Source organism: Camelus bactrianus, chromosome 20 (assembly GCF_048773025.1).
Source record: "Camelus bactrianus isolate YW-2024 breed Bactrian camel chromosome 20, ASM4877302v1, whole genome shotgun sequence".
In the NCBI taxonomy this organism is placed as follows: domain Eukaryota; kingdom Metazoa; phylum Chordata; class Mammalia; order Artiodactyla; family Camelidae; genus Camelus; species Camelus bactrianus.
Genome location: NC_133558.1, coordinates 40,505,610 through 40,577,698, shown reverse-complemented (window position 1 = coordinate 40,577,698; position 72,089 = coordinate 40,505,610). Strand labels below are relative to the sequence as shown.

The 72,089-nt window shown below is 42.3% G+C and overlaps 1 protein-coding gene across 1 annotated transcript; it reads right to left on the bottom strand.

The window, feature by feature from the left end:
• Positions 1 to 17,807: 17,807 nt before the first annotated feature.
• On the bottom strand, positions 17,808 to 59,759 carry LOC141574266 (ankyrin repeat domain-containing protein 26-like). The gene is made up of 23 exons (XM_074348995.1): positions 59,721 to 59,759; positions 58,404 to 58,470; positions 55,272 to 55,386; positions 54,940 to 55,113; positions 51,359 to 51,465; positions 49,912 to 50,049; positions 48,376 to 48,458; positions 46,156 to 46,284; positions 45,507 to 45,558; positions 45,054 to 45,123; positions 43,420 to 43,549; positions 42,954 to 43,015; positions 40,347 to 40,440; positions 39,218 to 39,425; positions 37,844 to 38,027; positions 36,867 to 36,995; positions 34,863 to 35,375; positions 33,264 to 33,413; positions 26,566 to 26,928; positions 25,786 to 25,991; positions 23,988 to 24,201; positions 19,275 to 19,320; positions 17,808 to 18,112 (listed from the first exon to the last, which is right to left on the bottom strand). The coding sequence occupies exons 5-23, from the start codon at positions 51,415 to 51,417 to the stop codon at positions 18,018 to 18,020; spliced, it is 2,925 nt and encodes a 974-aa protein (XP_074205096.1). The 5' UTR covers positions 51,418 to 51,465; positions 54,940 to 55,113; positions 55,272 to 55,386; positions 58,404 to 58,470; positions 59,721 to 59,759; the 3' UTR covers positions 17,808 to 18,017.
• Between the last annotated feature and the right edge of the window lie 12,330 nt (positions 59,760 to 72,089).

The window sequence follows — 72,089 nt, the reverse complement described above, 5'->3', positions numbered from 1 at the left end:
GTGTGTTATCTGACCACAGTGAACTCAAACTAGGAATCAGTAGCAAAAAGATGACAAGAAAATCTCCAAACACTTGCAGATGAACACATTTCTAAATGAACCTTGGGTAAGAGGAAGACTCAAGGGAAATTTTTTAAAAAGACATTGGACTAAATGAAATGCAAGTATATCAAAGTGTGCAGGGTGCAGCTAAAGAAGTGTGTGAGGGAAATGCATAGCACTGAATGTTTGCATTAGGAGTCTCCATGCTGAGTGTGTACCCTTGTCCTTAAACAAGCTTGGAGGTCCCCTCTTACAGGAAGCCACCCTGATTACCTTTCCTCCCAGCCCACCCTGCATCCCTGAGAATGCAGCTCCCCTACCCCATCAGAATCTGTCCTGCATGTCTCCCCCAGGAGACTGGGAGCAGTTCCATGGGGGCAGCAAAGAGGCTGTAAGATAATTTTATTTCTCCTTGCAGGACCTCAAAATGCTTTTGTAGGACCAGCAGTTTAATAAATGTTGAAAAGCAAGTGGTTTTGTGTTCCTTCTGTCTTAGCAAGTTTGTTTTCACGTCTTCAGGTTGAAATCATAGATACCAGTAAGGGGAGTCTAACAGGTTCTCCAGATCCCTCCACCCGAGGGCCCTGCGAACTCATGCACTTTGGCAAGCAGTTCCTCCTCTTCACGAGCGCGTAGGAGCTGCATTGAAATCCCCGAGACTCTGCCAAGCACTGACGCGGTCTGTCCCCAGCCTTGGAACCTGGCCTGCTCGGGCATTTACAACGGCGGCTGCAGCTTCGTGGGCCCCCGCGCTTCCAGGGCATCGCAGCGGTTAGGGGGGAGCTGCTGCAGGTGGCCAGGAGCCTGGTGTGTGCCCCTCGGGTGTGCGGCCTTCCTGGGGGGGATTCTGCACCCACTTCCTGGGGTGGGGGTAGGGGGGCTTTCCTTTCTAGCCAGTGATTCTCAGTCCTGGGTCATCACGGGGCATTTTATGAACAGACTCCTTTTCCCAAGTCCCTGTCACACCTCGGCCCATAGGGCAGTGGGAGCTGGTGGCTGACGCTGCCCTTCTCCCTCAGCTGCGAGGCACCATCCTGCAGTATGAGGGCACACTGATGGAGGTGGTGCCCGAGGTCTGCCGGCTGCCTCACACAAGTATGGCTCCCCCAGTGAGCACGGCACCTCCTTGGAGGCACGGGGGGCGGGGGCAGTGTCGTCCCGGCCGCAGGGAGGGAGACCAAGTGGGCAGTCACTGGTAAGGTTGCCATCTGCTTTCCCCACTGGGAGGAGGTGGGGGCCAACCAGAGCCTGAGTGTCTGCAGCCTTTCAGCCAGGAGCAGGCTGCAGGAGGGTGTGTGGGAGTTGTGGGGTGGTGGTGACAGTGCTCTGAACCCTGCGCACCTCGGCTCTCCTGCAACACCGGGATCCTGAACATCACTGACCAGGGAGGGGCGGGGAGCTCGACTGCCAGGTCCAGCTGCCCACCGGGCTTGACCGGCCCAGACTTGGGGGAAGCTCCACGCAGGGTGCAGCCCGTCTGTCACATTGGCTGGCCGGCTATAGGGCCCTGGGGCAGGGGTGCCCTGTGGGGTGCAGCCCTGCACGGCCTGAACAGCACTGGTTTGGGGTTCCTCACACAAACAGCCTTTGTGAACTCAGAAAGCATCGTCCTTGATAAAACGGGACTGCAGGAACTCTTGTCTCGTACAAAACTGCCTTTTGTCTCATATCCATTAATACTTTCCCGAGAGCTGGATGACTGCTTTGCTAAGCCCACATGTGGACCACCCATGGGACACTGCTCTGACGGGCAGTCCGCTGGTGAGGCTGAGCCCCCAGGGCTGTTGCTGGTGTCTCGGGAGATGGCGAGGTGACCCACTCGACTGCTGGGGAGGGAAAGGGCCGTCAGTGAGCCTGGCTCAGGAGCCTGAGTCCGTTGTCAGAAACAGATGGTAACACTGGGGTCATAAAACGGGCTCAGATCCTGGCCAGTGGGGGGCATTTTTAATGTCGGAGATGAAGCCATTTAGGCCAAATCCAGAGCTGGTCTGGGGCAGGGCTGTGGACTTCAGGGCCGCTCCCTACATGTCCTCACCCCACTGTGTGGCCAGGCCCGTGGCCCCTTGTGCACCTCGTGTAGATGACACTGTGTTGCTGGGGGGACCCTGCTCTTTAGTGCCTGCTGGGGGGCTACACGTGTGGAGGAACATCCCCCCGGGAGGGTCTGAGCTCGCGCTGGGTGATACTGAGGCCTGGGGGGTGGATGAGGTGGGCTGTGGACCACGAGAGGAAGCGATGGCCTCTTGGGCGGGCAGGGCCATGGGTCCTTGTGGGCCAGCACTCAGGGCCGACCTGTTGGGATGAGGGGTTTGAAACCTCTTAAGTCTCTGACTTTGTCCCTCTCGGGGTTGTTTTGACTTTTCCACGTCTTCTGTGTGACTACTCATTCCGGAGTCAGCTCGGGGAGTTCTGACTGGGTCAGCACTGACTGTAGGACTGAGTCAGGGGACATTGACTCTGTCCAGGCTTCATGCTTTGTGTCTTTTCCTGCCATATCACAACGTCCAGGGCCTCCAGGACAGCAGTGGAGACGCGCTGTCTTGCGCAGGAGCCCTGCGGGAAGCTGTGCGGGTGTCACCACCCAGTAGGAGTTTAGCTGCAGGGCTTTGGTTTAGTCCTTTATCGGATTAAGTACACTGCCCTCTGTGCCTGTGAAGTGAGTTTTAACAATTGCCTTCCTACCTCTGCTGGACATGATGCCTCCTCGGAAGATACAGGCAAACCTGGGAGACATGGCAGGTTTGGCTCCAGACCACCGCAAAGAAGCGAGCCCCATGACTTGTTTGGTTTCCCAGGGCATGCAAAGTTATGTTTACACTAGACTGTAGTCTGTTAAGTGCATAATAGCATTATGTCTTAAAGAACTACACACCGTAATTAAAAAACACTTCATTGCTGAAACATGCCAACCAACATCTGAGCCTTTAGCAAGTTGTGACCTTTTGGCATAGTGACATCCAAGACCACTGCTCACAGGTCACCCTAACAAATATAATAATGAACTTTAAAATGGGGGCAAGGTGTAGCTCAGTGGTAGAGTGTGCTTAGCATGCACGAGGTCCTGGGTTCAATCCCCAGTACTGCCATTACAAATAAATAGATAGGTAGATAAACAAATAAGTAGATAAATAAGTAAATCCAAGCCCCCAAAGCAAAAACAAAAATAATATAAGGGGGAAAAAACCTGAAAAAAGTTTTTAAATTTAAACTATTCTAAGAATGACCACGATGTGACACAGGTGGGAAGTGAGCAGATGCTTTTGGGGAAATGGCGCCTGTAGACTTGCTCAGTGCGGGGTCGCCACAAACTTCAATGTGCAAAACACACAATGTCTGCAAAGCACAGTAACATGAGCTGTGCACAGGGCTGACAGAGACAGAGGTTCTGGAGCTGAGGCCCAGGGCCCAGGTGGTGCTGGGGTCAGGAGACAGGTGGCCATGCCCATGTGGGCACAGTGGCCGTGTCAGAGAGTGCTCCCGCCTGGGACCCCAGGCGGCACCCTGGGACATCTCCTGTCCCTCCAGCCTCCCCCAACCCCAGACTCAACCCCCACCACCACAGGCATCCTGGAGATCTTCCAGATCCAGTTGAAGGACGTCGTTGAGTACGCAGAGCTGAAGACAGCGTGCTTCCAGAACCTGCGGGGGGTGGGCGACGCCGTCCTCTTCTGCCTGCCCGGCCAGCAGAGCCTGGTGGGTGCCCAGCCCTGCCTGGGTCCTGAGGGCTTGCCCCGGGGTGGTGGGAGAGGAAAGGATTTAGAAGCTTGATTTATTGGGATCATTAATAAGGGAAGGGGAGCAAGGGTTTTCTTCACGACTATTTAGAATTTAATTTGAATTTGTTTCCTAGAATTGAAAAACAGAAAAACATTCAAATTAAAAGTAAACTTTTTTTTTCCTATTTGGAAATATGATTTTTAAGCTTTAACAAATCATGGCATCTTTTTTTTTTTTTTTTTTTGGTTCCTATGCTATTTTTTCTCTACATTTGATGTTATATTTCTGTCTATATATATTTCTAAAAAAAATACTACTGCATTTTTTCTATTCTATTCAAAACCCATTTTATTAAATAAAATTGGAAATATTGAAAAATCATTACAAAAGGAAAACCGATATGAAATGGAGCTCATCATTAAAGAATGGCTGACTCTGTGAGCATCGTCAGAATGTTTTATTATACAGTATTTGCTGCATCTAAATGAACGTCTGTGACACACACGTAAGGTGAGGAGCACCGTTGCCTGGGAGCGCTGTCTGTGATGGAGAGTTCGGAGCTGAGGCTGTTGAGCCCTCGAAGTGCGGCTCCATGTGATGGAAGAACTGATTTTTAAATTTTATTGAATTTTAATTATTTTACATTTAAATAGCTGCATGTGCCCCATCCCTGCTGTATGGAGAGCCTGATAAAGCAGACACTAGGAGCCCCTCATCACTAAGAAATCATGTGTGGGACACCCGCTTTCTCCACTGATTGCCTCTGGTGTCATTTAGCCTGTCCCTCTGTCCCCTGTAGGTCATGTCCACTGACAGCTCTGAACTGAGGGCCTAGTGAGTGTGACACGGGCTCTCACAGGCCTCACTCTATGTCTCCCTCAGGACTGAGGAGTGGGGCATCTTCCCTGCTGTTAAATGCTCCCTTCGTGTCATGTGTCCATTGTACTATAATTTGTGTATCTTCTGTGTTGCATTTGATGCACACACGTCTCCCTGTGTGTGGCTTGAGTTTTCACTCCGGTAGTGGTGGTATTTGAAAAACTGATATTCTTTGAATATAGTCACTTTTTTTTTCATGGTTAACACATTTTGTGTCTCTTAAAAGAAGTGTTTTGCTACCTAAGAGCCAAGGAGATATTCCTGCATATTTCCGTCTACACGTTGCAGGTTTTGCCTTCTACGTTTCAGTTCTAATCCTTCTGGGGTTGGTTTTGGTGTCCGATATGAGACTTGGAGGAAGTTTCACCCTGGGACGGTGACCAATCGTCCTTCCTCGAGTGGCTGAAGGATGATGCCTCTCCTTGCTGGTCCCCAGGGTCACTCTGTCCCCCTGCAGCTCCCAGTTGACATGCTGCTCTGTTTCCTGGCTTTCTTCCATGTCCGACTGGTCTGTGCATCTGTCCCTGGCTTCCAACTCATAGTCTTAAGCATTGTAGCTCTAACTTCAGTCTTGACGCCTGACAGGATGTGTTCCTGACCTTATGTCTTCAAGCACCTTCTGCCTCTTCGTGGATCCTGATTTTGCTTTGGAAGGATTAGAATCAGCTTGTCAAATGGATTAAAAAGCATACTGGGATTTCAGTGGGAATTGCGTTGCCTTTCTTGACCCATATAGGGAGGTCTTTGCTCTGTTGCTGCTTTGGTGCTTATTTGGCGGGGGGGAAATTAGGTTTATTTATGTATTTTTAGAGGCGGTGCTGGGGATTGAACCCAGGACCCTGTGCATGCTGAGCACATGCTCTACAACTTGAGCTGTCCCTCCTCCTCCTGCTTTGTTGCTTCTTAAAGCAGTCTCTTGTCTCCAGGGCCCTGTCAGCTTGGCAGGGGCAGGGTTGCGTTTTGCAATGACAGAGACCAGGGTGCCCTGTACTCTGTACTGGGCATGACAGTCAGATTGCCGGGCCTGTAGGGGCTGGCTGTGCCACGGGACTGGCCGCCTCACACCTGTGTCTGCAAAAATCAGAGTGTGCTGGATACAACCTCTGGTCAGGATCCACATCTTCCAGCTTTCCTTCTGCTGCTCTGCTCCAAGGAGACCCTTTCCAGAGAGAGGGGACCCCCAGGCCCTCATTGTCCTGCCTCCTGTGACTCGCATGGCCACCCTGACCTGCAGTACCGGTGGCGGGGAGGTGGTGTGTGGCTCCCTGAGGAGCTGGTGTCCAGAGCAGCCTTGCCCCAGGGACAGTTGAGGGAGAGCTGAATCTTCACCCTAAATGCATGTGAATGTTTTACAACCAAATAAGTTAGGGAATATTCCTTTAAATAGTAATCACTTATCATGAAATTGAATTGTTTCATACAGGAAAGTTCCCCTCACTTGTGGATTTCCTGAACACACACATAAAGCACAGCCTTGCCCATGTGTGTCCAGGCCTGAAGGTGCCCCTTGGTCACTGGCCCCAGGGCAGGGCGGGGGCCGCCCTTTGGGATTGATCGGGTTGGTGGCGGGGACCCCTTAGAGGCTGCTGTCTCTTCTGGTCCTGCTGCCCTTTTAGGAAATAAGATTAACTGTCAAAAGCTTTTCCTTTACAAAATAGACAATGTCAAGGATGCCTTGTATGAACAAAAAATAATTATGGAACCAAACTCCTAATTTAGGACTAACAGATGCACATGGCTACATCTAAAATACATAACCAACAAGGGCCTACCGTACAGCACAGGGGACTGTATTCAGTCTCTTGTAATAACCGATAATGGAAAAGAATCTGAAAAAGAAGAGAGATATACATGTATAACTGAGTCACTCTGCTATACACATGAAACTAAAGCAACTTGTAAATCACTACATTTTAATTTTTTAAAAATTCTAGTTTTCATGATTGATTTTCTTGAGCAAATGTTTCCTTGCTGACTTTTTATGTTCTGTCTGAAATAACTGAAGATGGGTTGGGTTCACTGGTGATTAACCCACAAATGGGTAACCTTGATGATAAAATAATCTTAGTATATCTCATTACAGTATAATATAATGTAATATAGCACAATAATGTAATACAATAAAATAATTATATTCTGTTCCACATGAGAAAAATAAAATTATGGAACCACAGGAGTTTGAAGCTGGAGGGGCAGAACTCATCTCTCATCAGCTGAAAGGAGTTGTCAGGGCAACACTTGGACATTTGTTGGCTTCTGGAAGGAGTGCGATCCTGTGTTAGACACTTCGGAAAAGAGGGGGGAGGGTATAGCACAGTGGTAGAGCGGGTGCTTAGCATGCATGAGGTCCTGGGTTCAGTCCCCAGCACCTCCAGTAAAATAAATAAACCTAATTATTTCCCCACAATATATAAATAAATAAAAATAGTAATGAAAAATACTTAAAAAAAAAAAAAACTTTGGAAAAGAAAAATCTCGGACCGATGAGATCCTTACCTGCCCAGACACTTAAATTCTCATTGTCTATCCCCGGACACAAGCACAGCCTTTCTGAGGTGCCTGGGGCTCTCTAAGGCCCCCCAGCCCTGGGAAACTGGCCCCCAAAGTGGACGGTCCTTCCAGCTCTCAGGAGGTGGATGAGGGCTGGGCCCCGCTCCCCCACGGACACACAACCTTGGTGTTTCCTTCCTTGTGACACCTGGGCCTCGGTCTCAAGTCTGCACTGTGTAATGACTTCCCTGAGTGAGGAACGTAGCACTGGGCATCTAGAAAAGATGTTATGAATAGCTGTCAGTTGATCTTAAAGCTTTGACTTATGAGTGGATGGTTGCTTCCGAAACATAGATAAAAAGATGGCCTGCAGCTAAGCTGAGTGCAGCCTCCTCAGCTCCAGCCTGGAATTCTGCACTGTTGCTTTGGTCCTTTTAGAAATTGGGGTAATGTCTTCCAGTCGGTCCACCGGGTGGACTTTGGAAGGTGGAAGATGCCTGGCTCCTCGCACTACATCCCATCACATCCAGACTCCAGACACTGACCTCTCCTTGGTGGTTATGTTCGTGTCTCCAAGGAAAGTGGTGGAAAAGTACATTTGGCATCCATGTGGGCTCCCACTAATATAGATGGAGATGTTAAGGGTGGATGTGGCCTTCAAACTGCCACAAATTAGACAAATGGGTTCGCCATCCCCCAGCTGCAGGGGACACTGTGCCTGTGGTGAGGTCCCAGGGTGCTGGTGGCCCTGGCTGCACCTGGAAGTTATTCAGTAACCAAAAATGTTGATCTTGCTCTGAATCTCTGCTTTCTGGAGAAGGGTTGTTTCATTCTGTTTTTCAAATTCTGCCATCTAAACCCAACCTGAAATTTTTGGTGATGTCGTTTATTCTTTTTAACTTGTATGTGTATATACTTGTTAAACTTTTTGTTTTACAATAGTTTTACACTGCTTTGTTTTGTTTTGTTTTTTAATTGATGTATAGTTAGTTACAGTGTGTCAATGTCTCGTGTACAGCATAGTGTCCCAGTCATGCATTACATACATATATTTATTTTTATATTCTCTTTTATTAAAGGTTATTAGAAGATATTGAGTATAATTACCTGTGCTGTACAAAAATTTGTTTTATCTATTTTCATATATAGTTAATATTTGCAAATCTCAAACTTCTGATTTTATCCCTTCTCAGCCGCTGTTTCCCCACCACCAGTAATAGAAGATTGTTTACTAACTCTGTGAGTCTGTTTCTGTTTTGTAGATGAGTTCACTTAGTGTCTTTTTTAGATTCCACATATGAATGGTACATGGTGTTTTTCTTTCTCTTCCTGGCTTATTTCACTTAAAATGATGCTCTCCAAATCCACCCACATTGCTGCCTGCTTGTTTCTAATGCTGACTTTTATAGCCACTCACCGTCTTTCTGTGGTTTGGTTTGGGGGCAAAAATTTGAGCTCACTGGCTGTGGCAGCAGGAAGCAGCATAGATGGCTGGATGGCCCGTCTGGAGGGGCACCGCTGGTAGGCAGGCGCTTTACCACCAGTAGGACCCCTGTCTGTGTGGCTCTGTCCCCGTGATGCCACCCACTGGCCGGGCCACTTGAACTCAGTCACCTTCCAAATGTCCTCCTGCCCTGCTGGCGCAGGCTGGCCGATCACCTGTCTCCACTTTGCTGTGGACAGTAAATATGTCCTGGAGACCACAGCACATGAGTGGTGACATTCCTCTACCTTTCTGTAGATGCATAGGCTCCCACAGACACCACCCTCGTTCCTGTTTGCAAGCTGTGCCTCACCATCCGGTGCTCTCCTTCCTGAGCATGTCCCCCCAACACACACACACTCCTAGTGCGGGAGGCCCGGGAACAGCTCGTGTGCGTGCTGGCTCCGAGTGCGCCTGTCACATGTATTCTGCGCACAGGATTCAGGCACAGGTGACCAGGAGCTTGGGGGGTCAGCCTCCCTCTGGGGGGTTCTGGTGAAGTTGGGGATGGCTGCTGACCACTGCATTTAGGTGTCTGTTAGGTGACAACAGGACCCTCACCTGTTGGGGACAGAAAGCCTTCTCTCCCTCCTCTTGGTCTTAGCTTTGCTGTCACCTTACGGGAGCTCCTCAAGGGAAACTCTTGGCAGTCATACACTTTGACTCTCTGATTTCTGTTTAATAACCTGCTTTATTATGGTTTCAGGTTAGGTGGAGAGTAGGAGGTGCAGGAACTCATGCTCATCTTCTGCCCTGAGGTGAAGGCACCAGACGGGGGAGCCATCCCCTGTTTGTGGGCCCCAGACTCGGAAAGGGGGCCCTGTGCTTGACCATCTGTGGATGCACGGTGGGGCTTTGGGAGTTCTGTCACCTCTGTGATGCTGGAAGTAAACTTTTCTCCACATTGGGTTCTCCTGGAGAGTGGATGGGCCTTGCGTGGTGTAGGGTGTCATCACCTCTCTAAGGCAGCTGGTGACCCAGCAGCACGTTCAGGGCCACTGCTCAGAACTTTGTCTGGGGCTCTGGGGACACTGGTGCCATCCCTTCCTCCTGCCTCCTGCCCTGTTTGCACAGGAAGTGCCTTCTTTCTACCTGTGCAGGGAAAGCTGTCAGGCCATCAGTGCTGGAAAGCAAAGGCCACATTCAAGGCTGGGTTTGCACGTGTCCACATTGAAATTAGTCAAAAGTAAGTAAACTGAAAATTCAGTTCCTCAGCCACATTCCAAGGACTTGATCACCACAGGTGGCCGGCAGCTACCTTGGTGGACAGCAGAGAACATTTCCACCAGCCCCAAGACTCCATTTATTTTACACTAAGTGACAAAGATGTGCCTTGTTTTCAGCACTGATTTCTTTGTCCATCTTTGCTGTGAGATAAACTACCTAATGTGACCTTCTCTCTTTGTTCTGGTTTTTAGAAGTCTGTGACCTGATGTGCGCAGCCCCTTTCCAGAACAGCTTGCCAAGAGTCCACATGAGCGGTGAGCCAGTGTCCTCTGACTAGTGTGGGGATGCACATCTGTGTGGCCGGAGGGCTCACGGCATTTTGTTTTGAGTTTAGTGCCTGTTCATTGGGGTAATGGGTAATTTAATGTAGTTAACTGAGTATTGAATCACTGAAGTATTTAGGGCTGAAATGATGTCTTGGATGTGTGTCAGAAAAGCTTGGGTAGGGGGAGAGGGTACAGCTCAGCGGTAGAGTGCGTGCCTCATCTACACAAGGTCCTGGCTTCAATCCCCAGTATCTCCATTAAAATAAATAAGCCTCATTAACCACCCCCCCCCAAAAAACCCCAGAATCGCATAGGAGTAGGGATGTTGAGTATCTGTCCAACAAGAGTGGCAGGAGCTCGTGATCCTTGCAGCAGATGGGCACAGAGGGTTCAATGTCCTAAGCTCTGCTTTTGATTACTTTGGATTTTTCAATACATTGTTGGTTGGATTTGCATTTCTCTAATTATTAGCAAAGTTGAGCATCTTTTCATGTGCAGTTTAAAAAATAGTGACAATAACAAATACTGGTGATGTAATAGAAAAGAACAAATCTGACTCCACATTTGATCTGTCCTTTTCCTTTAACCCTGTGCCCTGTTCTCTAGGCTCAGTCTTGCCATCTCTGCACCTTTTGGGAAACAATGTTGCCTGTAGCCTGAACTGGACAGGAGAGCCTGTTCTCGGGGCTCTGACCTTTAAGGCTGTCAGCACTTCTGCACTCCTACAACAACGAGTTGCAGAATAGAAAGTAACATTTGTTTTGTTGGAGGTTTTGGAGGAGCACCACGACCTGGCGCAAGTGGACAGCTGCAGGAACAAAGAACTCCTACAGCAAGAAGTTTACAACAACTAACACGCACCCCACCCTTTTGTTGTTGTTGTTATAAAATGAGCCTGTATTCTGACTGGGGAAGGATGGTTCTCCAAGGCATTAGTCTGCCATCCTCTCAGTCGCCTGCCTTTCCAAATAAAGTTGCCATTCTTTGCCCCAACACCTCATCTTTTGATTTATTGGCCTGTCCTGCAGTGAGCAGAGTTTGGACTCGGTAACAGTTTCACACATACAGCAAAGCGATTCAGTTATACATATAAATATGTATATATTTCTTCTCTTCAGGTTTTTCTCCATTATATGTCATTATAAGAAATTGAATATCATTCTTTGTGCTCTACAGTAGGACCTTGTTTATGTATTTTATATAGAGTCATGTGTGTCTGTTAATCCCAAACTCCTAATTTATCCCTCCCCCGCCCTGTGCCCTTTGGTAACCATGTTTTGTTTTCTGTGTGCAGGAAGCATTTTTAGAAGCAGATTTCAGTGAGTTATGGGTGATGTACATTTAAAATTCTGGTAGATATTGCCAAGTGGCTCTTCAGAAAAGACCATACAACTTTATACACCCACTAACAGCATTTGGTGAGAGTGTCTTGCCAACACTGTACATTATCAACCATTTTTCATTTTTGACAATCTGAGAGGTCAGATTCTCACTGTTGCTTTAATTTGCCTTCCTTTTGTTAGGATTGAGGCTAGGTATCTCTCTGCCTTCCCCTCCCAGAACACTACACATCCTTGTTCACTGGAAAATACACATACAGAAAAAACAAATTTCTACTGTATAGCACAGGGAACTATATTCAATATCTGGTAGTAACTTGTAATGAAAAAATATGAAAAGGAATATATGTATGTACATGCATGACTGAAACATTAGGCTGTGCACCAGAAATTGACACATTATAACTGACTATACTTCAATTAAATTTTTTTAATTAAAAAAAGAAAATACACATACAGAAATGTGCACAAAGCTTTATTTTACGTGTGTGTATGTGCGTGCATACACACACATTAATGAATAGATACCAAGCAAAGACTTGTGCAACCATCACTCAGGTCAAGAAACAGAACACGGAATGTGACCAGCTCCCCAAAGCACACCCTGCCACCAAGCTCCTCTCTGATCATAAGCCCCTCTCTCCCGCAGAGGTAACCACTATCTTGTGGTCACACCCAAATAATACAGTCTATTTTGGCCTATATTTGAATTCTCTATGGATGGAATCATATTACACACGTCCTTTTGCCCCATGTTGTTTTTGTGAGATTCATGCCCTGTTGCATGGTGATAGGGTGTCATTTCACACGATTAAAAATCATTTCAAATTCTCTCTATACTGGGGGCTAGGGGGTCTTCTCTCTCCCTTCAGTGTCTCATTGGTGTTGTAAAGTCTCCCCCACACTTCTAGGGAGGAAGGTTAAGAAGGTGGGAAGGGGGCTGGGAATTGGGAAGAAGCTGAGGCTCAGAGAAGCCACACAGCCAGCAGATGCCAGCCCAGATTCACACCCACGACTGACACCAGAGTCCAGGCTCACTGCCCCATCCCAAGGAGATGAAGCAGCTTCACACAGACCAAGGGCGTCCAGGGTGACCCGGGCTCCATACAGGGCACATCCCAGTGAGGACCGTAGGGATGCAGAAGAGAGTGAGTTCAGGGAAGGATTCCTGGAGGGGGCAGCAGTTGACCTTTGCTCTGACCCTTCTTCCTCCCCAAGACCCCTGAGCCCCTAGCCCAGTGTCGGGGGCTCCAGATGCTCTCACCTCTGGGCAGTGTCTTCTTGGAAATGACTTGTCTGTCTGGCCCCAGATGGGTCCTGAGACAGGTTAGAAGGTGGAGGCAATGGGCCTGTGCTAGGCTGCTGGGAACCCTGTCGTGACTTACTCTCTGCCCTCCCCTTGCAGACACAGCCCTGGACTGTGACCTGAACTATGAAGTCAGGCAGGATAGGAGCTTTATGGAAAAGGTAGGGGATTTTCTGGCTGGGCCCAGAATGGGGGATGGAGTTTGGAGCTGCTCTAGGCTTGGTTAAAAGGGATGAGGCCCCTCAGGTGTCCCCCTGCCTCCCGGCTGATGCCAAGGTCGGGGGGGCCAAAGAGGAGCCAGGCATGGCTGGGGGCCTTTCACTGGGAGAAAAATCATCACCAAAAATTTTCAAGCAGACAGGTGCCCAAAATTTCCTTTGAAGGGAAAACTCCTGGATTTTCAGTCTAGACTGGGGATCAGCAAACATTTTCTGCAAGAACAAGCTAGTAAATATTTGAGGCTTTGGAGCCATACTGTCTCTGCTGCACTTACTTGGTTCTGCCACTGTGGGATGAGAGCTGTAGGCAGCATGGAAACAAAGGGATGTGACAGTGTTCCAATAAAACTCCACTTAGAAAAACAGGCAGTGGCTGAGCCAAATGTGGCCCTTGGGCAGTAGTATGTCAAGCCCCTGATGTAGGTGAAAAGGGAAACCTACCAAGGATGAAACTATGAGCTTTGGGCTGGACTGTGCTGGCACTTAATGCACTGGGAGCTCAAAGAAGGGTCAGGATGGGTTTTGTGAGCAAGGACTCACTTGAAGTCCACTTGAGCTGGGCTTCAGAGCGATGCCAGAAGGACGACATTCCAGGTGCGGGGACAGCAAGGAACAAGGCCTGGATGGAGGAATGGATCTTACAGTCAGGAAGTTGCCTAGGGAAAGAGGATGTTGGCTGGAGACATAACACAGACATCCATGAAAGACAGCTGTGTAGTTAGACTTCACGGTGTGGGCACTAGGGAGCCATTTCCATTTCTTGAGCAGGAGTGGACCTATCCTCAGAGGGTGGGGTGAAGATGAACAGTTGGGGTTCAGAGGCTGGCCAGGGGGACACTGAGGAGGGGTGCTGGTTGGTCTGGGACCTCACCACCAGCTCTGCTCTGCCGTTGGCAGCAGAAGTGGGTCTGGGGCTTGGTGGGTATGGAGCCATCCTGCTGATGATCTGACAGGGACAAACTGCACTGTGATGACCAGGATAACAGAGAAGCACTTGCACTGCCTGCAAGGTGAGGGGGCGACAGGGCGGCTTGTGTTCCTGGATTTTCAGCATCACTGCTCAGCTACCCTGCAGGGATTCTGACCCACATGAGTGGCTCTGAAGGCAGAGCTCAGGGCCAGAGTTTCAGCTCCTGATACACCGTGATGTTCCTTCAAACCTACCTCAGACTGGCAGCTGGTCCTCCCCAACATCCCCAGTGCCACCGGGCACACACACCAGGGCAGAGCTCTGGACATGAGCTGACTCCCCTTTCTCCCCCTCTAGGGGAGTGGAGAATGCTGACATGACTGAAGCGCCTGTGAGCCGGGCCCTTTCCCAGAACTCCCTGACCATTCAAGCCAGAGGGCAGCATCTCCTCACTTCAGAGGTGAGGCTGCTGAGGCCACTGGAGGCACTCCGCCAGTCTGCAGCAGATCCAAGTTTTCCTATTCCAGCACCAAATCCGGCCTCCTCCCCGAGTGCTCTAAGTTCCTTGGCCCTAAGGATCTCAGGGACTGAGGAGGGTGGTTGGAGGGGTCCTCAGTTCCTCTCCCCCACTTTTGGCCAAGATCCAAGCAATTGTCTGCGGCGAACATCATTGCTGGGGCTTGGCACATGGGGTCTAATAATCACAGGATTCAGGGGCTCCCAGGACTGAGGGGTGTGTGGCCCCTACAAGCTCCTGAACCTTCTGGCTGAGATGAGCACATCAGAGCCAGAGAGCTGAGGGACCCACAGCAGGAGGGAATGTCCGTGTGGAGAACCGGGGGACAAAGGGGCTTTGCTGCATCTGCCTGGAATTGCTTTCTCATCACCTGCATCTTCAGCCTCACCTCTGGCAGGTACTGGGTGCCTGCTGTGGGCCAGGCACCATGACAGGCATGTCACGAGGTTCTTTCATCCTCATAGCCTGAAATTAACTCTTTGGAAACGTTATCATCCCCACTCTATAGCTAAGGAAACTGAGGCCCAGTGAGAACAGCAACTGAATTCCAGGAATGTCCTCACCTGGTGGGTTCTGAATCCCAGCGCAGGCTGACTCCTGAACTCTGCACTGACTCCTCTACTAACAGGAACTGGGAGTCCTTGGGCAGTTCCTGTGGGATCAGTCTTCTATGTGGATTGTTTCAGAGCTGCACGCCCATCCTCTGAGGTAGGGACCTGTGTGATCCTCATTTTGCAGGTGAGGAAACTGAGGCAGCTCAGAAAGGTGAAGGGCCTTGCCCAAGGTCACAGAATCCACATTTCCTGGGCTCAAGTTGAGGCTTATCTGAATCCCAGCTTGAAGAGAGAATCCCTAAAGCCTGCCCCGTCCAAACCCCTCATCTTATGGCTGGTGAAATGGAGCCCCAAAGGGGAGCAGAGGCTCGCCCAGGCCCCACAGTGGTCGTCGGCAGCAACGGGACGCAGGTCTCCATGGAGTCCCTCACATATAGTTTCCACTTTACAGATAGGGCAATTGAGGCGTGGAAAAATAAATGGCAGAGAAGGCTAAAAGAAGAGTCAGGGTGGTAAACCCAACTTTAGCGCACAGAGATTCCTGAGGTCTCCTCCCCTCCCTGCCAGATCCCCCAAGACCTGTTCGGGGGCAGGGCTCTTGGCTTCAGCCAGCTTGACCCTGGGCCCATTTCTCTACAAGCTCAGATTTTCTGCCATCCCAGCCCTGAGCCCCTGCCCCTGGCCTGTGCGGTGCTCTGCCTCACCTGTGTTGGTAAGCTGGGGGTCTCGGCCAAGGGCGGTGTGAAATTGGTGCTGTATGCCTTCAACTTATAATACAGTGCTGCAGGTCAATTAACTCTCAGTAAAACTAGAAGAAATAAATTGCGACTTGGGAGACACAGATTTGGGTAGAACTGAGTGTTTCAAGGACGGGAGTCAGGGGCTTATAAAGACAAAAAGCGAAGGGCTGTCAAAAGTTGCCTGATGAGGATTGTGACTGACACTGACGTGAGCCAGTCAGGAAACATGTGTCCTTAAGGAATCACAGGTTATTTCAGGGTGGTGACTCAGTAAGTATCTGGTTTCTGGCAGGTGTTCCGGATGACTTCATTAGGGCAATAAATGCTCACAGGGCCGGATTCTCTGTGGGCTGAGATGTGCGTAAGTCACACCTCCTTAGTGAGCCCTCTCGAGCAATGCAGACTCCATTTTTATTTTTCTTTCACAAAGGCCGTCTCCTGTCAGGAGCAGTGACCCCAGCTCAGCCTGGAGGACATTCAGGTGAGCTTCAGCTCACTGGCTAGTGCTGTAGGAATAGCGGAGTTTGCCATCGATCTCTTCCCTGCAGGCGTGGCAGCGCCCACGCCAGCTGTGAATGAGCACAGCTACCTGTGCTCAGGCTTGTGCTGGGGTGGGGGCGGGGAGCGTCCCTCCACCCTTCTAGGTTCATCTGGCTGGTCTAAGAATTAACCTGACATAAGGTAGACTAACAGGAGAAAAGTAAAAATTGAGTAACACGTGTACTTCCTGTGTATACCCATGGGAGACAGCCAGGGTAAACTGAGTGAACTCACCAAGAAGGCCGCAGCCTTCAGCTTCAACATCATCTTCAGCTCAAGACTAAAGAGGAAGCTGTAGGCAGCGGTCGGTTACAGAGATCGGTTACATGGAATGCCCGGAGGCATGAGAATTTCAGTTAGACAAGGGTTGGAAAGGTGTCACGTTGATTTAGACGTGGGAGTCATCAGTGACTCGCTGCGTGGGAATGGAGGAAGGGAAGACACACCAGAGTGGGTGGGGACGGACTGCTGGTGGGGAAGCAAGCAGATCTCTCAGGAAGTCTGTCGTCAGAAGTAAGACTGGTTCACGTGAGAGGCAAGAAACAGAGGGAGGTGTTTACAGAGAGGGGAATTTGAAATCATCACTGAGGAGGAAGAAGGTGCAAATTAACTAAATAAAAGTAGCAGGATAGCTGGGCAGTGTGTGACTTTTTTCAGCAGCACTTAGATGCCTGGGGGGACGTAAGGGGGAAAAATGAGAATCAGTCTGTTGTGTAGTTGGGAGTTTTGCCAAGTAAGTACACTGAAAGGATGGGAAAGGGAATAAAGGATCTAAGTAGGAGTTGTTGAAATTTTAGCTCCTGGAAATTGCTGAGAAGGAGAGTATTTCCTTTACCGTCTTACATTCAGTGATTGGGAACCTGCAAATTAAATTGACTAAAGCAGATTACTGTGAGAAAAAAATTACGTATGAATACATGCAAGAGTTCACAAAGCAATGGGATTTAAAGGGGTGGCTAGAATTGGGGGCTTATATACAATTTAATACGTGACAGGAAAAGGAGAAAAGCATTTTCTGAAAAACAAATGACTTCTTGGTGAGAAGGGAGAGAAAGGGCACTTATGGTAGAACAAGTGACATTTAGGGAAGATAGAGAATGCCTTAGGAGAATGTATGGGAGAGATGGCAGGTTTGTGACAATGTCCGTTTGAGTCTGGTGCTCGGAACTTGTCTCTAATTTTAAGACTGTTTCCAAAAAGTAAATAAATAGAGAAAATGAAAAGCCTGAGGCAGATTTCATTTCCCCATGAGGAAACATCTGTGAATCAGTGTTTCAGGTAACATACAGAAAATCTGATGGCACTGTTAACGACTGTGATCCATTAGAACACTGAAACAGCCAAAGCAGATCCAAACGCTGTCCGTCTAAATCTTTAGGTCTACAGACAGCGATTAACGCTGAAAATTCAAAAAAGCTACCAATCAACACGGCTCAATATCAATGACAAATTTGGTGGGTGGTTGGGTGCTGTTTAAACAGCTGGCATCCGGGCTCAGTTTGAGTATATAATACTCCAAAGTGCTGAGTTTTATTCCCAAAGTCTGCTTAAAAGTCAATGAGATGCAGAGAAACGTGGTTTAAAATACTACATCAATTTTAATCATGCATATATAATACAAGAATATTTCCCTTTAATAAACATTGTCAGTATCTCACTTAGCGGGAAATAATTAAAATGTTAGGCAAACAGCCCAGAGCAGGTAAATGTTTACTATTTCAGAGCAGGTAAATGTTTACTATTTATCTTGTAGATCAGATACTTTTCTTCAGAATTTCCATCTATTCTTCACGTGCTTTTGAAACCAGATCTGGACTTGGACTTGACTCGTCCATCGAGCCTACGAGAGAGTCTGTAGGACTTAGATTCAAGTTCAGTAATAGCTGGAAAGAAAATGAAAGAATTAGATTCTTTACTTAAAATACTTCATAGGTAACTAAATGTCAGTTTATCTTTTAAGAAAAGCCGAGACTCTTCTAAGTTTTAAGAAGAATGAAAAATACCTACATACGATTACAACACAAAACACCCAAGATTACTACTCTAGACTTTGCCCAGGGCTGCACGTTGAATTAACTGCTCCTGTGGCTAAGGATCAGAGCGCCTGGTTTTCTCACTCTTCATTCATTTACTCAGCAACCATGTGCTAAGGCACTGTGACAAGCACTGGAACCACAAGATGAAGATGACAGAGCCCACCCTGAAAGATCTTGTACCATAAACTGGAGAAACAGATGAACAGGCAGTTTCGGTACAGAGACATAAATGCCATGACAGGTATAAAAGAGGGCAGAGTTGGAACACTCAGAAGGGACGTCCAGCTTTGTGTCAATATTGTCCCCTCTCTGGTGGCCGTGATGTGTAAGCAGATACCTGAAGGAGGAGGAGAAAGTGTGGGAGGGAGAGGCAAGAAGCAAACACAAAGAGCAGAGGCAGGAAGGGCGCCCGCGGAGCTGGACGCAGTCTGACCAGCCGCTGGAGCACAGGGGCAGAGCAGGGGAGGAAAGAGATACGGCTGAAGACTTTGGCAAGAGCCAGATCGATGTGGGTGTTTTTCTTCCAAGCTAAGGAATTTGGAATTTTTCCTGAGGGCAAAAGGTTAACCAGTGACAAAGTGAATGACAGGACATTAATTGTCATCCACCAGGGGACAGCTACATGAACTGTGATTGCTTGAGTCTGGGTTTTTGGCCTCAGTCACTACCAAACTCGAGAAGCTGACGACCTCCATGCTTTCTGAGAACAGGTCCGTGTGCAGGTGACAGGCCCACGGGGACAGCGGGAGAGGAAGGGCACAGCCAGAAATAGAGAAGACAGATTTCTTGAGACTTTTTTTAAAGCCGTGGATCATGATGAATAAATGAGGAATAAGTACACTTATCATTATGAACGAGATTGTGCTTTCTCATTTCTCATTAGCTACGTGTAAGGAAAAACTTAACATGGTATCTGTTATTCAAACAACAGAAAGAGGGGCCATTTACTGTTTACAGTGTATTTCGGAAATCAATGTCTAAATTTAATTCAGAAATGTTGGCAACATACCTTCTCTTAATTCTCTGTCTATATTATTCTCCAACTTCTTCCGCATCTGAAATAAGTCAAATATTATTTTTAATGTTTAACAAGAAACACTATCATAGGAATGACAGCTAGCTTATGAAATGTGGCCTTTAAATAATACTTTCAGAGACTTGACCTAACTTGGGGATTGCTTAAATAGAAAAAATAATCACAGGAATAAAATAAAATAAATTCCTACTTACTTTGATTTTAGATAATAGAGAACATACATATGTAAGGCTATTTAGATTCCCCTGACGGAAAGCACAGTAAACACTGCCCTGTCGGATACACATAATCTCAGAGGGCGATGCCTGATCTTACTAGCACAAAGAGGTTAAACAATTCATGTTCTACACTGAATGCATTACTTTGCATTTCTCAGAAAAACTGCCCTTTATAAAAGTTTAGTTTTTTTTTAATGTTAATGGGTTTTTCCTTAAAATGAGCTTTTCCATTCCTGCACTTTTAGGAAACTAAAATTTTAAGGCCTGTTCTTGCTAATGGTTTTAGCACAGAATCGTAGGTACATAAAATGAAAAAAAGGGCTCTGTTATGATGTCAAGTGAAAATTCTACTGGCAAACAAGTTAAGCAAATGTGTTTTGCTCTCTGTATATGACTAAGGTATTTCTATCAGAAAATCTGCTTGAAGAAAAGGAGAGGCTAGCGCCAGTTTTCAAAGTTGGTTCCTGATTCACAACTTCCTAAGAGTTAGAAACAAGGAAAACAATACGTAATTTAACTGTAACTTTGTTTCCTTTCTAGAAATCAGGGCCAACTTTTTGAAACTTGACTTAGTTAGTTACGTATTTAATTATGAAATGTGTGGGGACATTTCAAACTACAAGCGTCCCCATCTAGAGTGTTCTTTTAAAAATCTTTCTTATAAAAGTCACCAGCTCACTGAACAGGGTCTAAATTAGTACACCAGACATAATAAACACTGTGGTGACAACAGTGACACGAGAGCCGAGGCCTTTGTAAATGTTAGGTGCAAAGACAAAATTTGGGGCTACCATTCGCCAGTATTTTCAGAGACTGTTTTCCGTAACACTGTCTGACAAGAGCATTCTACAGAGGCCTTCTGCCATCAACAACGTGACAACAGTGCCAGGCGGGTCCTGTGAAGTGAAAAACGCCTAACAGATGAAGGGAGAAGCCTTTACTGAAATAATTTCATATAACCGTTAATAAACACTATGCAAAATGTAGATCACACTTTTACATGAGTTGAATGTAAGATTACTATCTTTTCCTCTGCAAAGCTATTTTCCTAAATAGGTACTTCTGGGACCTTTATGTTTATTTCTAGGTGAGGACCCCCATGTCCCGATGGTGGAAGTGGTCTGACGTCCAACATTAATAAGGAGAAGGCACCTGCAGTTTTACTTAAACTTTTCCATTTAACAAAAACACAGAAAGGTGAGAAAACTATACACAGGAAGACAATGTATCAGCAAGTTTTAATTCTAATGATTTTTAATTAGGAGGACTCGCTCATAACTGGCAGTTTGCAGACCATGTCCCATAGAAATGGAAGGTCCCACTGGGGACACTGCAGGATTGAGGTCAAAACTGAGGTCACAGGCTGGAAGATAATGCTGCCCTCTCTTTCCGAGATCAACTTGATAAAAAGACACTTGCCTCACACATATACACACACGTTCATTTCTGAAGTGAATATATTTTCAGACTATCGATACTTTTTAAGTTAAAACTTGGTGTCATTCTTATTTTAAATGTTATAAAAATTAGTACAATTCCAGAAATGTAATAGAATCAAGTCATTTAACCACTTTGATTCATCATCCTGTTGTAAATAGGTTAATGTGTGAAGGAAATGACACTTGTCAGTTTGTAACTATTAAATACATGTATTTTGCTGCAGAGAAAAGAAATGAGAATTTGTTGATCAAGGAGCTGAACAATTAAGTACAGAGAAAAAAGTGAATGAAAGAAAAAGAACTGGAAGAAGCTGAGTGATTGTCTTTCAAAAGATAACACGCTTCCTCATTTGTGCATTCAGACAAAATGAAACGAGGGCAGGAGGGAGTCCACAGGGCAGAGAGCTGATACCAGAAACAAGGTTACTGAACTCTGCCTCTGCCTCATGAGAAATGAGCTTAACTACGCTGATAGTTTGATTAGAATTAAAATTCAGAGTGGATGTGCCCTGCCTTGGAAGCCTACTTTTAAAAGAAACGTGACCAGATTCTGCTGAGACGCAGTGCTGTGTCATGTAAAAAGTTAAAGTCTTAGGAATATTAATCGTTTTAGCTCTGGTGCACTGGTATAGTCCCATTTAGAAAAAGGGCTGCTAAACTGAATGGACATTTGAGCAATTTAAAAATTACTTAAATAAGTCATTAGAAAATGTTTGAAAGTGTCAGTAATACACCAGAAGTCCAAAATCAGTGAGTGTAAAATTTAGTCTTCCTATTTAAAATAGATTTGAAGGACATTTATTAACTATTGTGGCCATGCTTCATGTTAGGCACACCAACACTTAAAAACTCTTGAACATAAAAAAATCTCTAAAACAGAGAAATTCTGTGTGTTATAATATTGTCTGGAATCCATTTTTAAGTTTTCACTTCTCAGAAAAAAATTCTATGTGCAAGAAAATCTAACAGTGATGTATCTGCTCAGGCTAATTTTAACTTTTTGCATTTTATAGTAATACAGATAACACGATTGAGTAAAACTGTAAAGTTGCTTCTGACATGTGGGACAAAACATCCCAGAAATAAACTAGAATGTGAAATCTGAGGGTAAAAAATTAGCAAAACAGATACGGGGTCCATCTGTTACCACACCACTACAACGATGTCACGTGACAAGGCTATACTTCAAGCAGCAGTAAGAGAGGCAATAAACCCAAGTGTTATGAACTGGAAAAAACTTGCTTCGACAACCAGCACGACTGAAATCACAGACTTAGAGCAATACTTCTGTGAGGTTAGAAGAAAACGCTGAGTAAGCTGGAACTTCACAGTAGGAACAGTCCAAAATGTTAAAACCTTGCACATAAAGGAGAATGTTAAATTCAATCCCGATGCCATTTTTAACATTTTGCTTTCTAGAGCCATAGCCGAAAAGCTGTGGAAGTCTGTTGTTTTGTTAAGCCCCATGCAAAAACCCATCCCTTCCTGTCATTTTAAACAGTATGTTCACACCTCTCAAGGCATTACTTTATGTTTTCCCAGCAGAAATAATTACATCCCTAGCAATTCCACAAGGCACCTTCTTTCTCTAAGTCTGACTAAGAAATCCGTAAGCAGTAACTGTACAGTAACTCCTGTGAGGCGCCCGGCAGTGCTGAGGGAGACGTGTCTCTGCACCCGGACAGAACGGGGCTTGTTAACCTCCCTGCTAAACCTAGCATGATTCGGCCCCACGGCCCCACAGAAGAACTACGTGTACCTTGGAACTACAACACTGAGTTTAAAATAAACCATTTTCCAGTGTATTTAGAAGTACTAAAAAGTAGACACCTCTTTCCTCCAAAAACATCAAAGGAAACAACTGTCCTCGGGAGTCTTCTCCTGCATTGCTTTTGCACTCACACTCTTCCACCATCATCCTGTAAAGTGACCCACTGTCGATTTTTTGGTGACAACTAATGGAAACATTTCGAGTTTGCATCATGCTTAGCCACTGACAGAAGTGTTAGCCGTGCATTGTTTTTTTAAACACCACGCAGTCTGGTTTCATGACTCTGAAGCACTTAGACTCAATTTACCCACAACACTGTCTATGAAACCTGAGCTTTTTTCTTCTTCGATTTATTATGACATGAAGCCAAGTGAGAAAAGACAGGTGGAGACCTCACTCAACAAGGGCCCGTGCTACCTTTCTCTGCATCAAGAAGATCATGAAAACACCATCAAACCATAAACCAACACGCACCGATTTAAATGAAAACTGGTTGTAATTTAAAGACTCCCTATCATTGCCACCTCGGTATTCCTACTGAGGGCAAGACAGAGAGGTAAGTGAACTTCATTTTAAAAATTTAAGTATTTGCTTTACTTGACTACATACTTAGAAATGTCCTACAATTCCTCACTAAGACATTTTATAGCAATTAAAATAACAATGCTATAAGTAAAATAGCAACTAAGGATGTACTCTTACAGAAGAAAATGATAAAAATTTTAAACTTCAAAACAGAACTTAATGTTTTTAGTGTTACGAGTTTATCGAATTGATAAAAAGAATATATCTTGGATTCCTTTAAATAAAAAACATCTGCGTGTGGTTAAGTAGCTCAATGCCAATCACTTACTTATGCTTAGGGGTAGAAAAGCTGGGGTGCAGCAAAACTTGAAAATGACTATGAACCAATGCCAAACCGAAATCAATCAGAAGCTCAGCCAAACATTGGAAAGTGGATCTCTAGTTATTTGGCAATAATACTTAATTTCTAAACTAGAATTTAAAATGGAGCTTTTTAAGAAATTTAAAATTTGTCAGTTTAGTTGCATTTATTGAATAAAGTTAGTGACAGGTATCTCTTGAAAATCACAAGTCCAGGGACTTTAAAAAATTATAAAATTTGTCTCCTTTATTAGCACAATTATGGCTTTTACTTAGTGTGAAGTCAAATAAACAACTCAGAATTTCATCAAATTAAAAGCAAGAATTGTATCAGAAATCTGAAACCCAAGGAAAAAAAGATAATATAACTAACCCTGAACAGATCGCTTGTGGTAGTCGAAGGGTCTGAAAAATTCCTGAAGTTCCTTCTTCGAGTAAGACTCCTTTCGGTCTCTACACTAGTACTAGAACTTTCATCAGAAGGCGGTCCGTCAACAGGCCGTGCGGGAACAGAGCCGAGGAGAGAACTCTTGTGCTGCTTCTCCAGCTGAAGCTCAGTGCTCACTGCTGCCAGCCTCTCATTAGCCCTGCGAGGATCGCAAAGCACAGATTTCATTCATTTCATTTCCTTCCTAAGTGATGTGTATTTTTAAAGTTGCTACAATAGTAAACAGATTGTCCCATTAAACTGTGTTTTGACACCAAAAAATATGTCAGCGCAGACCTACTGTAAACAATTACAGTTTAAAACTGTCCTAAAGAAGGACGTACGTGCCTGGGGGGCCCTTAACTAACAAGTACTTCAAAGTGGGGAGAGTCAGAGATGGAGACGCCCCCACAGAGGATCCCCGCTGCCTTCTGCACTGGCTGCATCTAGACATGCCCTCAGGAAACCAGTTTAGAAATAAAAAATAAACCATCCCTCAAAGCCACTTTCAAGCATTTGCTTTCACCCCCCTTATACACACATTTCACTCACTACCTGGGAGAAATTAAGCATGCGGCACTGAGGAACAGTTTAGAGCCACCACCTCTGGGGGGCACCAGGCGGCAGAGTCAATGGTGGGAAAGAACTATGACAGCACCAGGGGCAATTTCAAGTGTCCCTCAATTTCCCAAAGCTCACTTTGTTACTTTGCTTTTACCAGAGGCCTACATCAGCACCTGTTTTCCATAACCAAAAAAAACTCAAGTGGATTTTCACTTTTATGAAAAAAAAGCAAAAAGCCAGAATAGCACTGGGTGTTTGTTGTAGCCCGAGCCATCAGAGGGGCAATGAGCACCCCGAGCAGCGAGAGGGGCCCCACCGAGCTCCTTCCGCAGAACCACACTCAGTATCCCGGCATCACGCCGCCACGGCTTTGGACTGTGTCTGTGAGCGCCTGTGCTTTATGCATATTTATTTCACGCATCCACCAGCAAGACGTGTCCTAAGGTAACTGCCTCTTTGCTTTACACCGACAACTTTCATAGAAACACTCTCCTTTCGGATAGCGGGGACACCTGTAGCTTATCCTGTTATTCAGGCACCGGAGGTGGGACCTGCCCTTTCTGTCTTCCACACACCCCCTCGGGCAGGCCACCATATTCTTTTTAGCCACTTTGTGAACCACTATACTGCCCGTCACCCCTATGTGAATTTCCACCTATTCCCCAAGCATGCCTTTACATAGCGGAGACAAACTTAGAAGGATACAGCACTTCATCTCGGTGCCCACAAGCGGTGACACCAAATATCACAATCAAGAAAGTAAATTCACCAAACACCAGAATGGGGCCCCTTGGGCTTACGTTGTACTCTTCCAAAACACAGTTAATTTTAAACTTAGTAACATTTCTATTTATGGGAATTCCAGCTAGAAATTTTGTGATAATACGGCTGTCTAAATTACAAAGTTTGCAAAACCCCTAGCTTAAAGACCAGATCAGGTTAAATATATACATATATAAAACATAAAGTCATGTAAAAGCAACAAAAGGCAGGGAGATGCAAACTGCCCTGGACTGACATTTTAAAGGAGAGTTCATTTACTAACACCATTTCCCAAAATTACACTATCTAGTTAGCTCTCACCTGCTACTCACCTCATGAACCTGGCTCAGTAAGAATTATGCCTAAGAGGCAAATTAATGACCTAAATTGTTTTCTATAATTCTACGTTTTGACTTACGAGTTTAGTTGGCTTGCCAATGACATTCCATTTTCTAGCTCTTCCAGGTACAGCTGCCTGTATTTTTCCAATTCTTTTTCATTACAGTCAAACTGAAAAGTTTTACTTTTCAGTTCAGTTTCCAGATCTTTAACTCTGTGTTCCATTTGACTTACTGAAGCACGTTTATACTCTCTTAACAGGTCTTCTTGAGATGCTGCTTGGGCCTACAGCAAATTAAAAGGATACAGTTTTAAAAATACTTATAACCTGAGTAATTACATTTGTTCCCTTTAGTTTTGACTCAGTGATTCAGAGAGCAATTTTAAGTGTGAAAAAAAGCTGAACTTTAAAATACTTACCATCAATGTCAAGTGAATTAAATCTGAATTACAAAATTCAAGTTGAATCACTCTTCTACTAGTACTCATGTGATGTGATAGTTCAAAGAATAATAGGATCAGTTTAAAACTTTAACAATTGAACAATACAACCCAACAGTAATCGCAGAGTGTGGTACAGTATTTGAATCACAATATATTCTTTTCCTCCTAGTCGTCTTGATTTACACCAATTGGTCTTAAAAATGATTCTCTAGTGAGAGTTGTTCCGAAAGGTCAGTTTAGTGGTAGTAATGATGGAAACTGAATTATTTAAAGGGAGTAACAAATGCGGCCTTCCTTCCAGAAATCTACAAAACAAACCGCTATATGGGAAGTAGAGGAAACACATAAAATGTACACATCCGAACTGTAATTCTCAGCGAAGTGAGTTACAGCACGTTACAGATCAATGCTTCACCTGTAAAAACTGGCTGATTTCTTCCAATTTTTCTGCAATATGCTGTCTTGCTTGTTCTTCAGTCTCCTGTCTGTACTGCACGACTTGACTGAGTTCTTTCAGTTTTTCCACTACATCCCGTCTTGCTCGCTCCTCAGTCTCCCGTTGGTACCGCTCCACTGGACTGCGTTCCACTGCGTTCATTTCCAGGTGATGCCTGAGGTGCACTACTTCTTCTTCCAACTGCTTTGTCTTCTCCTCCAGTGTGTCAGATTTCTTTTGCAATTCTTTCATAAATATCTCCTTTAGAAAACGTTGAGTTTCTGCACCCAGATGGAGAAGTACTGAAGATGCAGATTTCACTTTTGCTGGAAGATCAGCATTCTGCATGAAGAAGATAAAATTGTTTGGTAATGAGGTTAGCAGACTGAGAACAGCCTAACTCTAACCCAGCATCAAAGGTTGAAATAAATTCAGTTCCAATAAAATGGTATCTGCCTTGTGGAATGGAGAAACTCAAGTTACTCAGAAAATCAAGAAAAAAGTTCAAACCACCAAGAGTCACAAAACAATACTGTTTACTGTCATCGTCTTTGTTATACATTTGTACTTGATTTTACACTCTTATTTTTCTGTAAATTGGTTCACGTCTTTCCTACATAAAATGACTACAAGGCACCTCTTAGTAGAAAGTCTCTTACCCCTTCCTCCCCCAAGTCTTAACTCTCCATGACTTTTAAAGTTTTAGGGAGATCATACTGAGTTACTTAGGGCTGAATTAATAAATGCCTCCCAAAACAAGACTTTGAAAAAAAGACTGCAATTAATACATCTTACAAATATGGGTTCTAATGCCATAAGCCTTTCTCTGAACCACAAATACTTCATGCTTATTTGAATTGCATTCCAAGGAGCAATGAGCGATTCGCAGAGTTAAGGAGAAACCCATCTCCTAGCGTAGTGGTTTTAAGGTGATCCATACATTTTTCTAAAGAAAAAAGCCTTAATTCTTGTAATCCTTTGTGGCTCTCCACAAAACAAGAGAAGATACTCAACAAAAACAAACAAATACTTGCTGGAATTTCAGTGACATTGACTTGGAAGAACTACTTTCCTTCAGATAGAAGGATTATTTGGTAAAACAAGGCAGGCGGAGATGGTGGTTGTAAAACAACTCTACAAATTCCTTGACACTTCCCCTGTGAAATTCCCTCCCCTGAAGTATGTACTGGCCTCAGTCAACTGGTTTCTAGGGGACAGAATGTGGGGGCACTGCTGTGTGATTTCTAAGGTTAAATGGCTTCTGACTTTCACTCCGTAGGGTTGCTCACCCTTAGAACCCAGCCACCACATTGTGAAGCTCAGGCCACCTACTGAGTCTTTGTACACGCAGCTGTCCCAGCTGATGACCCCAGGGAATGTCCTTAACCAAAGCCAGCTCCAACTTCCAGATATGAGCATAAACAAGCCTTTAGATTATTCTAGTGCCCGCTTGATGCCAAGTGGAGAAGAAATGAGCTGGCTCCACTAAGCCTTGTCTAAATACAGATTTGTGAACCAAGCAGATGCTGTTTTGAGTCACCAGGTTTGGAGGCAGTTTATTATATAAATTATTAGCAATAAATAACTGGCACAGATACTGATGTTAAAAATGGGGCACAGCCATTAAAAAGGAACCCAAAATGTGGGGATGCCTTTGAACCTGGAGGTAGGTGAAACCTGAACAGATGTAGAGAAGAGTAAGAGTGAAAATCCAAAGTGTCCCCGAGACTGTGAGTGGAAGCCTGAGGGCCCTTGAAGGGCTGAGTGACGGCTTCTAGGCCAGGGAAGAAAATGACACTGAAACCGGAGGAAACGGGACTCTTGCTACCGAACAGCTGAAAGTAAAATTGATGAGAGAGATAACCTAAAACAAACAAACAAAAAGATTATTAAATAGAAAGGAACCAGGACTCACAGGGTTCGAATATCTGTATCCCATTTAAAGCATCCCCACATGCCCAATTGTCACATAATGGGTAAGTAGAGAAATGGCTTCCAGGCTAAGATCAAATCTAGGGTGCTGCCAGGAAAACAGTCTAAAGACGAAGCCAAGATTCTGTTAAGACCTTGGAAAGATTTAAGGTGCCGCCTCAAATTCCTTTAAAGATCTTAAAAGCATAAGAATTTCAAAGGCATGGTCCCACAACAGCTTCACAGGAAGCCCAAGGTGAAGAGTTTATCTCAAAAAGACGTGAGAGTAGCTTTTCCAATGGCATGAACCCAATAAAATTCACAGGAAACTCAAAGTTTTAAAGAGAAGTGTGGTAGCAAAAACACTGCTTGCTAGCTTGGACTGAAAGAGACAAAAGATAGTGCAAAATGGGAAGAGGCCTTTGGGTTTTTCTTAGAAGGTCTACAAGGAGGAAGCTGGCTTGAGAGAACTACTCAGCTGCAAACACAGGTCACTGCTCATGAAAGGGACAGAACAAAGAGCTCAGAGAGGGCAGCGGAGAACCCCTCCCAGGGATAGGACTAAGTCCTAATCAAAGAGCCGGCAGCATCAGGCTGCATTTCAGAACTGCTACAGACCACCGTGCCTCCCATCTTCCATCTGTGAGTGAGGGAGTCCTTAGCAGTTTAGCAGAATGTCGGGTGTGTGGTGGCGAATAACCCGTGTCTCCTTATCCCCAAGCCCCAGCACTGAGAGGAGTGTACCCAAGGGGCTGTACTCCAGAAACCACGCGCAGGAACCTCAGCCCCACCTGGACCTGATGAAGATGGGAAAGTAAGACCCTGGACTGGAGCCTGAGCCTAACACCACAGCGACCGAGTCCTGCTCAGGGACTGAGTGGGGATAAGCGGATTTCTCGTATGGAAGCAGTAAGAAAACATTGTGGCTAGTGAGTAGATTATGCTGGTTTTTGAATGTCTCCATACATTTTAAAAGTTAATTCCATAAAAAAGGTAGAATGTGGGCCAACCTTAAGTGCCCTGCTCCTAATGAACAGAAAACGGTGAGAGGGGCACCGAGTGAACTGCAGGGCAGGTTTGAAAAGGCAGTTCAGCTTCTGCCTCGCTCTTAACCCGGAACCCAGTCTCAGGTGGGCACGCTCAGGCCACAGAGACAGCTTAGGTGTTCCAGGGGAGGTGGTCCACCTGCCCGCCCCACCAAAGCCACAGCCCACTGCCAACATCAACCATCAGACATCACTGGGTGAATCTTCAAGTGATTCCAGACCCCCGCCTTTGAGCTGCCCCACCTGAAGCTGAGAGGAATAGAGGCCAGCTGTCTTGGCCACACTTTTCCTAAGTGTAGGTTGTGAACAAAATAAATGCTTATTTAAGCCACTGAACTTTGGGGAGTTTGTTAGGCAAAAACAGATAAACAGAAAAGTGGATGAATGAAGACAGTAAGAAATGTAACTTGAATATAGTAGAAATTGGTCTCCTATAAAATGGAAAGTAACAAACGTTGAGATTCACTTATTAATGACAAAGTGCTGATGAGAACAAGCAGATAACTTAAAGAAAGACCTAAGAACTAGTGAGAAGGAAGGTACTTCAGAGTTCCCTCCAATTACAGTTTCTTACAAATTGGCATGTATTTCACAATTTCTCCTCAACTTTGAGGATGAGGAAGACTGGTAAGCAAGGAGACATAGGATTTGAAGGCTAATAACTGAAAAACAACTAGAAACAGTTTACCAAAATCAGCCTTTTTACCTCATTTCAATTAACTGAACTTCTAAGAGACAGGCAGCTTTGAGAATTTATTAATCTAGCACTCACTCTTCATTTTCCTTTCCTCAGAGAGAAAATAAAATATTATGGAACCGTAAGTGTAGTGTCCTTTGGCAGTATTTAAATTAAATACCATTTTTCCTTTACGTTACTTCAAAGCTGGTTGGTAAGGGAAGGTAAGACTGTCTCAGCTTTATGTTGTAGCACAATGCTTCTCCGTATCACACAGAGTGGCTTTGAACTTTTGAAATTCAAATTACTAATCTGTTATCTGTTTCTGATAAACTGATTGAGTATTATCTAATTTTTAACAGCTGTACTCTTGGAAAATTTTCCTTGGATGGGATGAAGTATTTATTTCATTAATTATGCATTCAGCTATAGAATACAGCTAGGCATCTCTCTTCTTAGGTAAAAGGAGGTAGACACAGGGAGCTGAGAGTGCAGGATCTACACCAAGAACAAGATCGGCACCAGTGTTACACACAAGAACCAAGCCAAAAGAGGACTTCATCGTGAACCACAAGATGGATTAGAGAGGCTTCCAAAGAGGAAGGTTGAATTAATCTTTTCCAGGCTTAATCTTTTGCCTCTAGATAGTGAAATCTATGGATGACTCTACGAATTATAAGTGCATCATAATGAAGTATATTGCAGACTGAGTCAGCAGATCCCGTGACCATGATTTGATGGAAACTGGAGTGAAGTGGGAGGCACTGGGTGAGAAACTAAAGGTCTGAATGGGTGGGGGATGGACTTTATCTTTGCAAGCCAACTTTCTGTCATGTCAGAGTCAGCAAGGCATAAGCTGGCCACAGGCCCCTTCAGGAAGCAGGAGGTCTCCACAGAAGTGGAGTTACAGACATTCCACGACACTGACTTTTTATTACTATGTAAGACAACTGGTAATATGCAAGATGACTCGGAAAGAGTTCTCATAACATCTGACTTGGTACTGGCATAGGACAGACATAGATCAATGCATCACCACTGAGAATCTAAAAGAAACCCTCACATTTACGGTCAACTGATTTTCAATACGAGTGTCAAAATAACTGAATGAGACAATAATAGTCTTTTTAACAAATGGTACTGGGACAACTGGATATCCACAGGCAAAAGATCAAAATCCGACCTCTACCTCATACAATACATACAAAACTAACTCAAAATGAAAGAGCTGAAACTACAAAATTCTTAGAAGAAAACACAGGTGTGTGTCTCCGTGACTGGACCTGGCACTTGTTTCTTAGGACAGTAAAAGACAGAAATAGATTAACTGAACTTCATCAATACTAAAAACTTCTAGTCTTCAAAAGACACCATCAAGTAGGTAAAAAGGCAATCTCCTGAATAGGAGGAAATACTCGAAAATCCTACATCTGATCAAAGATTTGAACCCAGGATAAAAAAGAACTCTTACAATTCGATCATAAAAAGACAATCCAATTTTAAAATGGGCAAAAACCTGAACAGACACGTCTTCAAAGAAGATACACAAATGGATAAGCGCATGGAAAGACCCCCAACATTCTCAGTCATCAGAAAAATGCAAATCAAAACACAATGAGATGCCAGTTCACACCCACCAGGAGGGCTGATGACCAGTGTTGACAGGGATGCATAGAAACTGGGAGAATTACACACTTTGGATAAAAATGTTAAATGGTGCAGCCACTCTGGAAAACAGTATGGCAGTCCCTCAAAAGGCTACACACAGTTACCGTGTGACTCATACGACAGCGTTTCCACCCTTAAGTCTGTTCCCCAAAGAAATGAAACATGTTTACACCAAAATTTGGACAGAGATGTTCGCAGCAGCATTATTAACAACAGGCAAAACCAAGAGGCAGCCCAAAGGTCCATCAGCTGACGGATGGATAAACGGTTTAGCCCAACCGAGTAATGTTCGACAATAAACAGAAATGGAAATACTGACAAGAGCTGTAACATGGATGAACTTTGAAGACGTTTTGTCAAATGAAAAAAGCTAATCATGAAGGACCACACAGCATGTGATTCCATCCATGGGAAACACCCAGAACAGGCACATCTGTAGAGACAGAAATCAGACCGGTGGTTGCCGGGGGCTGAGGGGGACGGGGGCTGGGGTTGATGGCCAAGGGATGCAGGCTTGCTTTTTGGGGTGATGGGAATGTTCTAAAATTGACTGTGGTGACAGCTGCACATCTCTGGATATACTAGGAGATACTAACTATGCATCCTAAATGGGTGACTTAAATGATACGTGAATTTTTTTTTTTTTTTTTTTTTTTGGTGGCGGGAAGTAATTAGGTTTTACTTACTTATTTTTAGAGGAGATACAGGGGATCGAACCCAGGACCTTGTGTATGCTAAGCATGCACCCTACCACTTGAGTTATGCAATCCCCCCTATAATATGTCAATTATATCTCAATAAAGTTAAGAAAAAATCCAAAGGCAGGATCTAGACAATTTCCCTAATTCTCTATTTTGGGTGTACAGACATCACCTGAACTTCTCCATGCTTTGACAACATATGTAAAATGAAGAGAAAATGAAGGCAATGCCTAACTTCAACTGGTTTGTATAATGACCTTTCTGCACAAGTTACTCTGAAATCCATGAAATCAATACACACAGATTCTATATCCATTCACAAAAGTGAAGAGACATGACAATTTTCTGGACCATGCCATGAAACATTATCCTCTGATTTTATCTAGCTGGCCTCATTGTGGTGAGAGATCACTAAAAAATACTGTTTAGTAGGGAAAAAAGTTAACTTCTGTGAGGAAAGATGTATAATTCTCAACTCATCTAAGGGTAAATACTATAAGAGAAACATAAAGAAACGGCAGAATGAAAGTCAAAGTTTAAGAAACAAGTACATCATAAAGATAATAAAAGTGTAATTATAATGAAGATACAGAAGAAAGCTGTCCCTGAGAAGCTAGTGTCCTGCAACGCTCTGCGCTGCACACTCACGGCCGACGTGCTAGGTTTCACACGTACTGGGTTCGCAGTTTGATGTGACCTCCTCTCTGACTCCTGCTTCTCATTTTCTGAGTTAGTGTGATGTGCTCTCACCTCCAGGGAAGCTTCCAACATGGACACTTTCTTTCGGGTGTCAGTCAGCTCTTGCTGGAGCTGTCTCATACAGGCCTAAAAAGATAACTCTGTTACTGATTTTTAAGTCACCTTATCATTAAGTTACATTAATAACATATAACTCCAACATATGGACTTTGAGAACTATCCCCACAGACATCAGTTCACCTTCTTTTCCTCACAGGTACACATTCCTGTTTACTGAATTTCATTAAAGACACAGAAGGCGTGACCCTCCTGCCTTACCGACAGTAAGTTAACTTAGACAATGGATGCTGCCCCACCAGCCATTCCCTGCCCCTCCCAGGAAGTGGCCAAGCTTTACCCCCACTGAAGTCTCAAACAGAAAGGGGTGTGTAGGTGGGATGAGTGGCGGTAAGTTCCACACTGTGGAACATTCTCCCTCTTTCTCATTAGAGGCTTAAGTTCAGAGTTCTTCACATATTCAATCTGGTGTTTAAATCCTTCCAATAGACTCCTATCTCACAATAAAAATGAGGTTATTCCAATGGCCTTTGGGGACCCGAGACAACCTGGCCTCCCCTGCCTCCTGGACTGCAGCTCCTACACTCCCCCGACACCTCCCACTCCCTTCCTGCCACTCAGGACTCGGCCTGCTCCTCCCTCAGTCTGACAATGGGACCCCAGTGCCAAACTCGTACATCACAGAGCGCTCCAGTTCCTCTGTACTGGACAAACTTAGTTCCAAGTGACAGTAACTGAGCCTTGAAATGAGAATTGTGAGCACATTATTTGAAAAAATATTCAAAGTAAATTAAAAATAGAACAGGGGGGACTAAGTCAAACACAGTATTGCTAAAATTTACGAATTGTCCCAAATTATGACTGAATGAAAAGTAGATGCCTTTAAGGAGTGGAGAGGTCATAACAATACATGATTTGAGATGGAAATATTTCTAAATTTAATTCCAATTGACATGAATAAAAGTAAGATTATATCAACTAGAAACATATGAAAATCTACTAATGAAAAGTACAAGATACAGCATTTACACATCAGTTCATCTGGGAAATCTGGATTGGACTGTCAAGGTAATCCACACAATTGAATCTTTTCTCTTTTTTTTTTTTTTACTTTTTTTGTTCACACAACTGAATCTTAATTTCAAAACACTCATTTTAAGTCTGAGCATTTCATTTATCTGCTTCGTCACGATACTAAAATGTGGTGACAGAAAGATTAAAATGATTTGGGCACTGTGAGAGTAAATTACTAAGACCTTCCTGTATCTATCAACAACTTAGAGCTTAACCTCTTAAAATTTCAGGTGACACGGCATCTTTACTCAAAGTGAAGCACCTCTCAGGTCCAATTTTTGTTTGCTGGATACAAGATATGCTTTTAGGCTGCTTTACAGTGTATATATTTATAGCCCGCACATTTTTTATATTCAACTAGTTTCAACGTTTAGCTTCCATCAGATACTACTTTGAATTTTCTTTGAGGAAGTCTGAAAATTAGTTCTCTTTCTGGGTACTTACTTCCATTTCTGCTCTGTCAGTTTCATACTGATACAGTCTTTCTTTTATACGTTGGCATTCATTGATTAACTCCTTGTTTCCTTCCTCCAGCTTCAGAACTCGTCTGCTCATGGCTTCAAGTTTTCCCATGTGATCCAGAAATGGCTCTGGGATATTAAGTATTGTCTTTTTACTTTTTGCTTCATTTTGAGCAACATCCAGTTGCTGTCGAAGCAACACGTTTTCACTTTGTAGTTCGAATACTCTCTCCTCCAAGAATGCCTGCTTTCCAATGTATTTGTTGACTTTCCCTTGTTTGCTTTGAGACAAGGGTTCAGTTTCCTTGTTTGAATGCTGGGCTTGGCCTCGGTCTCTACGCACACATTCTAATACCAACGTCGTTTGTCTAAGAGCATCTCTCCTGGGATGGAGCTCAATTTCTTGGCCACGGAATTGACGTTCAGCTTCAGGAAGTTGCTGAGGAAGCACCTCGCTGCTATCTTTTGGGTCAGACAGCTCAAAATCCATTGTGTCCTGTAAGTGAAACCCCTCATCTCTTACTCTTTGAACTGTACGCAACAAACTGACATATCATAATTTCCTTTGAAGTGAAAGACTAATCTCTAAGTTTATACAACAAAAAGTTTGCAATAACTGGGTATCCAACTGGAAAAACTTAAGGTGGATACAGATCTCAAACTTTAAACAAGCAGAAATCCCCAAGAGTTCAAAAATTTAATTAAAGACAGTGAGCCCATGAAAGCAAAAAAGAAACAAAAGGATGTTTAAGAAGCTCAGAACTGGGAAGGTCTTTCTTTCTCTGAAATACAACAAACCCAAAAGGCTTAAAATAAATATAATTTTTAAGTGTAGTCAGATTTATTCATTTTTTGATATCTAACCTTTACAGCTACCCCCAAAGTAAAAGCCTTAGCTCTGTATATATTTGGACAGATTAAATTTCCTAAAAATTTTTTTCCTGAGAACATTCCATAAATATTCTCCCTTTCTAACATTTTTAGAGCGAGTTATAAGAATTACATCTACGGAGAAGTGATAAATCTAAGCACTGTACTAAGCATGTCTACAAACATCGGTTAACTCAGTTAGCTGTGACAATTCTGGAATAAAGGGTTAAGAGCACAAGCAAGCTGCAGGGTTTCCCCCAGGGCTTCCGACTCTCTGACTCTTACACCAGACCAACACTACTTCTCTAGGACAAATATATAAACACAAGAGAAGCCTTCTATTTCCCTAATGGTGAATACACTGAACATAAAGAAGGTCAAATTTACAGAGCTCTTCTTAGAAAATCAGGAGACTATTTGCTTCTGCAATAATTTTTATTTCTTCTTCATGGTCTTTATAACAGTAGTGGATGTGAAATAGCAGGGAAATACAGTGAACTGTTTTATTAAAAATAAAATACTGATCAATAAGTTATCACTAAGTATAGATTATGGCATGTCTATCACTATATTCAAAAGCTCCTTTGTACTGAAATCGGATATCATATGGAGCAGAGCATTACTTTTTATCACACGTGGGAGAATGACACCCAAACTATGGTTTCTGAACTGGCTACTTTTCCCCCCTTACCATCAGTGGAAGTGATAAAGTAACCTCTCCATTCGTGTATCAAAGGAGGGAGATCACTGCCAGAAACTAGAATGCCTGCCGTTAGTAGCAACAGTTTTGAGATAATGGAAAGTTCTACAATGCCTGCAGTTAGTAGCAACAGTTTTGAGATAATGGAAAGTTCATCAATTCCTATGGAAAGTATGAACAGCCTCTCCTTGGATGAGGCCACTGTGAATGTCACTACGTCACTGTTGCCGGCAAATCGATTTGAATTCAAAATATTGCTTTATCCAATGGACCAGAAATGAAACCCCCAGAAAATATATTTACATATATATAGGCTTTTAAAACCCTCTATACTTTCTGTACCTGTAGTATTGGTCTTTACACTATGTAAATATACAAATTCATACACACACGTCTGAAAATGACTAAAGAAAATACCTCAGCATTCATTTTATTAGTCTTTTCTGCCTCCTTTTGTTGATGATGGGCCAGGATTTCATCTTGTATTACTCTGGCATTCTGCTCTCGAGAAAGTTGTCTCTGAGTGTCATTTCGCGCTTCTAAAACCTGGAGACATATTTCATTAGGTTTTGGGTTTTATACCATGAAAAAAATCAAAAAAGCTTAGCAGGGGAATCTTTTAAAAAACTTTGAAAACTGTTAAAAAGAAGTAGCCTTTTTAAGCACAGGGATCTTTAATGCACATACATAACTCAAATTCTAATATATATGACAGCTAAATTTATCACAGAGGAAAAACACAAGGGATGTAGTATCATGAAAGAAAAAGTTTTTTAACACTATATAAATTGAGTTATAGTCATTTTACAATGTTGTGTCAAATTCCAGCCCAGAGCACAATTTTTCAGTTGTACACGAACATATATATAGTCATTGTGACTTTTTTTTTTGTTGTGAGCTACCACAAGATCTTGCATGTATTTCCCTGTGCTATACAGTATAGTCTTGTTTATCTGTTCTGCATATGCCTGTCAGTATCTACAAATTTTGAAATCCCAGTGAAAAAAAATTTCTTTGTAAGGCATTTAACCAGTTCCATCACAGTCTCAAGGCAATTTAGCCTGGATTTTAACTTCAAAAAGCCAAAATTAACACATGGATTTGAATTAAGACTTGTTACTTTGTTGAATGGACCAAAACCGTCAATCCTCATGTTAATGATTAAGCTCAATTTAACTTCCATTCCTTCATTCAGAAAAGACACAGAGCATCTATTAGATGCCAAGAACACCAAGAAACTAGCAAGTTAAGCTCTAAATGTCATAGTTCATATTTAGGATGAGATAACTTTTATTTGTTTTAAATGAAAATGTAGATGAATTCAAAACAGTATTATAAATAATATTGATGAAACAGTGTTAGAGATATGAAATTTTCACCTAAGACTAATTTACCTGATTTGGTTTATTCCTTATGCTCTTCGGTTTGCATTCTAGTGCTCGGGCAGTGCTTTCAAGTTGTTGGTTCGCGGAAACTTGCTCATTGCATTCTTTCTCTTTTCTTTTTGAATCATCTTTAGTTTTACCATATAATATATAAGCATTTTTCTTCTTCTTTGTTTCTTGTTTTGATGTGAATCTGCAGTGAAATATGCTTACCTTAAAATTTATTTTGTTAGAAAACAAAAAGTTCATTTTATGATCTGGTTCTTCACATGCTGATTTATTACCCTAATGGAATTTCTATGTTCTCAATTTCTTTTTTCATTTCTAAGTCTCACATTTTAAATTCCTCACTTCAGTCTCTTCATAAAGATATATATATATATATATATACACATACATACATACATACATATATATTTGAAAAGTAGCAATGAAAAGACATAATGCTACTGAGTTTCAGTCAAGAGTAACTCTGGTGAATAGTGTAGGAAAGAAATTTTGCAATTATTCAGTAAAGTATGAATTGAAAATTACCCTTTTTTCCCCACATAGTCATAGATTACTCCATTAGGACAGAGAATTTAGTTACTAGTTAAAAGAGAAGTTGCTATTTAGAAACAAGTTTATAAGTTCATGAGAGACAAAATTTCAACTTCATGGGCTATTATTACAGGGACTCCTACATGATCTCCAGCAGAAGGTAACATCCGCAGACGTCTTTTCCAGAACACAGATCCGCTAATTAGCATAATCCAAGGCGAGGCTGGGGAGTCTACTAGCTGATGCCCAACACTTTATGTTTCTTCTTTTGCAACACTTTGAACTTTCCTTGTTGAACATCATTTATGTAGTAAATCATTTTTAAATCCCTTTTGGTACAAGGCAGGATCCATATTAAGTAATTAAGAAATAAAGAGTAATCCGTGCTTTCAGCATAGACCTTTGAACTGATCTTATCTCTGCATGAGAGAGATGCTGAAGAAACTAACCAGTAATCACTTTCCATTTTATTTTTCAGTCCATCCATTCATATGTTAAGAATCAAACTGCATAAATTTTTTTAAAGTTTCTGCCTTGAGAAAAATGGTCATTTCATAATTCTGCAAGTGGGAATGTAAAGTAATATAAACTTCCTGGAGGACAATTGAGAGATAAGGATCAAAGATCTTTTTTTAAAGAAATATAGAATGAGGAGAAATATATATATATATATATAGCTGTATTATTTCCAAGAGTCTCATATTCCACAATATTAATGAAATTTTCTCCCCTGTAAAATCCCAAAAGGTAAGTTAGCAATTGTAAGACTTCTCCTACATACCTACAGTATTAAAGTAAATATAAGGAGTTCAAATACTTCTTTAAAACCAAGAAATTCAGTACCTCATGCTGCAGAGCTCTTGTTCCCACTCCACATTTTGAAGTTTTAACTGTGATTTTGCTTCTCTTGTTTTCAACAGCTCTGTGTGTAGCCAGTTCATCTCATTTTCCTTTTTTTTAGTTTCTCTAACTAGTTCACAGTCAGATTCTTTAAGTTCTATTGATCTGAATAAATGAACTGGATCCTCAATTTTCAATAACCTATCAGAATCTGCATTAGGAAGAAAACAAAAACAGAAACAAAATATATGAATAACTTTTCTGTATAAAGGACTGTGCATTTTCACATTCACTCATCCACACATTGAACAAATGGATATTGAGCATCTATAACGTGGAAGACATTCTTCTAAGCTCTGCAGATATTAAAAGAATGACAAAGTAATATTATGAACATTATGCAAATAAATTTGACAATTCAGATGAAGTGGGTAAAATTCCTTGAAAGAGAGAAATTACAAAAGCTCAATTAAGAAAGAACAAATAAGCTAAAAAGCCCTATATCTTAAAAACCAAAACAAAAGTCCTATTTAAAGACCTTACCGCAAAGAAAATTCCAGTCCCAATGGTTATACTGGTGAATTCTACCAAGTATTTTAGGAAAATTTAATACCAATTCTACACAAATTCTCCTCGAAAAATGAAGAGGAAGAACTATGTCCTCATTCTATAAAACTAACATTACCCTGAATCCAAAACCAGACAAAGGTATTACAAGAAAGAAAACTAGTGTCATGAAAATGGAGGTAAAAATTCTAAACTCTTCCTTCTTCTAAAGAAGTATTCTACATTACCACCTCCTGCCAAGGACCCCCCAACTCCTTTTCCTTCATTTACTCCCCTCCTCTCTGCCTCTCTCATTCTTCACTCCCTCCTTCCCTCCTCCTGGTTTCCTGAATGTCCTCAGGTCACAGAGCATCTTGAAAGAAAGCTAACATCTGAGCTCCTTAAACAGCATTCTAGTTTAATCTGTTGCTGACACCTGATAAGACATACAATTTACTTCCTTTTCTCCTCTTCTTCCTCACTATATGTTCAACAGGAGATTTTCTTTGGCTGAGAGAATAGATCCAAATCCATGTTTCAAATCAACATTCTGTCAAATGACTTTTTTATAAAATACAGTGCTTACTTTCTATTTGTCCATTTAATGTATTTTTTTCTCCTAGACCTGCAGCTCCAGATAAATCATCAACATAGTTCGGTAGTTGAATCTTGGAGGTACGCTGTTAAAATTAATATTAATAATGAGTTGCATAAAGATTTCCTGATCCCTTTCTAAGAAAATACCTGCGTTCCCTACCTTGTTAGTATTTTATTTAATTTCCTACTTTAAAAGCAATTAGACTTAAAAAACAAAATAAGCATATCCTGGAAACCCAAACATTTAAATAGAAAATTTCATATACACTCTTTAGAGCAAGCCTATCTTTTATCTTCAGTTGGCTTTTGACTCTGTAAACTGAGCATGATGGAAAGCCAGAGCAAATATTTTCACAGACAAAATACTGACTTACATGCAGATTTCAATGAAAAATTAACTTCAAAACAGCTAATTCCATTTTCCATTCCTCGACAGAAGAAGAGGACGTTTAAAAAAAGATATATTTTTATCTGTATAACTGAAATGCTTTGCAGTATACTTGAAACTAACATCACAAACTAACTACACTTCACTAAAAAATAAAATTAAAATATACATATTTAAATATATTCTTTAGTAAGTATATGTGCTATAAGTTTAAAATGTTTCTTAGGACAGATACTGTTTTTAGTATTAAAATAACAAATGTGGCATGAAAAGAAGCCTTGGGAGTCTGTCATGTTGAGTATTAACAGAACACTGTGGAAACTGCTACATTTCAGTAAACAAAGGCTTAGCAGAATCTAACTATTATTTGATAAAAGTTTTTTGATAGCGAAAATAGTTGAATAAAAGACCAAAGTAGAAAGAAAAACATTTATGTTTAAATTAACAGCAGAGAAATTTTAAATGTAGTTATGCAGCTCTTCAAAAAAGTACCATAAGCTTTACTTTACTTAGGGAAGAATAAGAACACTGTTTAGCGACCACCCGCATGTGCCAGGCCCTTATGATGCACATTCTCTTCTCTACACACAACAATAACAGTGATTCTAAGGACGGTTACCCACTTGCAGCTTCCTGGCCACTCCAAGATGCTTGAGCACTGTGATGAGCAGATGTGACCCGCTGTTCTGTCTGTCCGGAACATCCCTCCCCCGGACCTTCGTGTGACTGGCTCCTACCTGTCCATCAGCCTGGCAGCTTTGGTCACACTCAGCTCTTTTCTGACTACCTAAATTCCACCCTTACTCCACCCCCATCCTAACTACAAACTCCCCCAACTGTTGTCTAAACTAACGCTCTCCACGTTCCTTATATGAAGGACTTACTGTCCCTGATAAAGGGTTCCTATTTACTTCTTCTTCTGTTCCTGCCACTACAGCCTAACCCCTCAACTGCTACATTCAGTGTCTAACTGCCTGGTGCATAGCTGGTGTTCAGGAACAGGAATTTATTTAAGGTCAAAACATCTAAAATCCTCAGAGAGCTTCAAGTACCAAAGCACTACATACGAATCGGAGATGTCCGATAATAGTCTACCAACATTCAACATATCCCAAATGAGAAATCCCCGTGCCCGCTCTAACTTCCCATTTTATTGTCCTTCAGATTTTAAAAAAGTGTCCTCAACATTTCAGTAGGCCACTAGTGGCCACTGTGATCATTCTGTCTTACATTTCTATAGCACCCTTTACAGTTGACAATGTGTTCACATTTGTTACCACATTTTTGTTCATGACACATAACCTGAGAGGTAGGTATCAGTACCATGTTTTTGAACAAGGTCACTGACATTCAAATAAGTCAGATAAGTTTTTCCAAGATCCCACAGTGGGTCAGAACCAGGATGCTACGTCTGCTGACTTCAAGTACAGTGCTGTGCCACTAGGCAGGAGCTGCCGAGATCCAAGGGCTCAGGCTCTTCTTACCTCTTTCCACGCCTATCACCATGGAATAGGTCATCACTACCCTGCACTTAGCTTCCTTCAAGTCCGGTCGCCATAAAGGTACTCAGTACACGCTATTTTCCCTACCCAAAATGGGCTGTCCTCAGTAAAACATCACTAAACCAAACTCCTGGTATTTTAACCCCACATAGTTATTACTATTTCCCATGCTTTTGCTTTTCCTGAAATGTTCACTGCAGATCTACTTGACAATCCAAATATAATAGTACTTTCAAGTCACAGGCACTGTCTTCTCAAGGACAAAGTGGTTAAACAAACAAAAACACCATTTTTTTGTGGGTTTTTTTAGTACAAAACTGTTTCTCTCTGAATCTCACTAAGCATTTTACACACTCATTGATAACAAAGAAACAAACATCTGGTCACAGGCTGACCAAGAATTATTTTCTTTAGTTTTTAGAAAAGGTAACTTCAGAACCCAAATCGATTCCCTGTGACTTTCTAAGCCTTGGCTTTTGCACTACATACACCAGTTTCACTAGGTGAGTCTGGAAAATTAACAGAAGTGCTCTGCAGTGGTATGACATGTAGCACGGAATGACTTTACTAAGCGTGGGTTAAAATGAGGAAAAGATTTTGCTGGGCAAATGCAAAAGTGAGAAAGTGAAGTCAAAACATCCCTCCATTTATGTTTCAACATCACGCAATGCTCATATTTGAAAATAATAATAATAGAAGACAGTACCTCAAAAACCCAGGATGATTCTGCATCTTTCTTTTCTTTGAATCTTAATGCTGGTGTTGCATCTACAAAATGCAGTCACAGATACATTAATGAGAACACATACCACTGGGAAGTTTAAACATATATATAAGTCTATCTCGATTCATGAATATGTCAATAAAGTGGCAGAAAAGAATTTCAGAGGGTTGAAGCATTTTCTGGAAGAAAACTTGGTTGTAGTTGGGATATTTATGAAGGAAGATGGCAAAAGAAAAACACTTAAGAAGAAATGGATATCATATTTGGATCTACACATTTCAGATTTTTTACACTAGCTTTCTTTTTTTTTTTAATGGCAGTACCAGGAATTGAACCCAGGACCTCGTGCATGCTAGTCATGCGCTCTCCCACTGAGCTATACCCTCCCGCCTCCAACCATACTAGCTTTTAAGCAGAGAAGAAAACCCATAGATGCTCACTGACTTACCACCTTTGCCAATTTTGTGTGCTCCGTCAGTAGAAATCAATTTCCTATGATCTGCTTGCTCCTTTACAACACTGTTAATAGTCCAAGTGCTGTTCTCTTTTCCCCCAGTTTTTGGCTTTGTTGCTTCTTCCTATAAAAAAACAAAACGTAACAAAAATCCAACTTCAGAAAACATCATATTCCTACACTTGGTCATTCAATCAATCAGTCAGGAAGACAACATATATTTACTGTATCCATCAGATCATAGGCATTATCCTGGGAGAAGCTGGCAATATATATAAGACAGATTCTGCTCTATATTCTAGGGGAAGTAGAAACACATGAAAATGAATCAACACAGACAAGTATCATTCAACAGCTCTACACCAGAAGTGAACAGACACAGTAAGGGCACAAAGGAGAGAAGAGACTTGCTGCATGTCAATAGCTCAGGGAATGCTGGGAAGACCAGACTGTGTCTTAAAAGACAGACCCAGTGCAAAGAGCAGATGTGAAGGGGATTCTAAAAAGGGCAGCCTGAGCCAAAGGTCGAGGTGTTAAACAGCATGAGAAGTCACATGGAAAACTAGAACTCAGTTACTGGGGACAGAATGGAGAAACAAAATTTGCTAGATTAAATATAAGACATCACTTCATTAATTTAAATGTAAGGATTTCTAAAAAAAGAAGTAACTTCAAGTTAAAACTAACTTCCATAGGGAACTATATTCAGTATCTCACAAAAAAAACTGTAATGGAAAAGAAAACAAAAAGAATTAGATATATACATATATATGCATAACCAAATCACTTTACTGCACACCTGTAACTCATACAATACTGTACATCAACTACATTTGAATTAAAAAACAAACTTCTATAACCAAAAAGAAAAAAGGTGAGGATCAAATTTTCTTTCTGTTGTTCATAAAATCAGAACAGAAGAGTCTGAGCACTTTTTTCCATGAGCTGACTTTTCCTTCTCTTAATCTGAATTTGAGATGATTTCTCTCATAATTTGTACTATAGAGTTCCTGCTCTCACTTAACCCCACTATTTCTGCTGTGTTTGTATAATCATCTCTCATTTTGACACTTGTTTTATTTTAGTCTTAATGCAGAACCAGAGACAGAAATAAAGAAAAAAAAAAACCCTCTTTCCTCACAACTCTCTGATACCAAAATAAAAAGTGTCCAAGGGAAAAAAAAAAGATACATGCTACGTAGTTTTGGAACTGGAAGGCCCCAGGAAGAGGCCATCATTATCACAGTAAGTAGCTGTGTGCACTGAAGATGTCCCTGAGGCACGAGTATTATACAAGTGCCGTCAGTGTGGCTTTAAAAGTCAAAGAATCCTTATCCTTGGACAAGCTTCACACTTCCTCTGTTGTGGGAAAACTTTTCAAAGTACAGTTTTCCTGTCACGATCTATTTTCTAGTCCATTTTGCTTCAGCCTCATCTTCAGTATTTACCGAAGTAAAAAACAGAAAAAAATTCAACCTGTCATATTTTTATAAAATGGTTTACTCTGACTAACTTTCTAATACAAACATAAAACAATGATAGGCAGACCACTGCTAAATTTTAAGAGTAAATACTATGCAAAACTAAATTCAGAGCAGAAAAACTCATTTCACAAGAAAACACTTTACCTTGGGAGCAAGATCTAAGTCACCGTCCGATGGAGGCCTTGAATCATCAACATCATGTCTGGGTGAAATACTTTGGAGCAAAAATACACGTCAAAAATGAGTGAGTTCATTTCTTTAAACAAACGAAAGTGACAAAAGTCTATGCTGAGGGATAAGAAAGCAGATTTGGGAGCCAGGCTGCCTGCCTGATGGTTAAGTCACAGGTCAACTACTTGTTAACCATGGAATCATGGGTCAACTAGTCCCCTCCTTAAACCACAGCTGCCTAATTAACTAACAGTAAGCTGTAACAGCATAGCTACTCTGCAAAGCTGTTGTGGTGACTGTGCGAGGTAACAAATGTCAAGTACATATAACATGGTGTCTAACCCAGAGTAGGACACCCAACAAGCCTTGTTTCTTTCCTCTGTGTTCCCTTAGTCAACAGATTTTTAGAAATCCATAAAATCCTACCCGATGACGGAGATGTCTTCATACCTCGGTGAAAACTCAACCACTAAATCCGCTATTAAAGAAAAAAGTAAAATAGATTCTATATCAGCAATAGAAAAATACAGAATATTAGAAGTATAAGACCAATGTTTTGTTAAAAAGCATTCCTTTGGGACCACACCTAGAGACTACACACGAGTGAGTATTGAGTATACTCCTGGTAGGTAATTAATGCATAAAACCCACTTCCCTCCTTCATATTTATCAAAAAAAAAAAAAAGGGGGTGTTTATCCAAATTTGATATCTTAAAATGATCTGCTGTTTACAGGGACCAAAATCCCAACCAAACTTTATGAGACTCACAAAAAATGGTAATCGTTAGTAGAATCAGCATCATAAACTGACGTCAAGCTCACACAGCGTGGTGTTTCTGGACGACACCCATGGGACAAACCCACCCCGCCATTTGGCTTTGTCAGCCTCGTGTTATCTGGGCACGGTCATCCCTATTCGCTCACATACGGTCTAGGGCTGCTTTCACACTGCAATGGCAGACATGAGTGGATGTGACAGACACCACATGGCCTAAAATATTGACTCTCTGGCCCTTTACAGAAAAAGCTTGTGCATCCCTGCTTTATGTCATAACCAGGAAACCCTAAGACTCACATCGAATCTTCTTACTCTTCTGCTCAACATTCTTCAGTGGATCCATGCGGCTGCCATTGCTGGTTCCCAACTCGACAACCATTTCTTCTTCGTCTTTGCCGGACAACTGCAACTTTCCTTGGATGTTCTCTGCTCCCATATGAGAAGAAGGTAAAGAGAAATGATTGTTCTACAGTCATCACAGTAACTACATCTCCTTTCCCAGTGGCTGGTTTAGGAATGGGCACGTGATGTAGCCCAGCCAACAAGATGCTAGGGGAAGTCTACCGGAAGCATCTCTGCTTTCTTCCTAGTTAACAGAAAACACGCAGAGAGAAGCAGCCCTCCTCGCCTGCGGATACTGTCATGCGAGAAGATGACGCTTGGAGCTGCTGCTAATCAGCAGATCAGGAAAGGCGACATCAAACACCAGCAGCCTCACAGCTGAAGGACGGACAGCGTCTGGGATCCTGATGACATCACTGAACCTTCTAAACAACCCTGACTCCTGTTGCTGTAGCCACTGTTACTTAGGTCTTTTATTATTATTTGCAGCTGAAAGCACTCTGACAAATTTCCCAAGGTCTTCAGCAGACCTCCACCTTTCTATAGTACTAGAAAGGCTTTCAGAAGCATGCCTGAGCTAGGAAGTCACCTCGTTCCCAACCATTCCTACAGCATCCTTTTTGCACCACCAACATGAAACTCATAGATCCTGCAAAGTTCACTGGCACATCTTAGCCTTTGCACCGCTGTCCTTTCTGCCAAATGTAATCTTCAAAGATGTTCCGCCCACCAAACACTGCCCTTCTGCCTCCTTCCCTGGCAAACTTCTACTTGCTCTGCATGGCTTACCTGACATCCTACCCACTTTTAAAAAACTTCTTTCCTCACCATGGACTTAAAGTACTTGGCACATATTAAATACCAATAAAAAATATATAAAGACAGTTACAAAGTCCCCGTGGGCTCTGGGACACAGTAAGCACAGAATAAAGTAAAGCCAATCATAAAAATGGTGATGACAGTAACAAGCTCCCGGAGGCCAGGAGCTGTGCTTTTGACCTGTTTGCATTCTGTAACGTCAGAGTGGTGCTTAGTACCTAAAAGACACTTGATAGTCATCTGTTAAGTGGATAACTTAACAGATAAGAATGTTTTCTTTGAAAGTCCTGTTAAAAAAAATACAGACGTTAACCAGGGACAACTCTGTTGTGTTATGAGCACCTTGAAGACCAAAACTCTCTCTATTCCATCTTTGTATTTCCTACAACAGAAGTTCTTTGCTTGATCAAGGTCTACCAAGTTAAAGGTGCCCTCATACAGTTCAGACTGAACAGCACGTGAGGGGTCACACCTAGGCAACACAGTCTACTTTTTTTCTTTTATGTGAAGCACTTCTGTGCTTTTATTACAATTTGTTGAGTCCTGAGTTGTGCTATTTGAGTATTTATTATCACAATCTTTTAACTAATGGCAACAGAAAATCTTGTTCTAACAAAATTATAGTTTCATGACAAGTATCCCAAAAAAGAGAAGAAAACATCTGACTCTCATGAAGGCAACATGTCGCATTGTTTGCACTTCTGAGGAATGAAATCGGTAAGAGAGACCTTGTTGGTGTAATGATGCGAAAAGTAATCAGTGCTTCTCAACAAGGCACTGCTTTCCTGACTTCTGCACTATCACTAGGTATCTTTAAAAAACAGTCTCTTGTTAGTATGCTGCACACTGGCCCAGCTGTGCAGTTCTAATTGTTGGCCATTTGTTTATAGCACCAGGAAGGTATTGCCGAGCTCCCAGTTTTAAAGACAATCACTTTTTAGTGAGGCTAATCATAATCACTATGCAATAACTAGCATTCATTTACCCAATGTAATCCATTTGCTGTAAAAATTAAAGATCCAGTTCTGTAACAAGGCCAACTTGTTATAATGTTACAGGAAATGTACAACAAAGTAAAAAACCTGTTTTTCGTATCTACACAAAGATATAATATGGGATTTCAGGGGCCATGACTAAATAAATGAATTTCTTTTCAGACAATATTGTCCCAGATTTTAAGTTACCTACAATTAACTTCTCAATTCTGAATACTAGACCATTAAGAAAAAATTAATTAAAAAAACAAAAACATACATGAAATTTACACACTGGATTTCATCACTGCCCTTTCATTACCAAAAGTTCCTCAATCTTACTTCCTTATCTATGGTAGGCCCAACAACAGTAACTTATTACCAGAACTCTGTCCTAGGTCACTATTTTGAGGGGGAGTATTTGGTATCCTTCCGGCTCTGTAGTCGACAATCAGTCGGTAAAGGCTATGTATAAAAAAAGTGATAAATAAATATTACTACTTGAATACTAATATGAAAAACAATTATCAAATATATTAAATTCTTGGATTATTTCAGACAATATCAGAGGTAATACCAAAACTTCAATTGTCCCATATACTTCAAATTTGTACAATCTACAAACTTTTAAATTTAGCATGTGTAATTAAAAAAGAAAAAAAAGTAAGGTGAAGTAGTCATGAACTGAGGGCAGTACAGCTCAGTAAGTTAACTAGAGCGAGCCGGACATATGGAAAGTATCTCAAACTCAGAAGTCCCAGCTCTATAACCAACAGCTATTTGTTCCTGGAAAAGTTGCTTCTCTTCAGCTCAAAGTCTCCCTTTATAAAACTGGGATCTTACTGTCTTGTTAGGCAGTTAGTTATTAATACTCGTAAAAGTATTACGAAGATTTAATGAGGTAATGTATCCCCTAGATGCTCAGAAAATTAGTGGCAGAATGGAATAATTTCTTCCTGAACTTAAATGCTGGAACTATTTGAGAATCCCAAATAAAACCCTATGTGCGTTTTCTTTCATAGGTATAACATTTAAATGTGGCAGTTTTCAGAAAATGTTACAAATTACGGTGATTAGCTGTTCTTCGTGGTTTATAATTCAGGGCACCTCAGCTACTATAACTTGTAGTTAAACTTATTTATAAGTATATGACCTCATACAAGCATATGTATGAGAACTAAAGCTGTCACGCTGAAGTTTACGTGTCGATCACCACGAAGACCGCGCAAACTGGATCAGCACAGGCATCCCGGGAGCAGAGGTCAATCACGACCCGACTGCAGGACCAGTTTCTTTTTCCTTTTCTTCTTTTAAAATTTTATTAAAGGTCTTTAGACAGCAACATCCAGACCCCAGGCTCAGCTGCCAAGGAGATCCTGTTAAAGCTAGTTTTAGTACCAATGCTGCAGCAACAGAATCAAGGGAAACAAGAGAACGATTAGAATGCCCTTGCCCTGCCCCAATGCCTTCTGGGAGAGGACTGTCACTGTGATCTTAGGGGATCCCTTAGGTTCCTGGAAAATTCAAGAGGAAGATTAGAGGAGAAAGTCCCCAAAGGAAAATGCAGGATTTTCTGCTCTACGAGACATTTCAAGACCCAAATAACTAGTTAGAAAAATCAGGTATGTGACATTATTTGTACCCCATGCATAGGGGTTACACTGGAATGAAATGGAGAACAGTAGGACCCTAAGGATAAAGGTCTTACGAACCCCGAGATAAAGAGCCCTGTGCCCACTGCTCCATCTCACTAGTCTGGCCTTTTGCTGGTTTCCAGCTGATGATGTGAAGGGTCTCACTGCCATCCCCAAAGTGCCTGCTCCCAACTAGGAACTCTCACCTGTCACATTACAAGTAACAGCTAGGTCATTTCCAACCTCAGTTTAGAGATAACTGGCACTTTAATGTAAACACTTACTGTTTAAAGCCATTATTACAGGCATATCGTCCAGCAAACCATCCATGTACATCTAGCAAATCGGTATTAACACGTTTCTCAAGCAGCAGTTTGACTATGTCCGGTGAGTCATGATGTACGGCAAGCATGAGTGCTGATCTAAAATAAGAGAGACAGCTTCACCCTTAGGAACTTAGTTAGTGCAACTCAGACAGTTAATTTGATCTATTTTACCAAGTTAATATCCTGCCCACCCCTGGAGAACTGACCATTTACATGCTCGAGTGCTCATCTTTGCAAATTACCTCCAAGGCCAAAATGGAGGGGCAGAAAAGAAGCCTCCTGTCCTACTTGGGTAGCACATAGTAGAAGTTGCTAATTTAAAGTCGTCTGATGGACAAGAAAGGATGCTGAGGTCACTTATCTGAAGTAGGTAAAGATTTAAATAAAGGATTCCCCATTTCTTCCCTCGTCTGAAATATAATACTTTAAAATCAGCTAGAGGTCAGGTAAGGAGAAGCTGTTTGCAGGCTGAAAACAGTAATATGAATAAAAGTGGCAATAAAAATAGTCACGGCTGCAGTTAATCACGCTGAGAAGCATGTGCCCGGCACTAACCTGAACATCTACACATGGACTTTCTTAGGCACAACCCCCCCTGAAGGATGTACGACGACCCTCCTTTACGTGCCAGGAAGCATACTGGTTGGTGATAAGTCATGTCCCCCAGGTAACACACCTGGCCAGCAGGAGAGCTGGGAATTCAACCTCATCTGACTCTAAAGCCCAGCTCTTTCCTCTCTATCACCCACCAATGACTTGTCTTCTTTAAAGGGAATGTTTATTCAATAATTAAAGCTATTTTTCTTCCTTCTACCATTATCAATTAAAAATAGCAACATCAAAATGTACTAGAAATGAAAAAGGATAAAAACTGATGAGCCCACAGTATCTGGTAATAGTTACTCTCTTAGTGATACTCACTTAGTGATAACCTAATAACATCAGTATCCTTCAAAGAAAGTAATTTAAAGCAGAGTCATCCAAAAAGCAAAACAAACTCCTCTTTGTTTAATATGCATCTTTTAAGAAAAAAATATATACCAAGAAGAGGTTAAAACAAATTATAAAAGAATGAAGAAATTCAACACTGTCTCATAAGGTAAATTAAAACTAGAGTCCATACTAATAAAACTAAAATGAAACCCCTGAACTATTTTAAGATCGTATGACCAAAAAAATCAGGTTGCAAATAACATCAGTCACTATCATAAAGGAAGGTGAATCCTGCTGCATACTGTTCTTCGTGACACCAGGCAGAGTAATTGCTTTTCTACCTAACTGATGATGTGTTGATTCTGTTAATCCTCTTCTTATTAAGTTAATCTTTCTGATTGGCTGTTACTACTTTAGAACAACATTAAGATTTAAAATAAAAGAGAGAGAGAGAGAGAACACACTATTGTACCTTTGCAGCTTGTCGACTGCATGTACATTTGCCCCGTTCGCTATCAAAAATTTGACCATTTCTTCTCTGTTCTCCCTGATGGCGAGTAAAAGTGGTGTGTATTTATACTGTAAAATAGTAAAAACAGTTGACAATGTGTAAAATTACATATAAATTTCAAAACTGAGTTTAAAAACTTGTCTCTGAACTTAAACATACACTATAAAGTAAATAAAAAGTAGCCCCTTCCTCCTTGCCCCTCTGTGCTCCTTCTCTTTAAAAGGTTCCTCCTTGACCTCCTCGAAAGTTTCCCTGTGAAGTCATTCTCTTGAAACTCACTTCAGACATTTGCTGGTTCCAAGAACCTTCGCTTCTATCGCAGTGTGTATCAGGCATTCTCTAGTTACCTTACTGCTCAACTACTACTCCCGACACTCTAAACACTGCTCCAGAGAGAACCATTCAGCTACTGAATCAACTACATCTCTAAGGAGCCACGCTGAGGAGAAAGATACCATACTGTCTGCAGCATGCATAACCTATCCAATTACAACTACGACTAATCTCATAAAGCTTGCAGACATTCCAATGGGAATATGACTATTTCCATGTAAAGAAAAAGTTTTTCTTAAACCAACTTATAAATTCTAACTTGAGAAATTCCACCCCGCTGTTAAGGGATTATTATAAAATATGAAGTAGACTATAAATTAATATAGACTGTCTTTAAAATCTCGAAATATATACCAAAATATACCACAGGAATTGTAAATTCAAATGCTTACAGAGGCAACATAGGTGGCCCGAGTAAGTGAAGGTCACAAGTGAGGACAGCAAACTGGAGAACACATGCCCCACCAAGAAGAGGCCACCTCTGCAGAGCAGACCACATAGGAGCCTGGGCTCAAGGGGGACCAGATCTGAAGTGTAGATTTCTGCACAAGTCTCCTAAATTTGAAATGTTGACTCAATGTGTGGAGACAAACTGAACATATCCGGGGCCACGTTTAGTCTATAGCCCACTTGTGTTTTTATGTTTGCTGTGTTTCCAAACAGTTGGGTATAAATCAAGTATTTGTATGTAAAACCTTGCCTTTCTTTAGAATCATACGTCTTACACACAAAAACACTGGGCCCCAACATGTAATAAAAATTGTGATTAAGACTCATAATACCCACTTCAAGAATTTTTCCAATGCCTACTAAAACTACAATCTATCTGTATCAAATTCTCCCTGATTGTTAACCAAATGGATAATTAGGATTAAGAGGTAGAAACAATCAGGCATAAAATAAGGTACAAGGATGTATTGCACAACATGGGGAATAGAGCCAATAGTTTATAATAACCATAAGTGGAGCATAACCCTTAAAATTTTGTGAAACACTCAACTGTATACCTGTAACATATACTATAGTACATCGACTATACCTCAATTAAAAAAATATATTGTAAAATAAATACATTTTACAAAGGCTCATAATACCCGCTTCAAGAATTTTTCCAGTGCCTACTAAAAATACAATCTACCTGTATCTAATTCTCCCCAATTGTTAATCAAATGGATAATTAGTTCATGAGATGGCTGAAACTAAATTATTAAAACAATTCCAATTTGTTACTAATGTCATGGGTCTTGATGTTTAAAACTGCTATCTTGCATGGTATACTTATATATAATGGAATACAACTCAGCCATAAAAAAGAATGAAATAATGCCATTTGCAGCAACATGGAAGGACTTAGAGATTATCATACTGAGTGAGGTCAGAAAGTGAAAGACAAATCCCATAGGATATCACTTAATATGTGGATTCTAAAAATGCGATACAAATGAACTTATTTACAAAACAGAAATAGACTCACAGACATAGAAAACAAATTGATGGTTACCAAAGGGGAAAGGGGGTGGGAGAGGAATAAATTAGCAGTTTTGGACTAGCAGATACAAATTACTATATATAAAATAGATGAACAACAAGGTCCTACTGTATATACTACAAGGAACTATACTCAGTATCCTGTAATAAGCCATAATGGAAAAGAGTATGAATATTTGTATATATATATAATTGAATAAAAATATATATATAACTGAATAAGAATATATATAACTGATAGGAATATATATAACAGAATAAGAATAAATATATACACAACTGAATAATATATACAACTGAATAAGAATATATACAACTGAATAAGAATATATACAACTGAATAAGAATAAGAATACATATAACTGAGTAAGAATAAATATAACTGAATAAGAATATATATGTAACTAAGAATGTATATACAACTGAATACGAATATATATGACTGAATAAGAATATATATATATATATATAACTGAATCACTTTGCTGTACACCAGAAACTATCACAACACTGTAAATCAATTACACTTTAATTTAAAAATAACTGTCATCTTGATTATGCTAGGGCTCACTGAATCTAACAGATATATTGCAAGAGTCCGTCACACAGCTTTAACCAAAAGAAGGCTCATGATTTCCTATTATTGCAATCAGAAAAACCCTGTTGACCTAATGACCTGGATGGGAACAAAAGGTGCAAAATCTTTAAAGGGTCCGACTCTACTTGTTGAATCACTCACCACAAGCAAGTTTCTAAGACTGTCTGAGAGCCACTGAATCATCAGTGGTTAGAAGGGAAAAGGAGCTATTCTTCCAGGCAATAGATACTGCCAGTAATATTGCCAATAAACTCCTCAATCACAGAGGAAGAGACGGATAAAAGTCAGGCTAACACGGCTGGAAAGCAGAGCACTGAAAGCAGCAGCATCTATCAAACCCCCGCTCTTCCAGAGATGTCTTATTTTTGAGATCTGTGAATTTACATGTATTACACGAATCCATTCAATAGTCCTTAACCAAGGGTTGTATCAGAATCTCAGGGAAGTATTTCTAAATACCTGTGTCTAGACCTGAGTACATTTATTCAATCAAAATCTTCAAGGGAGAGCCAGGAGAAAAAGCAGGAGGACCAGCTTCGCCATCACTTGCTCCCCACCCACAGCCACAGCCCTGCAGGGGAGCTGCACCCGGCTGAGCGTGGAAGCCCCCAAGGTGAAGGTGTACGTGGAGGGCCATGTGGCCACCAGCACAAACAAATGCCCCTGCTGGCTGGCTGTCAAACAGGACCTGACCTCACTCGCCCAGATTCGAGAACCTGGGATCCTGGGGGGCTCAGGACCTGTGGCTTGCTGCCTCCCCTGCCCAGGTGCAGTCACCCAGCTCCCCCTGCTGGGTTCTGGGTTCCTTCCTCCTCCCACCCATCGCCAGGCAGGCAGCCAGCCCCTGCCATCACTTCACTCCCCGCAAGCCTTCATCTTCTGTAGGCTCTGAGCCTACCACCCACTCCCAGCCACTTCCTAATGGGACGTTGGCTGGGAGACAGAGCTCTGCCCTTTCTGTGGGCACTACCTCTAGCCTCTGGCCTTGGCTTTGGAGTTGTTTCCATGATAACAGGGCCTGATGTATTGTATTCAGTACACATATTACTATAAATAAAACACCCATAGCTAGAAAAGACCCTGTATTTCAAATATCTTGTAAATAAAGTCAGTTGAGCTATACCTTGTTTATCGCCTCGATATTTGCCTTATAGCGGAGCAGCTTTGCTGCAATTGACGTATCTTCAGCCAAGACGGCGTAATGGAGAGCAGTGTTTTGACGGTCGTCCACAAGATTTGGGTCAGCTCCGTGTTCCAGCAGGACAGTGACACATAGTTCTTTCCGGCATTGTACAGCCTGTTGGTATCATGCCAAGAAACAGACTGTAAGTGCTAGGCATTCCAAGTGAACATTCCTCAAGTTTCAGCAGTTCGTTATATTTAAAACAAATTCATTTTTATTCTAAGTAATTAAATCAAATCAACCTCACGTGGACACGGTTGGCTGCTACACACCTTGATGAGAGCTGTCTTGCCTTCCTCGTCACGAGCACCCAGATCACACTTCCACTGGATAAGGAGAGCCACCACTGATGACTGGCCGCTGGTGCAGGCTAAGTGTAGGGCAGTCCTGCGAACGTGAGAGGACTGTTTAGGAAATTAGAGCGTACTAGTTCAAAGATACAGTTACTCACGTAATTGTAAACATTCAACAGCACGCTATTCCTACCCCTTTAAAACTAACATTTAGTCTTCTTATCTTAGTTCTTTCTATGGGGAAAGAACAGTATTTATTAGCTCTTATTACTCACCACATTAATGGAAGAACTACCTGTTTGAATAGAAAGGGCTTGCCGTTGAGATTCAGCTCACCTTGGGTCTGACTTCTACTTTAACACTGTCCCTTATTAGCTCTCACTTAGCCTGTCTGTGCCTCAATTTCCTCATCAACAAAATGGGCATGAAGGAGTAGTTATCTTACAGGACCCCACTGTGATGCTTAAATGAAAAGCTATGCAAGGTGTCTGGCAGTTCCTTGCACAAAATAACAGCTCAAAAATCGTTAGGTAATACTGTAATTGTTACCGTTACTATTTTACAAAGATAACATTTCAATTAAGTAAAATGATAGTGTATCTACTTTGTTGCTGCAAGGATGAGAGAGAACACTGTACTTCAATGATTCTAACATGCTCATTGTCTCACACTTCAACATCTCTGACATGGGAAGGCAATTTAAAACTCATGTCTTACAACCAGAGTTGGCAGCTCCTCCCAGGCCCGCCCCGCCCCGCCGCTGTTACCTGTTCTTCCTGTCTCTGCTGTCTACATTTTTCTTACGTGACAGCAACTCCTCCACTGTACAACTGGCACCTAAATATGCGGCTCTGTGCAACTCCTTTAGCTCACTCTTATGGACATGATACCCAGGCACGGGCTTCTCACAAACCCTGCGCTCTCTCTGACGGGCGCTGAAGCCCACCCAGCTCACGAATTTAGCAAGTCTCTTCTTCATCTGGCTTATTGCCTTCCGACACCACTCACTTCCCTCCTGGTCTCTTGCCGCCTCCCGATCTCAGCGCTGGCGCTACAGAAGAGCCACAGAGGTCTCGCTGCCACACCTTGGCTGCAAAGCTCAGCGGCTCGGAATGTTTCGTCCGGAACAGTCGTAGCCTAGCAACAGCACTGACCCTCAACTGTCCCTCAACTGTCCCTCCAGAGCCAGTGGCCCTGTGAGTGCGCACAGAGGCCCGGAGACCCAGTGTGCCCGGTGCGCACGTGGGAGCCTAAGGCATTTCAAAACCCTGCAATTGCTTGTGGGCCACTGGATTCCCTTCAAATGCTGGTGCTAGGTGGCTGAGTGTTTTGGGACATTTCCACAAGTGAGGCTTGCCCCTGAGAAAGCCATGTTTGTACGCAACTGTGGTTAGAGTGGGGTGGAACCACAGGATGCTGAAGGCCTAGTCCCCCAGAGAGCTCCCCACCAAACATCTCTACATCTCCTTATCCCTCAGTTCATTCCTTTCCACATCCCTCTGGGCCCCAGCCAGTCTCCAGGGAATTTAGCAGATGCAAACAGCAAAAAGCTGTTTTCACGGTTTCAGAGATTGTGGCAATATGTATCATTAAGTACAAACTTGAGAAACCAACACACGCTCTCCAGATGAAATGAAAACGTGTTTACGCATGTCTGCTGACCCTGCTCTGTGGCTCAGCCTTATGTTTACACGCTTTCACTTTATTTTATTTTTTGCTTTTATTTCCACCAAGTAAATCTTTAATCAATCAAAGATTTATTTGGGAGCATGGTATAACATTTGACAACTTTTTAATCACGTAACTATGAAAGCACCACATCAGTTACTCAGCGAGGCCACGCTGCTGGCTGACCACTTGCAGGAGGTGGGGAAGGCAGGGCAGGCCTCTTCTTCCTGCCAAACTCCATCCTTCCTCCCTCAGCTGGCTAATTATGGTTTCTGGCCCTGCCAGGATCAAAACTGCAGGGGGCGGTAGAGCTCCTAAGTGGCTGACACTCCTGGGAGCTGGTCTTGAGTGGACTCAACCTGGCAAGTGTTTTGAAGCTGACTCAGGGGCATTTCTGGGCCCACACCTGCCGTCACCTGCAACTCCCCTCACCTAAGTGAATGTGGTGTTACTAATTTACCCTTTTAATCTATCTTTTCTATTAACATACACCGTTATTTCCCTCATCTTAAAAAAAAAAGATGCGTTCACCCTCCAGCTGCGGCTCATCTCTCTGCTCTCCGGCACACACGCCTCCTGCCCCTGCAAAGGAGCTGTTCCCATTGGCTTCCTCTGATTCCTCTCATTTTCCATCCAAGCAAGCATGTCCACTGAACTGCAACTGCTCATGACAGGGTCACCCACCACCCACCAGGTGCTGACTCCACGGGGAGCTCTCAGTCCTCTCCTCACACGGCCCGGCAGCCACACTTCCCACCGCTGCTCTCCCCGACTTCCTCAAGCCCTTTCCTCACGGGGCTTCCCGGGTCTCAGGCTGCTCTGATTTCCTCCCACGGCCCTGGCCGGTCTTCTCAGTCCCAGCCCCTGAATGCTGGCACACAGCACCCCTGAGGCTCAGTCTTCTGGCCTCTACTACTTTCTGCTGCTGCCCCCATCAGCCTTAGTGCTTTATGTATTCTCTACAAGTTGACAACTTCCAAACTGCTATTTCCAATCTAGACCTCCCTCCTGTATTCCAGACTCAAATACCCATTGCCTCTCAATGTCATCTCTTGGAAGTTTAATAGGACTTCTCCTGGGCCGGCCCTCCCCTGGGCCTGCCCTCACCTGTGCCTCCCCTCTGCTAGGCCTGCCCTCTCCTGGACCTTCCCTGTCCTAGGGCTGCACTCTCCTGGGTGTACCCTCACCTGAGCATGACATGTAATTTGCCTGCCCTCTCTTGGGCCTGCCCACAACTGGGCCTGCCCTCTCCTGGGCCTGCCGTCACCTGGGCCTGCCGTCACCTGGTCCTGCCCTCACCAGGGCCTGCCCTCTCATGGACCTGCCCTTTCCTGTGCCTGCCGTCAACTGTGCCTGAACACACCTGGTCCTGCCCTTCGACCTGCCCTCTCCTGGGCCTGCTCTCACCTGGTCCTCCCCACTATCTCCTGGGCTTCCCCTCACCTGGGCCTGCCATGTCCTTTGCCTGCCCTCCCCGGGCCTGCCCTCTCCTCGTCTTGCCCTCTCTCTCCTGGGGAAGTAAGCCAGAAAGAGAAAGAAAAATACAATATGAGGTTGCTCATATGTGGAATCTTAAAAAAATAAAATTAAATGAATACAAAACAGTAAGAGACTCATAGACATAGAATACAAACTTGTGGTTGCCAAGGGGGTGGGGGGTGGGAAAGGACAGACTGGGAGTTCAAAATTTGCAGGTACTGACAGGCATATGCAGAATAGATAAACAAGATTATACTGTATAGCACAGGGAAATATATACAAGATCTTATGGTAGCTCAGAACGAAAAAGAATGTGACAATGAATATATGTATGTTCATGTGTAAGTGAAAAATTGTGCTCTGCACTGGAAATTGACACAATATTGTAAACTGGCTATCTTTCCATTTAAAAAAACAAAAAGGATGAAATTCTGACATGTGCCACAACATGGACCAATCTTGAAAACGTAATACTAAATGTAATAAGCTAGACAAAAAGGGACAAATGTGGCTTGATTCCACTTATACGAGATACACAGAATAATCAAATTCAGAAAAGAGAATGCTTAACGGGGCTGCGTCGGGAGGAGGGATGGGGAGTAACTGTCTAAGGGGCACAGAGTTTCAGTTTGGGAAGCTGACATGGTTCTGGAGATGGATGGTGGTGGACTGCACAAAAATGTGAATGTACTTATCACCACTGAACTGAATACTTAAAAATGGCTACAATAGTGAATTTTATGTTATGTACATTGTACCACAATTTTATAAAATCAGTAATTTTTTATTATCAAGGAATATCATGGAAACTATGTGTCTGTGACAGACTTAAAATTCTAAACTATGAAACTTTGCTGCATTGTGCTAAAATTATATAAATTCAACACAGAAAAACTGGCTACTACTTACTGATTAGAAGCCCACTTTGCTGTTGTTCAGCACATTATAGTAATTTTTAGGGTAGTATGTACCTCATTTATAATAACCAAAACACAAGTACAAAAACATAGCCAAAAACTTCATCAGGATCAGTGAAGAGCACCCAAGTTCCTGTACAACAACCTCTCCTGACAATTAGCAGCACAAAATCACAACGGTTTCTTTCACTTCCTACTAGAAGCCCTTGAAAACAAAGAGAAAATTGGGATCACTATTAAAGTGGATGAACAGTAACTATGCAGGTCAATGTATTACTGTTTAACAGATACAGTTATCATTCAACATTTTTTAAAACGTGGGGTCCACGGAAAAACAAATCATCAATTATACTCAAGAACTGACGTTCATCTTGATGTGCTCTCTCTGGAAGCTTGCTTTGCAGTCTCTAGGAGGTGAAAGGAACACTTTATATCTCTCATCCATCAATATCTGAATTAACATATTTTAAAGATAAAACCCAAGAAACAACAAAGTTATTAAGAGTGATCTCTGTCATTTAGATGAGACTTGCTCTGTATACAGAAAGCATCACTAGTTGCACTGGAACAGGTTCAAAATACCAAATATCACCAACTGTGCCCCACTTTCGCTTCCGTTGTGCCACCACAGTCAATCATGACGTTCTTTAGGCAAAGCAATGAAGATTACGATTAACCCAAACTTACAGTAAGGGAGTAAAATTCATACTGGGTTATGAGAAAGAGGGATGGGTGGGAATAAAAAGGACATGACAGGTCTATCGTGACACCATAGTGCACAGCCTCGGGTGTGGCCTCTCCTCAACACGCAGCTGCAGGATCCCCTACTCTGCTGAATTCTGGATTCTTACACCCCCTTAACTGATGTTCCAAAGGCTTCTTAATACAAGCTGAAGCTGATCTTCATCTACCCCTTCTACCCAAATCTGCTCCTTTCCCTGAGGTTCCTCACAGGCTCATGTTAAGCTGAAGTTCAGAGTCATCATTAATCCCCTCTCCTTCACCCCATACCACATTCAAATGATCAGTAAGTTCTCAAATCCACCTCCTCTCACTCCACGACCACTGCCACGCCCAGCTCACGTCCTCACTGAGTCACACCTGTACTACTGCAGTACCCCCCAAGTGCTCTCTGCTTCCGGTGTTCCCTCCCCCTTCCCCACCCTCCTCTCATAGATCCTCCTAGGGTCCACAGGGCAGTCTTTATGAAACATAGTATCACATCAGCTCCTTGTTTAGAAACCTTCAGTTGATCCTGTGTGAAATCATAACCAGTTCCAATTCTTTACAGCACATCTTACAAAATCTTTCCAAATCTGGACCTAACTTCTGTCTCTAGCCTGACCTGCCTATACATGGACAGTTGTGCCCCCGCAGGGCTGCCGGTTCCTCTCCTACAAGCTCGTATTTCTTCACGTCCCTGTGCCTTTGCAAATGGCCATCTCACTCCCTGGGAGGACCTCCCGCTTCCCCACTCCCTATCCACGCCACGAGTACTTTTACTTACCCTTTAAAATTAGACTCATGATATCATCAACAAAGAAATTGCAAGGGAAAAAAGAGATGTCGGGGTAATGCAGAGACTGAAAGAGGGTAAGAGCCTACACAAATGCTCTGTGGAATAGTTTTCCTGGCCTGTTTCACACATACGGCTAGAAAAAAACAAGAAGCCAATAGGAACCATTTTTTTAAATTAAAAACAGGACATCCCTAATCTATTCCTAGCTAGGTGACAATGTTTAAAACCTGATACATAACACTTCACACCCATGACGATGGCTACCATCAAGAAAACAGGAAACAATATGCGTTGGTGAGGATGTGGAGAAGCTGAAACCCTGGTGCAATGCCGGTGAGAATGTAAAGTGATGCAGCCATTATGCAAAATGGTACGGTGGTCCCTGAGACAATTAAAAATACAATTACCATTTAATCCAGCAATATCATTTCTCAGTATATATCCCGAAAAATTGAAAGGACTCAGAAAGTATTTGCACACTCATGTTCGTAGCAGTGTTATTCACACGAGTCAAAAGGTGGGAGCAACCCAAGTGTCCGTGGATGGATAGATGGAAAAACTAAATGTGGTGTATACATAAAGTGGAGTGTTACTTAGCTTTAAAAAATGAATGAAATTGTTATGTGCCACAACACGGATAAATCTTGAAGATCTTATGGTTTAAGTGCAATAAGCTAGAAACAAAGAGGACAAATACTGGGGAGGGTATAGCCCAGTGGTAGAGCGCACGCCTAGCGTTCACAAGTCCTGGGTTCAATCCCCAGGAACTTCTCTAAAAATAAACAAACCTAATTACCTATCACCACCAAAACAAAAAACAAAAAACAAAAAACAAAAAACAAACACAAACACTGTTCGGTTCCTCTTATATGAAGTATCTAGAGTAATCAAATGCATAGAGTCTAAAGTAGAATGGTGGTTACCAGGGGCAGGGAAGAATGGGAGTAATTGCCTAATGAGTTTGGGAAGTTCAAAAAGATCTGCAGATGGAAGGTGGTGATGGCTGCAGAACAATGTGAATGTACTTAATGGTAATAAATTTTATTTTACAACAATTGAATAGAAAAAAATTTTTGAAAAACTGGTAGGACAAACTGTTGGCGAGAATGCGGAACCACCACAGCTCTCATACATCACTGGTGGAACGTGAAATACCACAATCACTTTGGGAAAATGCCTGCTAATTGCTTACAAAACTGAACCGATGCCTACCCTGCCATATCCCAGCCCCACTCCTTGGCAGTGACTGCAGGGGAAGGAGAGCATTTCCGTACAAGCGTGGTCACAGCAACTGTACTCGGAATAGTCAGAAGCTGGAACTAGCCCGGGTGCCAGTCACCAGGAGAACGGTGAAGCGGTGCTGTCTTCCTACAGTTCAACAGTGCGCAGCAGTAACAGGCACAAGGACTGACACGTGCAGTGACAGAGATAAGCCTCAAAACCATTACGCTGAGTGAAAGGAGAATTCTACTAGAGTAGCTACTGAACGACTTCACTAATATGAATGCATAAAACAGGCAAAACTCATCCACAATGAAAAAAACCCCAAAGTGTGGTTATCTCTGGGGGATGAAATGGGGACTGACTGTGAAGGGACTTCCTGGGTTGAAGGTGATGTTCTCTATTTTGTTGGGGACTAGGGTTACACAGATGTATGCATTTGTTAAAACCCAATAAATGCCACAATTAAAACTTATGCATTGAGTACGGTTATTTTACCTCAAAAAAGTGCCACAGAGAAAGCAACTCTAGTTAATGACACATGTGTTAGCAATACTTACAGATAAAATGTACCCTGTCTGCAACTTACTTTGAGACATAAGAAACTAAGATGGAATGATGAAAACTTAACAGTTTTACACATCAAATAAAAAAACATGGGACTGATGAATGGATAGATGGCTAGGCAGAAACATGACAAAGCACAGAGAGTAAAATCTTACCTCTAGCATTATTAAAAAGGCACCATGAATACCTCCTTTCTTCTCAAATAGTTAGGCAGTGACCTCATGAAGCTGATACTTCTGAGTAATCTAGGAAAAAGAAAATGACAAACCTTCATAAATCTTGTTCACGGAGTCAGAAGATTCTATTAAGAATGGAAAAAAAAAATCCTGGATAATAAAACAGGAATTCAAACCCTACAAGTATGCTACTTTACAGTATAACATGCAAATATTTGACTTTCTAGTCTTGGAGTGGCCCATTTGGGACTCTAACTGAACCAAGGTCATTCATTTTTTTCTACTTTTTTATTTTAAAAGTTGTTTGTGAACCTGAATTATGTGTATCCACGACACAAAAGGTAACATGAATATATAAACAATAATAATATACACCAGAAATTGACCAGTGTAACTACACACAAAATGACAATGAAACCACTACACATTCGCTTGTGGGATCTCAGTAAAAATTCATAAACTAAGTTTCTAGGGAGTAAATGAGAAATAGCAGTTAAGCTACGATAAAACAAAGAAAATAAGTACAGAAAAGAATGTCACAGAATCAACAGAGAAACCACAGAGGTTTTTAAAAATCCCCAGTTAGTCTTTGGAAAGACTAATAAAGTAGAATGATACTTTCTTACTAAGGAAAAAGAGAAGCACAAATAACACATGAACAGGTTAACAGATCAAAGAAGGAAAATATGTGATCATCTCAGTAAGTAGAGAAAAATATCATTTGATAAAATGCAGCACAGCACCCGTTCTTGACAAAAATAAAAACAATATAAAACACTCTAACCCAAACTGGGAATGGAACTTCTGTAATTTAATAAAAAAAAAAAAAAAAAGCTATCAAAATCCTACAATAAAAGCCATATTTAATACAAAATGGTAGACACATTCACTTTTAAATCAACGACAGTGCACACTGTCATTGCCTCTTTTCAATAAAACCCCAGAGCTCCTAGACCTCTGACAGGAGGCTGAAAAAAGCGTAAGATTGGAAAGGAAAAAAACTACCATGGTTCTCACAAAATATTACGGTCATAATAAAAATCTAGACACTATTTGAATGAAAAAATACTTCAGCCTCGTTGCTAGATACAAAACAACATGCCAAACTTAGTAACATGCACCAACAATAATAAGTAAAAAAAGTCATTTCAAAAAATTTCCTTTAGAATGTTAACAAGTGTTAAGTATCTGGGAACAAATTTAAAAAAATATGCAAGAGACAAGTAGGGTATTACATAAAGTGATAAAACCTCACCAAAGAGCACAAAGGGCATTTTTAAAAGGCAACCACGGTCCTGCATGTGAAAACAATACCATAAAATGTCAATTCTCCTGGAGTGAATCTATAAATTCAATGCATTTCATCATCAAAATCCTAGAAAATGTATTATTTATAAAGGTATGTGACAATGTGATTCCTAAACTGATATGAAATAGTAACAGGCCAAGAACAGTCAAAGGTTTTTAAAGAAAAAGAATGACAAGGGAAGAATTTTCTTTCAACTAATAAATCTTATTCTAAAGCTGTTTTCATCAAAATCTGTGGTATTAGTATAAGGAAAGAAAAATGACCAAAAAAGAAAAGAATCCGCAGAAACAGCTATGTATATTTGCGAGTTTGGCATATGGCATTAAAAATAAGGGAAGAAAGGACAATAAAATGACACGTGGACCATCAGTCATCCACATGGAAAAAACATATAAATCCCTCTCTTGGGTCTGTTTACAAAAATAAATTCCAGATAAAATGTAAAAAGTCAAACTATAAAACTCATATAAGAGGATATCCTTTATGCCATTAAAGTAGGAATGGAAATAAAAGTCACACACACAAAAACTTAACTTTAAAGGAAAATACTGATAATTAAAATGGAAATCACTGAAAACGAATTTAAAAAATACGCCATAACAGCATGGAAGGAGGCACCTCCAACATAAAAGAGCACTTAGCATCAGAAACCCAGAAATAACAAGAACTTCGAGAAATCAGCACAAAGGGCAAATACTCACTAGGAAAATGGGCCAATGATGTGAACAGATAGTTCAGGGACAAGAAAACCCAAAGTGTCATTGAACACATGGAAAGAGACGCAGTGTCACGAGTGATCAACGAGAACCATCAGAGCTGGCAGAAATCAAGAGTCTAAAACAACAAGGCTACGTGTCATGCTCCATCAAATAAAAAAAGGCTTAAGATGTCTGAATATTAGGAACATGCAAGGATGTGGAAAAACAGCAAACTAAAAACACAGATGAGGAGAATGGAAACAACTAAGAAATCAACTTGGCAAAAACCAGTGGAATTAAGCTACTCTGTTGTCTAAAGAATCCCACTTCCGGGGATATTAAGGCACATTACTTAGAGAAACCTCACCCGAGTACCTAGGAGATATGCACAAAGGTGTCCCGTGGAGCAGTCTGTAACGGCCAAGGACTGCAGACAATCGGAACGTCCACGAATAGGGAAATACATGAACTGCGGCGGGTCAGTCAGTAGACTGCTTTTATTTATTTACTTTTTTTTTATTGAAGTATAGTCAGTGTATAATGTTGTGGTCAGTCAATAGGCTACTGTATAAAGATTAAAATGAATCAACTAGATCTATACATATAAAAATAGATAAAAATTAATAAAAACAATTTGCATTTGGATATATACAGTATATCATTAATACAAATTTTTAAAATATATAAAACTGTATCTCGTGTTCCTTAGATAAATGCACATATAGGGAAAATAACATGAATGGGAAGGAGAAACTGCCCATCTTCACGTGGGTGATAAGCTCAGGGGGACATAACAGGTAACGGGGGCTTTATTTTAAGACAAACGACAAAACAACAAAGATAGAAGCCAGTACAGCAGAGTGTTCACATCTATGAAACTGGGTTGGTGGGTATACATGTATCTGATGTGCTGTACATTTCTATACATTTGAAATATTTCATAATTAAAAATTTGTAAGTGTGTGGGCAGTTCAGGAGGTGCATGTGGAAAACGCAGGTTACCGTTTCAGGAGTACTGACAGCAGAGGAAAGGAGACCTCATGGAGGCTTAAAAACAAATTTCAAACAGGGAATGTGCTGCCGCTTCTCGCAGACTAGAATTCACGTGTATTCACGTGTATATGCGTACACACAGGTACGCGCGCGTGTGCGCTCACGTTCATTTTCATTTGGAAACAGGAGAACACAAGGAAAAGAGGATCCAGGCAACGCCTGTGCTAAGGCTCCTGGCTGCCACTCAGCCTGTAGGTCCCGGCACAGCAGGACCATGTGACATCAGTGCCTGCAAGCTAGAGCGTGTTTTGTTCTCTCAGTATTTTTATGGTATTCCTTTTTCTACATTTATCATGTTGGCTAGAATGGCTGTGAACCTTGACTAGTAACAATGATGGACATGTGCTGTTTCTGATTTTACTGGAATAAACACAGAAGAAATTTATCACAGCAATGGAGCTCATGCGCCATGGAGTCAGACTGGGTTTAATCTCAGGTGCTAGCACTGACCAGGTATAAACTTAAGCAGATAATTTAATATGAGTCTCCCTTTGCTCATTTATACAATGGTGAATGATTAAGGGAAGTTGACTCTTGCCTCCTCTACACCACTGGTCTCACCTGAATGCTTTCTTCCAGGCGGCAGCACTCCAGGCCTGGCAGCATCTCTGTAACCCGGCTGGGGCCCAACGGACACAACAGCTCAGTGAACGGCTCTGCGACACACGGAGACGTTTGCAGCAATTCCTGACTTACAAGGACATCTTCTCTGAAACAAAAAGCATTATGTAATCACATCTATAATTAAGGCTACAGGTAAAAAGTATGTTACCAAGACTGCTTTTTGGCCAGGTAAAACTGCAAATTACATCAGGGACCTTCTAAAGTGAAGCACGGTATTTCTCACTTTAAGTGGAAAAACAATCTTCAGTAACAATATTCAGCGGCGGCGCCTCTAAGTCTTCCTCACACTACAGGGTTAATTTTCTCTAAGCTGAATCTAATGCTATAGTTCCCTTGCGTAAAACACTTAGTAATTCTCCAGCACACAGAAGATGCAGTATATTATTTCTTAGCTTTACATATTAAATTGTTCACTGTAAACCCCCAAACCCTATTTTCGAGTCTCTATACTTCTAACTCCTCCCCCCGACATATTTATAGCTTCATCTTCTGCTATCGCCCCCACGTCACCCTCTGAAAATGCATGTCGCTTTGTGCTTTAAGTCTCTGCACATCCAGGACCCTTTATCTAGAAATCCTGCCCAATTCTCTGCCTAGACAACTGATACCAATTATTTAAGCCCAGTTCGTGCGTATCTAGGAACTCTTGTCTGACTCTCTCACAGTCTTATCAATCTCTGCTCTTGTTCCTGCAGCACTTTTTTACTATGTCTGGTGTAGAGCTTTTAACACTGTACTGTGCTTATACAAGTGCTTCTCTGCTCCGTATGAAGAAATTAAAGAAAACATTGTACACTTATCTGTGCCCCCTAGAGCCCACCATACTGTGTGTGTGGGGGGGGCACAGTAGTGGGAAAATGAAGCATGGCAATGAATAAACTCCGTATCTCTGTCTCTTACGCCAGCTGCCTCCCACACACTGCTATGGATTTCATCTTGCGCACGTGTCTCCTACTACTATTACTGCCACGCGGGGACCCTGGGTTGTGCTACGTGTCCCTGTCACTGTCCTATTCCCTATCTCTACCACTGGTGGCCATGATGGTAGCGAGCAAAGCACACTCCCAGCAGTGCCGTGGTGGTGGTGAATGGAATACTAGCTCCATGATACATACAGTACTTCCAACTGAGCATCTCAGTATTCGACATTAATACAGCTATATTCCAATTAAGATTTTCCAAGAAAAATTCTAGTCATCATTAACACAATGCGAGGATGACAGAAGTCTGAATAAATTACATGAAACCCAAACAATACCGTCGCAGCCACTACAGCAGAAGATATGGAGGGGGGGGCGGGGGGGCCTCTGTGGTTACGATGTCTAGGGTGAGTGCAGGTCACAGCTCCAGAAATGTTTCGGTCATGTTAGTATTTCTTAAGCATCCTCATTTCCAGACTCAAGAGACCCACAACTGCTCCCAAATTCCACCTCCCCACACCACACACACACACAATGTGCAGAAATTGCTATTAAAAGGAACTATCAATTGAAGAAATGATTACAATCAAAAGTTCTTAAGTACATTTTCAATAACTGTCTCTCCACTATGTATTTCTTCCCAATATATTCTGCAAAATTTACCTGAAGTTTTTTAAGGACTGTTTCAATCTGTTTAGAAAAGTGAGTAGCAACCAGCTCTGCAGCTTTACCAGGCTTCAGGGACACAAGTTCCTGGAATGAAAGGCAAAGATAAAATGATCTTTAACATTAAACTTAAACAGAATTTCCACAGATGTGAAGCATGATCACCTCCTTCAAAATTTTCATGAGCTTCTGCACTGCCTTTCAGGAGACCTCAACACAGGGTCTCAATTTGAACTAAAGGCATATTGCAAATAAGCAAAATTTTAAAAGTACCATGTGAAAAACCCAGTTTTGATATAAAAGGTAATTCAGAATTCTTAGAAAATGAAAGCAGTAAACACTCAGGACGTAGGCGACGACACCTACAGGATGGAAAGGAAAAAACACCTCCCCAAATTCCCCTCAGTGCATTTCACCCTTGATCTGAGAGTCGTAACTTTAAAGAAATGAAAAAAAGGAATATAGCTGTGATTTCTCTGGCTAAGAATTCTGAAATTTTACTTCTGATGCCTGGTGGGTTTTGAAATCAGAAATATCTTAAGAAAGGAACTTAAGGTCGTAACTCTAAGAGGTTGACCACTCTTCATAAGGCCTATTTGTGTCCAATCTAAGACTTCCAATCTGCCCTCTCCTTGAACTTTCCTCAGTACCACTGGCTCTCCTTTTCTTCTTGAAACTCTCTTCGTGCTTGGTTTCTGTGACACTGTTACACCTTTTCAATTGCATGTTCTATTGCTAAAATGCAAAGATTGGCCACAGATCAACATATTATATTGCCAAATAAAAAGTTATTCTGACTGCAAAATTTATGATATATCTAGTCATTTCATGATAGTATTTGTAGATGAGTAATAATTAGCTGATAGAAATAACTGTAGTTTATACCACTTTATACATCTCAAAACAGAGAAGGTAGTATCATAAATGAAAAAGAAAATGTTACTACTGATCTTCAGATGTTAAGAAGAAACTATTATGAATTAATGTTGAGAATCTGAATGGGTAAATTCCTGGAAAAATATAATTTACTAAGCTGATGTAAGAAATGGAAAAGCTGCGTTGACTTTTAACCACTAAAGAAATTGAATAAATAGTCAAAAATCTTCCCATATGGAACACTCTAGGCCCAAACAGCTTCACTCTAAGTCCTAGCAATCATTTAAGGAAAAAGTATTCCCAACATTAAATCTCATAAAGAACAGAAAAGAGGGGAACTTCTTCAGCTCACTGTATAAGGCTAACAAAATTTTGATACCTAAACCCAACAGAAGATAACAAAGAAAAGGAAAATCACACATGAATCTTAATCGTGAACACTGATACAAACATCCTAAATAAAAACAAAACACAAAATGTATAAAAAGGATAATATACTAGGATCAAGTTACGGTTATCCAGAGTCCAAGGGTGATTTAACATCAATAACATTTATAACGAAAATATAAGGGAGAAAAGGTAATAAAATTTATTCTTGAGAAAAACTGTTAGCATACTAGAAATAAAAGACTTCCATAAAAAATTTTATAGTAAAGACTGCACATGTTAGAAATAAAAAAATTTTAATATTAACAATAGCACTGTTGTGCTAAAAAAATACAGTTGTGACAGTAAACCTAACAATCTAGAGATGAAAAATCTCTACAGAGAAAATTTTAAAACTTTATAGAAAAGATAACTGAATAAACGGTTATGCCAAATGGTCACTAAATAGAAGACTCACGATGTAAAGATGTCAATTTAAACTGACACTGAATGACAGATTCAATGCAACCCCTATTAGATCAGAAGGTTAAAAACGTTTTTGGGTGGAATTTGACAAGTTGATTCTAAAGTGTATTTGGAAGTATCAAAGATCAGGAACAGTCAATACTCTCTGAAAGATATCAAGACTTATAATAAAGCAACAATATTTAGGACAGTGTGGTACTGATGTAGAGACGAGGATCAAACAAAAGAGGGCCCAGAAAAACAGACCAAGCACGTAGACCCTTGCTACACTCATGTTAAGGCCGCACTGCTGAGCTTGGGGAAAGGCAACCTTTCAAAATAACTGCTGCTGGGAGAGCTAGGCATCCATATTTTTAAAAATTAGATGGCTCTCCACCTCAAACCATATACAAAAACTGCTTTCAGATGGATGTAGGATTTAAAGATGGAAAAAAAAAAGAAAACTTCTAGATAATAATATAGGAGAACTTCTCCTTTGATATGGAAAGAAAAAACTTGACTACTTGAGAAAAAAAGTTTTTATTAAAAAGAACCATAGAAAAAAAGCCAGAGAGGATATTTACAACAGGTATCACTGACAGAAAGACTTAACGTCTAGCTACATAAAGAACTCCTACAGGTCAATTAAGACAAAAGACATTCCACCAGAAAAATGGGCAGAAGACTCAAACAAGCACATCACACAAAAGAAATTTAAATCGCCAACAAATATAATAAGGCCACCAATCTCAATAATTAAGAATATGTACATTTAAAGCATAATGAAATATTACACATACACTAGATTGACAAGATTTTAAAATCTAGCAAGAATACAGAGCTAATGGCAAGGGGAGGAGGGTTGTCCTGCGGAAGCCTTTGGATTTGCCCCAGGCTTCCCTGTCTCCCCAACACCTGGCTTGTGGGCACCCTTTGCTGTCCCCAGTGGCAGGACACACATTTCCCAGTTTACTTACTGGAGGTTGGTGAGATGGGGACAGCTGGTACCGTCAGGTGGCCCCCGCCCCCCGCCCACCTGGGGCAGCAGAGGCCTCCCCCAAGCCAGGCCGCAAGGGAGACTGGAGCAAATAGGCCAGCTTCTCCAAGGCAGGCCCCCTCCCCAGCTGCCCCCTGCTCCCTGACTACACCACGCCCGCCTCCTGGGAGCTGGCTGACCGCCAGATGAGCATCCTGCAAATATAAGGAAGCAGAGCCATACCCCAGGACAGGATGCCTCCCAGATGGGAGCAAATCAACAGGATCCAAGAGGCAGACCTTTCTCCCCGAGCCGCCTGCGCCGAGGATACCGCCCCTCAAACCCCGCACCCTGACAGCACCGCGTCCCTTCCCAGGAGCAGGCTGACCGCCAGACATGCACCCCGCGAACATGGGGAAGCAGAACCCGGCCCAGACTGGGGGAGAATAGAAAACAAATCCACGTGCTCGCACTGGGCAGCCCCCATCCCACCGCGGCCACCGCCTGGGCCCCGTGAACGCACCACCGGCCTCCCGAGAGCAGGCCATGACATCTCCCGGGGGTGTCCTGCTTCCCCAAACCCAGGTACAAGTGGCAGCGAAGAAATGAAGAAATGGGGTTCAGGGACTACGGACGTGGGGCACCACGAACCTGTCTCGGGGTCCTAACGGGCCGCGCGGCCCAGGCCTCACCCACACACCCCCTACCTGTGCGCCTCCCCAACTGCGCAGCCCAGGCCTCACCCGCCGGCTCCCGACCAGCGGGCCCCTACCAGCGTCCCCTTACCTGCCCGGCGCCAGCGGCAGCAGAGGAGGCGATGGCAAGCGACGGCCCGGTCCACAGGCCGTCTTCTTCCTCCAAAGCTGGTCCAGGAGCACCGGGCTCCCGCCCAGCTTCCATATGCTCTGGGCGCGCTCCCGTGTCCGCTCATGCGCAGCCCCCACCCCCACCCCCAGCAGCGCGGACCCTTGGGCTGGGGCTCCTGCTGTTTGGGACATCGCGAGTCAGGCCTGGCGGGGCCTGGCGGGGCCTGGTGGTGGGGCGGGCCCACCCTGCCAAGTCTCCATACCCAACGCCCTGACTCTCTCTGCCACAGACCAGGGCCTGGCACTCAACCGGAACCACCACTGGCCCAGACCAGGCCACAGCCCCCAGCCCCACTCCGCCTGCGCGCCTCCCCCTCCCCGTTACTGCTCCCCCACCCCTGGCCAGGCCCAGTGGCAGACCGGACCCCCAAGCCAAGGGTCCTTCTCACACCCAGGTCCCCCGCCCACACACTGCACCCCGCTAGGTACCA

Bases quoted from the DNA above. Each gene is read 5' to 3' on its own strand.
- LOC141574266 (XM_074348995.1), bottom strand. From the start codon at position 51,417: ATGGTCAAATTTTTGATAGCGAACGGGGCAAATGTACATGCAGTCGAC. The intron at 45,559-46,155 runs GTGAGTCTTAGG...TTTCTTTAATAG, and splicing joins GAAGAGTAAGAAGATTCGAT to CGGATTTAGTGGTTGAGTTT. The intron at 33,414-34,862 runs GTAAGTACCCAG...TTATCTTTTTAG, and splicing joins CTGACAGAGCAGAAATGGAA to GCCTGTATGAGACAGCTCCA.